Here is a 72,089-nt window from a genome sequence, read left to right as displayed (position 1 = left end):
TAAAAAAATTTTTTAAATTCACATGAAAGGCAGAGTTATATAGAGAGAAGGAGGGACATAGAGAGAGCGAAAGAGAATTTTCACCCACTGACTCACCCCCCCAAATAGCCGCAACAGCCTGGGCTGGGCCAGGCTGAAACCAGGAGGCAGGAGCTTATTCCAGGCCTCCCAAGCATTTGAACTGTCTTCCTCTGCTTTCCCAGGTGCATTAGCAGGGAGCTGGAGCAGAAGTAAACCAGTGCCCATATGGGCAGGCAGAGGCCTAATCTGCTTTGCCACAATGCCAGCCCTGAAGAGCTGATTTAAAACAATAAATAAACAAAATTGATAAACCATTGACCCAACTAACTAGGAAAGGAGAAGTCCCAAATGAATAAAATCAGAGATGAAAAATGAGATATTACAACTGATACCACAGGAGAAAAAAGAATCATTAGGAATTATTGCAAATAGCTATATGCCAACAAACTGAAAAATCTAGGAAAAATTAATAGATTTCTGGACACATAATTTACCCAAATCTAGGCACAAAGACACAGAAAACCTGAATACATCAATATCCAAGGCAGAGATCGAATCAGTGATAGAGTCCCCCAACAAAGAAAAGCTCAGGACCAGATGACTTCATTACTGAATTCTACCATACTTTAAGAAAGAACCAACCCCAATTTTTCTTAAACTACAAGAAACAATTGAAAGGGAGAGAACTCTTCCAAACTCATTCTATGTGTCCAGAATCACCTTAGTTCCAAAGAAAGATAGAGCTAAAAAAGGGAGCTATAGACCCATATCCCTGATGACCACAGATGTGAACATCTTCAATAAAATTCTAGCTAATCTAATCCAACAACACATCAGAAAGTTCAACCACTGTGACCAGATGGGATTTTTTCCAAGGATACAGAGATGGTTCAACATATGCAAATCAATAAACCTGACACATCACATCAACAAAATATAGGCTAAAATTCCATGTGATTATCTCAATAGATGCAGAGAAAGCATTTGATAAAATACAACGCCCTTTCCTGACAAAAACCTTTAGAAAATTGGGTATAGAAGGAACATACCTTGAAACAATAAAGACAATATATGACAAACTCACAGCTAGCATCAGATTGAATGGAGAAAAGTTGGAAGCATTTCTACTGATGTCTGGACTCACACAAGGAGGCCCACTCTCACCACTCATCAGTGTGGTTCTGTAAGTTTTAGGATTAGGCAAGAAAAAGAAGTCAAAAGGGTACAAGCTGGAAAGGGGGAAGTCTGTTTTGCAGATGACATGATCCTTTATATGAGGATCCAAAAGACTCCACTAAGAGACTATTGGAGAGGCTGGCATCCCATATGGGTGCTGGTTTGATTCTTGGCTGCTCCATATCCAATCCAGCACTCTGCTAATGCACCTGGCAAAGCAGTGAAAGATGGCTCAAGTCCCTGGGCCTCTGTCACCCATGTGAGACACCTGGATGGAGCTCCTGGCTCCTGGCTTTGGCCTGGCCCAGCCCTGGCCATTGCAGCCATTTGGGAGTGAAGCAGTGGATGGAAGATATCTCCCTCTCTCTCTCTTTCTCTCTCTCTCTGACTCTCTCCCTCTCTCTGTAACTCTGACTTTCAAATAAAGAAATAAATCTTTAGCCACTTCAAGTTGCCATTAAAGAAAGAAACTTTTAGAACCCATAAGAGATGTTGCTAAAGTTGCAGAATATAAATCAATACACAAAAATCATTTTTAGTAGCGTTTTCATATGCCAATAATGTTCTAGCTGATCAAGAAATTATAAGATCAATCCCATTCACAATAGCCATAAAAATTTAAATACCTTGAAATAAATTTAAACAGTATATGAAAGATCTCTACAATGAAAATTACAAAACGTTAATGACATAAAAAGAAGACACACAAAAAAATGGAAAAATCATCCATGTTCATAGATGGGAAGAATTAACATCATCAAAATGTATAAACTCCCCAAAGCAATTTACACATTCACTATAATCACAATCAAAATTCCAATGACATTCTTCACATACAGAAAAATCAATACTAAAATTCATATGAAAGCACAAAAGATCCCAAATAGCCAAAGAAATCTTTTTTTTTTTTTTAATTTGAGTTACAGAGAGAGAAGAAGAGGCAGAGAGAGAGAGAGAGAAAGGTCTTTCATCCGCTGGTTCACTCCCCAGCTGGCTGCAACCACTGGAGCTGGACCAATCCGAAGCCAGGAGCCAGGAGCTTCTTCGAGTCTCCAATGCGGGGACCATCTTCTACTGCTTTCCCAGGCCATAGCAGAGAGCTGGATCAAAAGTGGGGCAGCCGGGACTCGAATCAGTGCTCATATGGGATGCTGGCACTGTAGGTAGTGGCTTTACCTGCTATGTCACAGCACAGGCCCCTAGCCAAAGCAATTTTAAGCAATAAAAACAAAGCTGTAGGCACCACAATACCAAATTTTAAGACATACTGTAGGGTTGTTATAATCAAAGTAATCTGGCATTGGGGCAAAAATAGACATGTAGACCACATGGAACAAAATAGAAACCTGAGAAATTAACCCATGCATCTACAACCAATTAATCTTTGACAAATGAGCTAAAATCATTCCTGGATAAAGGGCAGTTTCTTTAACAAGTGGTGTTGGGAAAAGAAATTTCCACATACAGAACTTTTGAAACAAGACCACTACCTTACACCTGATACAAAAATCAACCCACAATGGATCAAGATTCTAAACTTAAGACTTGAAATTGCTAGAGGAAAATATAGGAGAAATGCTACAAGCCATTGGCCTAGGCAAAGACTTTTTGAATAAGACCCAAGAAGCACAGGCAATAAAAGCAAAACTAGATAAATGGGACTACATCACATAGAGGAGGTTTTGCATAGCAAAGGAAACAATGAGTAAAGAGGAAATTGACAGAATGGGAGAAAACATTGGCAAACTGTTATCTGATGAAGGATTGGTATCTAGAAAATACAAAGCAACTCAACAATGACAAAATAAATAATGCAAGTAAGAAACGGGCAAAGGATATGGATAGACATTTTCCAAAGGATGAAATACAAATGGCCAATAGACACAATAAAAATGCTTGTGATCACTAGCCATCAGGGAAGTGCAAATAAAAACCACAATGAGGAATCACCTCACCCATTAGAATGGTTTTGTCATCCAAAAATCACAAAGCAGCAAATGCTGGTGAGCTTGTAGAGAAAAAGCTACCTTAATGCACACACTATTGGTGGGAATGCAAATGGGTACAAGCTCTATGGAAAACAGTATGGAGATTCCTCAGAAAACCAGATAGATTTGTCACATGATCCAACTATCCCATTATGGAGAACATGTTTATTACTATACACTAGTGATATTAAAAGGACATTAAGAGACTACTATGAAAAACTTTCTGCACATATTTTCAGCAATTTGGAAAAAGATTTACAAATTCCATAAACATTAAGCCACTGAAGCACTCTAGAAAATATATGGTAACTCAATGCTCCTGGAGCTGGCACTGTGGCATAGCGGGTGAAGCGCCGCCTGCAGTACTGGCATCCCATGTGGGCGCTGGTTCGAGTCCCAGCTATTCTGCTTCCAGTCCAGCTCTCTGCTGTGGCCTGGGAAAGCAGTAGAGGATGGCCCAAGAGCTTGGGCCCCTGCACCCACGTGGGAGACCTGGAGGAAGCTCCTGGCTCCTGGCTTCGGATCGGTGCAGATTCGGCCGTTTCAGCCATCTGGGGAGTGATGGATGGAAGGCCTTTCTCTCTCTCCTCTCTCTCTCTGCCTCTCCTCCTCTCTCTGTGTAACTTTGACTTTCAAATAAATAAATAAATAAATCTTAAAAAAAATCTATGCTCTATATCTATTAAAGCAATTGAACTTTCACTAAAAAGTCACTACAAAGAAGACTCTAGGCCCATATGGCTTTTATGATGAGTTATACCAAATGTTTAAGGCAGAAGTAGTATCGCTTCTACCCAAATTCTTACATAAAATTGAAATATGCTTAACAAATTATTAAATGAGGTCAACATCATGCTGATACTAAGCCGTGAAATCCCCATTACAAGAGAGAATACAGACCAGTGTGCATCATGAACCAAAGGTGCGAACACTTTTTTTAGTGCATGGCAGACACGTTTAGTCTTTTCCTTGCATAGAATAATGGTCACTCTGATTCGTAGGAAATGATACTGAATCCTCACTTGTGTTGAAGTTTAAGCCTTCATCTGCCAATGACTGTGTGACCTTCTGGAAGCTACAAACCCTCTCTGAACTTCAGTTTTATTTTATAAGAAGAGCTATTTTAAAAGGTGTTGTGAGTATTAAATGAGGTAATGAAATTGTTAGCTATAAAATATAACAAATACTATTTTTATTAGAATAATTCATGTGTGGGGGGCCAGCGCTGTGGCACAGTGAGTTAATGCCCTGGCCTGAAGCACCGGCATCCCATATAGGCGCCAGTTTGAGACCTGGCTGCTCCACTTCCAATCCAGCTCTCTGCTATGGCCTGGGAAAGCAGTAGAAGATGGTCCAAGTGCTTGGGCCCCTGCACCCACGTGGGAAACCCAGAAGATGTTCCTGGCTCCTGGATTCTGATTGGCACAGCTCCAGCTGTTGCGGCCAATTGGGAAGTGAACCATTAGATGCAAGACCTTTTTCTCTCTCTGCCTCTCCTCTTTCTGTGTAACATAGACTTTCAAATAAATAAATATTTTTTTTAATTTGACAGAGACAGTGAGAGAGAGAGACAGAAAGAAAGGTCTTCCTTCCGTTGGTTCACCCCCCAAATGGCAGCTATGGCCGGCGCTGCGCTGATCCGAAGCCAGGAGCCAGGTGTTTATTCCTGGTCTCCCACGTGGGTGCAGGGCCCAAGCACTTGGGCCATCCTCCACTGCCCTCCTGAGCCACAGCAGAGAGCTGGACTGGAAGAGGAGCAACTGGGACTAGAACTGGCACCCATATGGGATGCCAGTGCCACAGGCGGAGGATTAACCAAGTGAGCCATGGCGCCGGCCCCAAATAAATAAATTAATTAAAAATAATAATTCATGTGTGTATGTGTGTACATGTGTGTGCTTGTGAATGAATGAAGGGGAAAATATTCTGTACTGTTTCACCAGAAGGTGGCGCCAACTTTAAGACAAGTTTTATTATTAATTTGAAAGGCAGAAGGAGAAAGACAGGAGAGACAGAGAGAGGTAGAGAGAGCAAGAATGCTTCCACCTGCTGGTTCACCCTCGAAATGCCTACAACAGCTGGGGCTGCACCAGGAGCAAGCCAGGAGCCAGAAACTCCATCTGTATCTCCCATGAGGATGTCAGGGGCCCAGGAACTTGAGCCATCACCCAGTGCCTCCCAGAGTGTACATTAGCCGGAAGCTGGACTGGGAAGCAGAGCTGGGACTTGAAGCCAGGCTCCAGCAGGGGCTTGTGAACTTCCCAAGCAGCGTCTTAAACCACTATGTTGAATGCCTGCCCAATGGCAGCATTTGATGAAAAATATTTAACAAGATTTTAATAAATCAATTTTTGGAATATATAAAAGGGACAAAAAAAATCAGACGGGGTTTATTCCAGGAATAAGATTCAAAACAGTGACAATCTAATCTTACATAATAAAGTGCATAGCTCTTAATCACACCATTTAAAACAGGGAGGGCGCAAATTACAACATATTTTTGTGGGGTTACTTTCCTTGCTACCATAACCATTAAAAACCATGCCAAAGAAGTTCAGCAAAAACTCAGATCTTTGAATTGCTGTAAGCAAAAAGATGGTGTGAGAATAAAACAGTTTTTGTAGCATTAAAAAGAAGATATCTGTTTCTAAATTTTTAAATTTTTAATTGACATATAGTATTTATACATACTTACAGAGCACAGTGTGATCATTTGATACATGTATACAATGGGTAATGATCAAATAAGACTAGTTAACATTTCCATCTCCTTAAATAGGTATTCATTTTTTTGGGAAATATCTTCTAGTTCTTTTTTTAAAAAAGATTTATTTTATTTATTTGAAAGAATTACAGAGAGAGGTAGAGCCAGAGAGAGAGAGAGAGAGAAAGAGAGAGAGAGAGAGAGGTCTTCCATCTGCTGGTTCACTCCCCAATTGACTGCAATGGATAGAGTTGAGCCGATCTGAAGCCAGGAATCAGGAGCTTCTTCTGGGTCTCCCATGCGGGTGCAAGGACCCAAGGACTTGGGCCATCTTCTACTGCTTTCCCAGGCCATAGCAGAGAGCTGGATTGGAAGAGGAGCAGCTGGGACTTGAACCGGCGCCCATAAGGGATGTTGGCGCTGCAGGCTGATGCTTTAACCACCTGCGCCACAGTGCCGGCCCCTCTCTAGTTCTTTATAAAATATAAAATAAGTCTTTGTGACTGTAGTCACCCTACTACGATACTGTGACAGTATAAACACTGGAGCTTATTCTTCCTGTCTAACCTTTGTCTGACCTCTCTGTACCCTTCTTCCCTCCTCTCTTTCCTAGCCTCTGGTGACCACTGTTCTATTATTTTCTGCCTCTATGAAATCAGTTTATTTGTCTTTCACATATGAGTGAGATCCTGTGATATTTGTGTTTTGGTGCCTGGCTTGATACAGCATTCTTCAGTTCCATCCGTGTTTCCACAAGTAAGAGACTTCATCCTTTTTATGTCTGAATAACATGCTGTTGTGTGTACACCAGATTTTCTAATCAATTCATCCATTGACAGGCACCTCGGTTAATTTTATATCTGTGCCATTGTGAATACAATAAACGTGGGAGTGCAGATGTTTTAGAAAGCCTAACATGTGGGGCTGGCGTTGTGGCACAGTGGGTTAAGCTCTCACCTGTGATGAGTGCTGGTTCAAGTCCTGGCTGCTCCACTTCTGATCCAGATCCTTGCTAGTGTGCCTGGGAAAGGGTTGCCCTCATGGGAGACCCAGAAGAAACTCCTGGCTCCTGGCTTCAGTTTGGCCCAGCCCTGGCTGTTGTGGCCATTTGGGGAGTGAACCAGCGGGTAGCAGACTCTCTCTCTCTCTCTCTCTCTCTCTCTCTCTCTCTCTCTCTCTCCCTCTATAACTCTACCTTTCAAATAAATAGATAAATCTTAAAAAAAATAGCTATCATCAAAAAGACAAAATATAACAAATGCTGACAAGGACACAAAGAACAGGGAACTCATACACGGTTGGTGAGAATATAAATTAGTACAGCCATTATGGAAAATAATAGGGAGATTCCTTAACAAACTAAAACTAGGACCACTATATGACCCAGTTATCCCACTACTGAGTGTAAATCCAAAGAAAATGAAATCAGCATGCTAAAAAGATACCTGCCTGAGGAATTCAGCTTGAAATGACTGCGGCCACATAGTTGTAACTGCCTGTTGCCCACTGGGTGGCCTGGCACCCATCCCAAACCTATGAGACAAACAAGGTCATGTCAGTCTACCAAGCATTCTGTACCAGGCACCCACTCCTGGAATGCTCCTTGACTGGTGCCTCACCTGTTAATAGTTCTTGAGAAAATGAGCGTGCACTCCAGCTGATCACAAATCTTGCTTACTGTGGCTTAGCTTCTAGCAAACCACTTTCCACTGCCCTGGGGTGCCGGGATCCACTTCACAGCTGACAAAGATTCTGCTTCTGTCTTTACATGCCCCGAGTAAAAACTACACTCTTGGTAATGCAGGATCTGCTGACCCTTTTCTTTTGTATCCTGGTCCCTTCCAACTTCAGTGGCCATTTCTCATACACTAGACTTTCTTAAAAAAAAGATAAAAGATTTATTTATTTATTTGAAAGGCAGAGTTACAGAGAGAGAGGGAAAGACAGAGAGAGAGATCTTCCACCTGCTGCCTCACTCCCATAATGGTTGCAATGGCCAGGGCTGGGCCAGGCTGAAGCTGGAAGTCTGGAACTCCATCCAGGTCTCCCATGAGGGTGCAGGGGCCCAAGCACTTGGGCCATCTTCTGCTGCTTTCCCAGGCCATTAGCAGGGAGCTGGATTAAGTGGAGCTGGGACTCTACTGGCACCTATATGGGATGCTGGCACTGCAGGCAGTGGCTTAACCCACTATGCCACAGAGCTGGCCCCTGATGACAGCCATTCTAACTGCAGTGAGTTCATAGCTCATTATGATTTGCATTTCCCTGAAGATTAGTGATATTGTCCATTTTTTCATATCCTTGTTTCCATTTGTTTACCTTCTTTTAAAATTATTAAATGGTTTGGATTAACATATAGTACTGTATACTTTTTCTTTCCCTTTTCATAAACAATTTATTTATCTAAAGAGATTTCATCTATACAGTATTAAGCACATAATGGTACTTCCCGCACTCTCTCTCCCTCCTTCCTTGTTCCATCCTTTTAATTTTTGCAATAACATACTTTCAGTTTACTTTATAGTATCAGGCTTAATTTTCTACTAAACAAATAATTCACCAAGTAGAAAACATACATTGTTCAAACCGGGCAATTAGCCTTTCCATTCACTTCCTTTCCTTTGTTTGGAGCCTACCAGCTCTCTCTTCCAGTTCTCCATAGAGCATGTATCACACATTGTGAACCGCCAGCACCCCCGTGGTGGCGCAGAGCGTTGGAAATTGTTGCTTCTATCTGACTGTGCTTTGGTACCTGTTACCCAACCTCCCTCTAGCCATCCTCTCCACACCCTTCTCACCCGTGGTAACCACTGTTATAAGTTCAGATCGACTAACTTTTTCTAAACTTACACATATGAGAGAAAACATGCTGTCTTTCTGTGTCTGGCTTGTTTCACTTGCCATACTGATCTTCAGGCTCATTCATCTTGCTGCAAGGGTCAGGATTTCGCTCCATCTCGTGACTGAACAATATTCCATTATATGTGGCATACCATTGTTACCCACTCACCCACTGACGGACATCTAGGTTGACTCTGTTTCTTGGCTCTTGTGAGTAGTGTAGCAGTGGCCACAGGAGTACAGGACTCCCTTTCATGCACTAATTTCACCTCCTTCAGAGAGGCACCCAGTAGTGAGGTAGCTGGATTGTATGTGAGCTCTATGTTTATTTTTTGAGGAAACCCCATACTGTCATCCATAGAGCTGTACTAATTTGTATTCCCCCAGCCGTGTATGAAGGTTCCTTTTCTCTACCTCGTCACCAGCATTTGTTATTTTTCATCTTTTTGATAACAGCCATTCTAACGGGAGTGAGATGGTGAGGTTTTGTTTTGCTTGCCTGTGTTGGCTAGTGATATTGAGCCTGTGTTCAGGTATTCGTTGGGCATCTGTATTTCTTCTTTTGATAAATACCTATTTAGGCTCTTTTTTAAAAAATTTATTTGACAGGTAGAATTATAGACAGTGAGAGAGAGAGACAGAGAGAAAGGTCTTCCTTCCATTGGTTCACTCCCCAAATGGCTGCTATGGCCGGTGCTGCACCGATCTGAAGCCAGGAGCCAGGTGCTTCCTCCTGGTCTCCCATGAGGGTGTAGGGGCCCAAGCACTTGGGCCATCCTCCATTGCCCTTCTGGGCCACAGCAGAGAGCTGGACTGGAAGAGGAGCAACCGGGACTAGAACCCGGCGCCCACATGGGATGCCGGCGCCACAGGCAGAGGATCAACCAAGAGAGCCATGGGGCAGGCCCCCTATTTAGGCTCTTTTCTATTTATTAACTGGATTGTTTGGTTTTGTTGTTGAGTATTTGGAGCTTCATATATATTCTGGATTTTAATCCTTTGTCAGATAAATAGTTTGCAAATATTTTCCCCCATTCTGTCAGTTGTCTCTTCACCCCGTTGGCTGTTTCTTCTGTTGTTCAGAAGCTTCTTAGTTTATAATCCCTTTGCCTAGTTTTGCTTTTGTTTCCTATGCTTTTGGGGTCTTATCCAAAAAATTGTTTTGAAGTATTTTCGTTATGTTTTTTCTACTAGTTGCATAGTTTTAGGTCTTGCATTTAGACCTTGGATCCACTTTGAATTTATTTTTGTGGGTGGGGACCACATTTTAATATTCTGAATATGGATGTCCAATTTTCCCTACATCAATTAATCAAAGAAATTGTCCTTTCTACAGTGTATGTTTTTTTTTAACCATCTTTGGCAAAGATCAGTGGTTATAGATACCTGTATTCACTTTTGGGGTCTCTGTGCCATTGACTATGTACCTATGTGCTGGTTTTTATGAAAATTGTTTATTTACTTATTTGAGAAAGAAGAAGGAGAGAGAGAGAGAGGGAGAGAGAGAGAGAGAGAGAGAGAGATCTCATGCTCTCATCTGCTGGTTTATTCCTCAAATGTCCTCAGCAGTCAGGACTGGGAAGGACCAAAGCCAGGAGCTAGGGATTCAGATCAGTTCTCCTGAGCCATCTGCCTGCCAGGATCCGCGTTGACAGGAGGCTGAAGTCAGGAATTGAAACTGAGAATTGCCTAGGCATTCTGTTAGGGGATGCAGGAGCTTTAGCTGGGCTAGGCTACATGCCAGCCCTGTTTGTGCTGGTTTTTATGTCACATCATACGGTTTTGGTTACAATAGCTCAATAGTATGCGATCTTGATGCCTCCAGCTTTTTAAAATTTTTATTCAAGATTCATTTGCCTATTCAGGGACTTTTATGCTTCCATATGAATTTAAGGTAAGTTTTTTTCTAGTGGATAATTTTATTGATATTTTGATGAGAAATCTGTAAATAATTTTGGGTAGTATGGACAATTAATAATATTATTTCTTCCAACCCATGAACATGGGGCTCTTTCCATTTATTTTGTGTCTTCTCCAATTTCTTTTGTTAGTGTTTTGTAATTTTCATTGTAGAAGTTTTCACATCCTAAATTAAATGTATCCCTCAATCTCTTTCCCCAACATGAGGGGCGGGGACTGAACGACTTGGCCATCATCTGCTACCTTCCAGGGCACACATTAGCGGAAGCTGGAACTGAGAGCTGGGGCTGGAATTAGAACCCAGGTATTCTGATATGGGGTGCGGCTCCTAACTGACATCTTAACTGATAGACCAAATGCTCACCCTTTGTTTATCTTTTTTTTTTTTAAGATTTATTTATTTTCTTGAAAGTCAGAGTTACAAACAGAGAGAAGGAGAGGGAGAGAGAGAGAGAGAGAGAGAGGTCTTCCATCCGCTGGTTCACTCCCCAGATGGCTGCAACGGCCAGAGCTGGGTTGATCCGAAGCCGGGAGCCAGGAGCTTCCTCTGGGTCTCCCACACAGGTGACAGGGCTGGGACTGTCAAACTTCTGGTTGGCTCCTAGCTATGAAATTGGAGCTCGGCTGGAGTTGTCAGTCATGGACCCCCACGTTGGGTGGGGTGGCAGGCAGCTGTCAGATCTTAGCTCTGCCCCCAGATTGCAAACTCCACGTGGGCTGGAGCTGTCTCACAATAGCCCCTTTTCCTGTAGGTGCTTATTGCTCTAAGCTTATTCCGAGCACTGCTTTTTCTGTCTCTAATACATTGTGCTAGGTTGTGTTTTCACTTCCATTTGTTTCTAGACATTTCTACACTTCACTTTTATTTCCTCAGGGACGCACTGTTAATGCAAAAGCATGTTCTTCAGTCTCCATGCACTTGTATCATCTTTAGCACTTCTTTTGTTGCTGATTTCTAGTTTGATTCCCTCCTGGTTAGAAAAGACAGGATGTGACTTTGGTTACTTGGAATGTACAGGCCTGACCTTTCCTGATATGTGCCACTGCTGATGGGAAGAAGGTGCACTGTGCAACTGTTGAATAGAATGTTCTGTGAGTACCGGTTTAGTGGTGTGGTCTGCAGTGTAGTTTACCCCGATGGTTCTTTGAGGATTTTTTTTGCCTGAGCAATGTGTTAATTGATGAAAGTGGGGTGTTGAGGTGCCCCGTTACTATTGTATGGAAACTTATCTCTCCCCTTGGACTCAATAATGTTTGTTGTATAAAACGGGTGCGCCAGTGTGCACATACATTGAAATCATCCTGTATTCTTGTTGAATTTATCCCTCGATTGTTAGAGTTGTTGCTTTTTATAGTTTTAGTCTTAAAGTCTATTCTGTCTGATAAAAGTATAGCTATTCAACCTCACTTTTGGTTTCTGTCTGCATGGATTTTATTTTCCCATTCTTTCACTGTCAGTTCTGTGTTTGTCTTTTCCTGTGAGGTGAGTTTCTTATAGGCAGCATATTGTTGGACTATATATATATTTGAGAAAGTACCCCCCACTGTGAGACTACAGTCTGAAGCTAACTGTGGTCTACAACGAAGACAGTAACAGTACACTGCAGCTCGCTTGGCAGAACATGGAGATTCCCTGGAATGATTGCTCCAGCTTAAAACAGATGGGCTGCACCTGGATTCAAGTTATGACTGTAATTTGTCTATGTCCCACATGTGAGTCAGGTCGGCACCTGGTCTGATGTCAAGACTGTAATTGGTATTAGTTTCACATATGTTATTCAGCCAGCCTGTAAGGATTTATTTATTTATTTTAAAGACAGAGTTACAGAGAGGCAGAGAGAGAGAGAGAGAGAGACAGGTCTTCCATCTGCTAGTTCACTCCCAATATGGCCACAATGGCTGGAGCTGTGCTGACCCAGAACTAGGAGCCAGGAACTTCTTCTGGATCTCCCACGTTGATGCAGGGGCTTAAGGACTTGGGCCATCTTCCACTGCTTTCCTAGGCACATTAGCAGAGAGCTGGATTGGAAGTAGAACAGCCAAGACTCAAACTGGTGCCCATATGGGATGCTAGCATTGAAGGTTGCGGCTTTACCTGCTATGCTACAGCGCTGGCTCCCAGCCTGTATTTTTTAACTGGGAAATTTGGACCACTTACATTCAAAGGTATAGTAATACCTTTGGTAAGTAATGATTTAGTCCTACCATTAAGCAATCCTTTTGTTTCTTTTGAGTATCCTTTGTCCTTTGTCCTAGTGGATTTAACACTTTTACATGTTTGATTCTGTTTCTGTAGGAGTGGACAAAGAGTGTTGAAGGGACACCGGGTCATCTCTGCCACGAGCAGCCTGTCATTTGAACTTGGACTGGGTGGGGTTGTTTAAAACAGAAACACTGTCAGGGACCGTGCTGATCATGAAGCTTACATTTATAATTCTGCAATCACGATTCATCCAGATTTGCAGTGGGTCTTACGGGTTAATTTGTAAAGGAGACTGCTACCCTCACCACGAATGTGATTACTGCCATTGTTGTGCCTGAGCGAGTGCTGACAGGAGCGCCAGCCACACACCGATACACTTCAGAGTCCTTTATTGCCGGCGGGGGAAAGCGAGTTCGTGCCCTGAAGATCTCTTGACCCTGAAGCTCAGAGCAACAGGGCTTATAAAGGCACAAACCACAAGGAGGGGAGGGGGAATACATGGTTGCTAAGGTCTAATTGACCTAAAACATATGTGAAACTAATACCAATTACAGTCTTGACATCAGACCAGGTGCCGACCTGACTCACATGTGGGACATAGACAAATTACAGTCATAACTTGAATCCAGGTGCAGCCCATCTGTTTTAAGCTGGAGCAATCATGCCAGGGAATCTCCATGTTCTGCCAAGCGAGCTGCAGTGTACTGTTACTGTCTTCGTTGTAGACCACAGTTAGCTTCAGACTGTAGTCTCACAGTGGGGGGTACTTTCTCAAGATGGAGGCTCAGCTGCTCTAAAATGGAGTTCCCCTCTGTCAGGGTTCACTTCAGTGTGAGTTCCAGAATCCCCCAAGCACTCATGACCATAGCCCCCATGGTCGGGTAAGCTCCTCCTTAGTATTACCTGGCACTAAAACACTGATCAGAGGTTGCCAGTTAAACCCGTGGAATGGAGGCTCCCTCGCTGGTGAGTGGTCTTCCCCAGGAGTGCACATGGGCACGGAGAAGACACAGGAAAGCAGGGGCTGGGTCAGAGATCTTTAGGCGTCGCCAGCTGTTTCTCTAAGAGGCATTTGGCACTACTACCTTTGAAGGCTAAGTCCTCTCTATCATTTCACTCATGCTTGGTGGGATACAGGTTTTGTTAACTCCAAGGTGGTGGCTTTTGTGTCTGGGTAAGGGAATTCTTGGTCCCACAATGCACCTGCCACCTCTCCTTATTAGAAAGCTCAGGTGCCTCTCTGCAGCTTTCCCACAGGACTTCCTCGTGATCGAAATGTGCAGGAAGTCAAGGGGGAGGATGGCCAGAGCGTTCTGGGCCCAGGGTTATGAAGCGCAGTCCTAGGATTGGATGTGATAGCCCTGGGCAGTCTTTGCAAATCGTTAATTCTCCCTTTTCAAACACGCTCTACTCCGTGAACGAGTTCTAGCTCCTCTAGCAAATGCCACCACGACCCAGGCCACATCCACTTCCCTCCAGCTCCACCGCCGCCGTCGTCTCTTCCCTGTGCTGTTGCAACAGCTTCCTGACTGTTGTGCGGCTCTGCTCTTGCCCTTCTCGCACCTCTGTGGAGCAGAAGCAAAACTTCCTCGAAACTCAAGTCACTGCACGAGCCTCTGGTGGGCGAAGTCCTCCGAAGTCCTCCTCTGCACTTAAAAACAAGTCTGCCTGTCTCAGTGGCCTCAGATGAGTGACGAGTCTGGGAATCATAGAGATATGCCTGTTCGGGTTCCCCAGGGCTGGTGGGCACCAGGAAAATGTGCAGAAAGTCCTTTACAATATTCTAATGAAGGCTTTCTTAGCCAAGACTCAAAGCCTAGAAACCCTAAAGAAAGGTTTATGTGGGGTCTACACTGTGGCACAGCAGGTCAAACCACCCCCTATAGTGCTGGCATTGCATATGGGTACTGGTTTGAGTCCAGGCTGCTCTACTTCCCATCCAGCTCTCTGCTATGGCCTGGGAAGGTGGTAGATGATGGCCCAAGTCCTTGAGTTCCTCTCCACGTGGGAGACCTGCAAGAAGCTCCTGGCTTTGGATCAGACCCATTCCGGCAGTTATAGCTGTTTAGGGAGTGAATCAGTGGATGGGCGATCTCTCTCTGTGTCTGTCTGTCTCTCTGTAACTCTGTCTTTCAAATAAAATAATTAAATCGTTTTAAAAAGGAGCAAGATTTATGTATCTTACTTCATAAACATTTAAAAGTTCCATATGGTAAAAGCCATCATACATGGCAGGTTAAACTTTCACCTACAGAGCTGCCACCCAACATGGGTGCCAGTTCTAGTCCTGGCTGCTCTGCTTCCAAACTGGCTCCCTTCTAATGCACCTGGGAAAGCAGCACAAAGTGGCCCGAGTGCTTGGGCTCCTGCCACCCACGTGGGAGACCCCAAGGAAGGTCCTGGATCTTGGCTTTGGCCTGGCCCAGCACTGGCCATTCACCTCTCTCTCTCTCTCTCTCTCTCTCTTTCTCTCTCTCTCTCTCTTTCTCTCTCTCTCTCTCTCTCACTCTGCCTTTAAAGTAAATAAGTAAATCTAAAAAAAAAAAAGCTATCATAAATATAATGAAAGTGAAAGAGTGGACTTTTTACCATAAGGTGTAAACTCCTGTTCATTTCATCTCCATTTGCTCAGGTTTCCAAACAACTTATTTGGGGAGAGAAGCACAGCCACAATGAACTTTTGGGCATCAACTCCTTTGTTCAGCAGGGATGGTTCTTAAAGGATTTTTAAGAAAATTTGGGGGCCAGCTCTGTGGCGTAGCAGGTAAAGCCGCCGCCTGCAGTGCCGGCATCCCATGTGGGCGCCGGTTTGAGACCTGGCTGCTCCACTTCCGATCCAGTTCTCTGCTATGGCCTGGGAAAGCAGTGGAAGATGGCCCAAGTCTTCAGCCCCTGCACCCATGTGGGAGACCCGGAAGAGGCTCCTGGATCCTGCCTTCAGATCGGCCCAGCTCTGGCCATTGCAGCTATCTGGGGAGTGAACCAGCGGATGGAAGACCTTTTTCCCTCTCTTTCTCTGCCTCTCTTTCTCTCGCTGTGTAACTCTGACTTTCAAATAAATAAATAAATCTTTTAAAAAATAATCAATGCTTCCCCTCCTCTCGCTAAAAAAAAAAAAAAAAAAAAAAGAAAAAGAAAACTGGCACATTTTTAGAGTTTTTCTTTAAGAAGATCAATGTATTTATTTCTGTAGTAAATGTTTGCAGTTCACCTAAGGAAATTACATATATTTATGTATTAGGAACTGAAATAAAGACAACTTCATAAATAGAATTAGGAACACTTAAAGTAAAAGAATGGGAAAAATTATAAATAAAAGTTATATATATAAATATTCAAAGATTATTTATTTTATATGTTATTATTTATTTATTATATGTTATATTATTATCTACTATTGAATATATTATTCATATACAATATACTTGTATAAAGAATTCATATCAATCCACAAGAAAAAAGAGAACCCAATACAAAAACAAACATAGACAATGTACACACAAATCACAGAGAAAAAAAAAAGATAAAAATGGCCCAGGAAACAGCCTTTGAAATCATAGAGAACTTAAATAGCCATCGGGAAAAATAGTGAAGTGCATCATAGTACATCCATGTTAAAGAATACCATGGAGCCACCTTAAGGAATGAGGTGGATTTTTATTTAGTGAAAAACCAAGAACAATGCAGATATAATGCTTTTATAAGAACACATACATACATATGTACAAATAGAACATTCTGGAAAAAGTCTGAAAGAATGCACACGAAAGTATTCTTTTTTTTAATTTTATTTTTTATTTTTGACAGGCAGAGCGGACAGTGAGAGACACAGAGAGAAAGGTCTTCCTTTGCCGTTGGTTCACCCTCCAATGGCCGCTGCGGCCGGCGCACCGCGCTGATCCGATGGCAGGAGCCAGGTGCTTATCCTGGTCTCCCATGGGCTGCAGGGCCCAAGTACTGGGCCATCCTCCACTGCACTCCCTGGCCACAGCAGAGAGCTGGCCTGGAAGAGGGGCAACCGGGACAGAATCCGGCGCCCCAACCGGGACTAGAACCTGGTGTGCCGGCGCCGCTAGGCGGAGGATTAGCCTGTTGAGCCACGGTGCCGGCCACGAAAGTATTCTGTTTTAGGAAAAGCATTGGTTTTGGGAGAGACTTGGTCAGAGTACGGAATGTAGGCTTGGTGAAGTGGGATTTTCAGCCTTCTAAGTGCTTTCCTAATATTGCAAATAGTTTACGGTGAACTTACACACCTCCCCCACCTCCACCTGTGGGACTCTGAAAACTACTTTAAAAGCAACAGAAATTACCCGGAAATCACCTAACAAAGTGCTTGATATATGGCATTAATAGTAGTCAGACTCCAACAGAAAAAATCCAAAACTCTCCCATAGTCACACAGAAACAGACACAGGCATCACTTCATGTTACTTAAACATGTGTTTGCATAACAGGCTGCTCCCCAGGTGCTCCTGCCTCCCCGCCCCCACCCTCCCAGGACACTTTGGTTGCCCTGCATTTGCCTGGGCTATCAGCTGTGAATTTAACTTGAAAACAAAATGCATTTAATCACTGTGCCCTGGGGTCGGACACGCAGGGAGTTTCTGCAGGCGCAAATGGATCCCATTCTTAGGTTTGAGGACAACGTGGTTGGAGGAGGTCAGAGGTGTGGGGGAGGCCGGGGCCACTTGGAACCGGAGCAGAATCAAGGCGATGGCCACCTTCAGCTCGAGCATGGCGAACTGCTGCCCGATGCAGTTCCTGCAGAGAGCAGGGTGGGAAGGAAGAGATGTTTGCAGAGGGGATGCTTTTCGGATTCCTTAATACGTTACCGGAGCAACAAGGGAGAAGTACCCAGCAAAGCGGCATTTTCATACTCAATGCCGTGGGAACTTCGGGACTTTTGATCAGCACTGTTTCCTGTGAGGCTCTAATGTGCTGTCCTCCCTACGAGGTGGCACTGAAGCCACTCAGAGAGTGGCTCCTCCCACACTGAGCCAGTAGTGAGCAACCACATCCACCCCCGGGTCACCTCTGAGGCCAGCTACACAGTGTGTGGCAAGGAAGGATGACCTTTGAGACTCCAGCTGACCCTATAAGGGGCTTGGATGGGCACCGAGTCCACCTCATGGTCAGGGGAGAAGGTGGGGTTCCAGGGCAGGGTTTAGAGGACGGAGAGGCTGAAGGGAGCAAGCTGGTCCCTAACCGGACACTTCTGCGTATTCTGAACAGCTTCAGGCATTCTCACCGTGGTCCAGCTGAGAATGGCAAGAAGGCGTGAGGATGTCTCTGAGCAGAATTCTCCTTAGAGAACCTCGAAGGGTCGAACACCTGAAATGACAGCAGAGCGCCACCGCCAACCCCAGACAGCACTGAACACATTTCTTCAGCGACTACCTAGTGCTGACCAACACCTAGTGCTGACCAACAGAAGTACAACATGGATCATGTGTGAAGCTTAAAGCATTCTGGTAAACGCATTTTAAAAAAGGCAAAACTGAGGCTGGCGCTGTGACATAGTGGATAAAGTCACCGCTTGTGGTGCCGGCATTCCATATGGGTGCTGGTTCGAGACCCTGCTGCTCCACTTCTGATCCAGCTCTCTGCTGTGGCCTGGGAAAGCAGTAGAAGATGACCCAAGTCCTTGGGCCCCTGCACCCACGTGGGAGACCTGGAAGAGGCTCCTGGCTTCTGGCTTCAGATTGGTGCAGCTCCAGCCATCGCGGCCAATTGGGGAGTGAACCATTGGATGGAAGACTTTCTCTCTCTCTCTCTCTCTCTCCCTCTCTCTCTGCCTTTCCTCCTCTCTCTGTGTAACTGTGACTTTCAAGTAAAATAAATAAATCTTTAAAAAAAAAAGGCAAAACTAATTTTATGAGTAGAATTGATTTAACCAAAACTTGTTCTGACATGCAATCAAAATAAATAGTTGTTGAGGAGGTATTTCACTTTTTGCCTGCTGTCTTCAGAATTCAGTGCGTCCGTTACACGACAGCACATCTCAGCTCCGAGAAGGCACACTTCAAGTGCTCGGCAGCCATTTGTGGCTAACGGCCACTCCACTGGACACCGCGCCTCCTGACCTGCAGACCCTGGTGGCCTCCTAATGGGCTTGTCTGCTATTCAGACTAGGTAGGAGGGAGGCAAAAAGCCTGCCGTGGTAACTGGTCTCGCCTTCATCTTGGAGGTGAGAGTGCATCCACTTGGAAGTGAGGCCAAGATGAGTGGGAGGTCAGTTGTTACTGGGACAAGTGTACCAGAGCTTGACCTTACAGGCCTCTGTGAAAGAAAGCTGGGAGTGTTTCCAGGTTCAGGAACGCAAGTAAATTAAAATTATGTTGTTGCAAAACTCAGAGGAAAAAAGAAAAAAGGAAGAGGAGGGAAGTGTGACTATCTTCTCAGAATTGTTCTATGAAATACATGAAATCTGTTCTCTTTATAGTAATAAAAATAAAAAAGAAACAGTACCTCTTGGAAATAAAGATAAAAAACTAAGAGTGTGCTGAGCCAATTTCCCTGTGGGACCAGCGCACTGAAGGCGCCAAACTCTAAGAAGCTGCCATGGAGATTTGAGAAGCGTCTCAAGTACTTTTCATATTTGCCACCAAGCTAGACTTTAACTGGATGTTAAATTTGTAGTCTACATGCGCCCACTTGACAGATATTTCTTCTTCTGATAAACGTAATAGCTAAATTTCAGGTGACTTTCCTGCTGTTGTATTAAATAAGTATTTTTAAAAAATGATAAAGCAATAGGCAATGTGTAGTAAAAAGCAAACAAATATTGAATCGAAGATCTCAGGCTTGCTTTTTTTTTTTTTTTGCCTGTCTAGATGCTCTCTCCTCTCTCCCACCCTCTTCAGGGCTCCAGGAAGCTGGCTCCCATGGGTTCCTGTTGGGTTTGGTCAGTAAGAGGCACTGGCAGGGCATCTGGAGAGAGGGAGCGTTGAGGGCTCCTGTTCCCCGGTCTCCTTGCCACTGGCTGCGTCAGTGTGATTGTGTCTCTCCACAGCTTTCCCCCGAAGCCTTCTCCTTCCAGGCTCTGTACCCTTCCCTCCCACGCCTGCCAGGCCACAAGCGACAAGCACTTCTGGTAGGGATTTGCTCCACGTTTCCTCAAACCCACTCCTATCTTTGTTAATAGTTCCTTTATAAAATACTCAAACTGCCCAACTTGAGCACGTCATGGATTCTGCCTGGGATCCTCTTCCATCCAGCAAAAGCGAGTTACCTGGAGTACACAATTAACAGATCACAACCTGACATCCAACAAAGGGCAGGACCACAGACTGTGGGGACAGAGAACAGACTGCATGGCATCAGTGGACCTGTTCATTCAAAGGTAAAGACAGAACAGGAGCAGAAGAGGACAACTTCCCTTGAGTGCAAAAGGTTTTAAAAAATGATTTATCCTATCTATCTATCTATCTATCTATCTATCTATCTATCCTCCATCCATCCATTTATTTATTTTGAAAGGCAGAGAGACAGAGAATCTTCTGTCTGCTGGTTCACTCCCCAAACACCTGCAACAGCTGAGACTGGGCCAGGCTGAAGCCAGGAGCCAGGAACTCAATCTGAGCCTCCTATGTAGGTGGCAGGGACCCCTGCTGCTTCCTGAGGTGCCCAACAGCAGGAAGCTGGATCCGAAATGGAGCCGGGACTTGAACTTCGCCCTGGGATATGGGAATTCCAAGCACCAATTTAACTGCTGTGCCAAATGCCTGCCCCTGTGATTTTTTATTGGTTTGTGCTTATTTTTGTTTTCTTTGTATCATTTGCCCTAACTGTGGGGCCACTTGCAGGCTTGCTTGCCAGAAGGTGAACAGCACAAAACTCGCTCTTCGAAGCGTGTGTGTGTGTGTGTGTGTAAGAGCCACACCTTTGGGTTCTTCCAGACAGCAGGGTTGTGGTGAAGACCCCAGATGCTGAGGACCACGATCATTCCTGAGAAAGGAAGGAAAGAAAAGAGGTTTGCGCTGGCATCTTAGTTTTCAAAACAGCGATTTAATTAGATTACATGGTTCCACTTTAAGGAGCAGTTGGTGTCATGTCAGAATCAAACTATGCTTATGGCTTCTACTATCTTCCGAAATTACTTAAATCTCTGTTATGGCCTCTAAACCTCCCCCTGAGACAGTTTGGGTGCAAAGAACCGGAGTTGAATTCCATCATGCAGCTCCAGTGGCAAGTTCCTGTCACTGCTGTTGACACGTGGACAGTGTGAAATTTCTGGAAATGCCCATGTGGTTCAGCATGGAAGGGAGGAGAATGTGAGGATTACTTGACAGCAGAAGCTGTCCTGATGAAGTGAGTCTGGGTCTGTCAACGGAGTTGCAGTGACAGCGGCAGCTGTCGGCTACACCAGCACTGTTGGCTGTTTCCTAAGGCCAGCATCAGTGGACCACTGCTCAGAGACCTGAGCCGTTCTGGGCCACCTTAGGTTCCTTGCACTGGCCTCCGACAGCTCTGCCCACATCAGCCAGCCTCAACTGCACAGTGTGCTCCCCCAGTGGGTTTCTGGCTCATCACAAATGTTTAAAAGGGTTTCAGAAACTGTCAAACACTGCGCATGTGTCCGTTAAGATCATGCTCAAGGGGAAAACCAGGTAAGGTGTTTGAAGGGCTCTGTGTGAACTATGGAGTGGTGCACGCTTGTGAGAGTGACTCTACGGTGATGAGGACAAAGACCCCACCCCGGTGCACGCCCCTCTTCCTCCTTCCTGGGTCTCCCGGATAGAGATAAACTTGCTCAGCTCCCTCAGCTCCCACGAGGTTTCAAACTTGGTCAAACAACGATGACCACAAAACCAATGTCCCCCAGGGGAAGGAACCCCGGGCTGGGGTTCCGGGGATGTGACTTCTGGGCTTAGTTTTGCTGCACCTGGCTATGCGCCTTTGGGAAAGTCATTGCAATTCACATTTTCTGAGCTCTTAAGGTGCCCAAACCTGAGCCAGCTGTCCTCAGGATTATCTTTGACTTCTCTGAGAGCTCAGGAACCTTTCAGTGTTTGTCACTGTGGTCCCTAGGAGCCCACTGTCTTCAGGAAGTGCTTAGGAAGAGAAGGCAGAGACCTGCAGGCAGCGAGCGGCCGTCCGGGAAGGTGAGGGGCTTGCTGAGTTCTCTGGAAATGGCCGGGACCGGAGGAAACAGGCGGAGCACCTCGCTGATGCACATTGTGGTGAAGCACAGCTCGTCCAGCTGCTCCCTGGGGGGACAGGGAGGGGACTCAGGCTCTGCATCCAGTTTGTCAACACGGATCTTTTCTTCTATTTGATCTTTTTCTTGGTAAATATCAGCCAGGTGTTAACTCTACTTTGCCATCAGTTTATGTAACAAAATATTAAAATGAGACTCTATGCCTCAGGTCAGCTGAGGTCCCAGAGACAGAGGACGCAAACAGGTGCCAAACATCCTGACTGCAAAGTGAGGCGTCAAAGTGCCAGCACAGGGTCTCTAAGGAGGTGTCCGCAAGCCAGTTCCGCACTTCCTAGTTCAGCATCGGGAGCAAGAACGCACAGGGATGGCTAAGGAAGAGGAGAGGAGGCTTAAGAATTACAAGAGAAAAAAATCCCTGGAAGAGAGTTGTTGGAATGGTGGGTGCTTCCCCATCTCCATCAAAGGGAGCCTTCAAGAGGATCAATCAGAGGGGGAGGTGCTCCCTGGACTGTGGGGAGCCCAGGACGGACACGAGAGGCTGTGGCTCAGAACACAGAAAGAGCCAGGAGACAGCAGCTGAGCCAGGCGGGAAAGCACAAGTGTGTCCTCGGAACCAAACGGACCAGTGGGAGAGGTCCGGAACCGACTTGAGAAGGATTCTGCTGAAAGCCCAGAACTCCTCCATCCCGTGACTCGCCACCGGCCAGTTCTCATGATGGCGTTCCACGCACCCTGGAGAGACAAGGGAGCAAGGGATCCCCATCAAGTCCTCTGGGCACGGCCACAGTCACACCAGCCCCTGTCTCCTTACCCCTGCTCCTCTGGGAACCATGTCAGGACTGGTTTGGAAGAACAGCTGCTAGGTGGACGAGAAGGTCAGCAAGATTAGCCAAGCAGAAGCCCTCACCCAGCCATGCAGGCTCCGGGGCCCCAGAAGCACCAAGCAGGGCCTGAAGGAGGAGCTCCAAGAGGACAAGTGTTGGAAGGTTTTGTTACTTCTCTGGGCCAGGTCACTCACGTGAGCCTGTTGTGATGCAAGCAGATGGGAACTCTCTGAGATCCACTCAGGATTTTCTCAGAGACGAAGAGAGCTGGTCCCGTGGCGCACGTCTGAAGTGTTAGTAGAGGAATACAGTCGCTTTTTTTTTTTTTTTTTAAATTAGCATCCTGGCTAGTCAGGTTGATTCACTAAAATGACTGCATTTATCTAGTCTCATTGCTTTGTTGTGTTTGTATTTGCTTTTCTGATGACTTATTTTGAATGTAGGCTTTGGCCACGTGGTAATGTGAAATTTTAATTTTGAACTCTTTCCTCTGCAAGCTCAGGATAAGAGAGAGTAATTCTAATTGTTCTGCAACTTGGTATAATTAATAAAAGCAGTTTTTTCAGTATCAGTCATGGTGCAAGAAAATAAAAAGAAAAGTTGAAAAACTCTGTAGCTTTCTCACTGTTTGGAGTGTGTTGTTTTATTATTATTGGGGAGCAGAGTGAAGTTTCAGAATTCCATGTACAAATTTCATTAAATGTGACTGTAAGTGTGTATTACAGAGTAAAAACTCTTCCCTAAAATATTATTGGCAGTTCTCTCATTAAAATAAATGGTAGTAAGTAGATCCTCTGGGCTTTGTTTTCTCACCTGACAAGGATTCCTTTACTGTTTTCACACTTAGGACAAACAGAAATGAGAAAGGCAATATGCTAGTTGTATAGATATCCACTCTAATCAAGGGTAAAGTATCGAATTCACATTAGGAGGTGGTGTCCAGTGTCTTCAAGTTCAATGAATGAATAAAAAGCAATTACTTATCAAGATGGGAGTATAGCAGGTTCCCCACTTGGATTCCCCTCTAACAATAAATTCGCAGCCATACACAGATGGCGTATCTTGTGGGAGGCACTACCTGATCTGAAAGTCTACTACAAAGCTATGGTAATCAAGACAGCATGGTGCTTTCACAAAACAGACACATGAACCCATGGAATAGGACAGAGGCCAGAAGCACATTCACATGTTTATGGCCACTTAATCTCAACAGAGGTGCCAAGAACACAATGGGTGTTAATCTCTTCAGTGAATGGTGTAGAGAAAACTGGACATCCACATGTAGAAGGACAGAACTGGACCCCTCTCTCACTCCATATATAAAAGCAACTCAAAATGCAGTAAAGACTTAAACATAAGAACTGAAGCAGTGGGGGCCGGCACTGTGGCGTAGTGGGTAAAAGCCGCCACCTGCAATGCTGGCATCTCATATGGGCGCCGGTTCAAGACCCGGCTACTCCATTTCTGATCCAGCTCTCTGCTATGGCCTAGGAAAGCAGTAGAAGATGGCCCAAGTCTTTGGGCCCCTGCACCCGTGTGGGAGACCCGGAGGAAGTTCCTGGCTCCTGGCTTTGGATCAGCTCAGCTCCGGCCATTGCAGCCATCTGGGGAGTGAACCAGCAGATGGAAAACCTCTCTCTCTCTCTCTCTGCCTCTCCTCTCTCTGTGTAACTGACTTTCAAGTAAATAAATAAATCTTTTTTAAAAAGAACTGATGCAGTAAAAAGTACTAGCAAAAGACAAGACATAGGAGAAAATTTCTTGACATTGATCTTGACAAAGATTTTTTTTGGATACAATATCCAAAGCACAGACAACAAAAGCAAAAATGTAGAAATATATTGACTGTATCAAATTTAAAATCTATGCACAAGGGGCCCAAGCACTTGGGCCATCTTCCCCTGTTTTCACAGGCCATCAGCAGGGAGCTGGATTGGAAGTGGAGCGGCCAGGACTCACTGTTACCCAATTAGAATGCCGGCACTGCAGGCAGATGCTTAACCTTCTATGCCACAGCCCCGGCCCCATGGTACTTACTCCTGAGTATAGTAACTTACATAGTTTGAGAGAGCAAGAGATGCTTTGGGACTGATGCTGGTGCGTTCTTGGCATCATTGTTTCCTGGATAATGTTTATAGGTAAAAAAGACAAAATAAACTAATAAAGGGATAATTACAGGAGTAAATCAATTCAAATTCAGATAATCCTTGTGTATATTACCGAAATGGTGGTGTAGATGTGTTTTAATAATTCATTTATCTTGTAAATTGGATGACTCTATTGCCTCAATTTTACAAGTTGCTCACGATAGCAGGAAAAAAAATCTATTTACATGAAAACTACTTGCTAGAATTCAGGCCTTTATGGCTTCAAAAATCCAATTGATCCATATAAAATTTAGATATATTTGCTCTCTTCAGAATATTTAAAGCAATTTATATTGAAATTTATTTTTATATTTTTATAAAGTATGCTATAAGAAGATATGAATTGATAGTTTTCACTGTTAATTCACTGAAGTGTTTAAAATTCCTAAAATAGAGTTATCATTTACACTTACAATGCAGAAACAGGCTTAGATCAGTGAGGGGGTGTTCCCAACAGGGGTGGGGAACCTTTGTCTGCTAATATTTTATATCATTCATGGGCCATACAAATTACTGGCTTAAAAATTAGCCTGCTATAGGCTTATTGAATTTCAAATCACACCCACAGTAGTCTAAGTAGGGCCAGATCAAATGATTTCATGAAAATTATAGGGTTTGCAAGCTGAATACTCCCCACCCTCACAAGGGATAGGCTATTTTGAGGGAGAAAATTTGTAGTGATGAAATAGTTCTATATCTTGAATGCTGTTGTGTTTATACAAGCTAATACACATGGGAAAGTGAACAATACACACAATTTATGTCACTCTCAGTTCTTTTTGTTTGATATTATTACATATCTATATGAGACATAATTAATGAAGCAAACTGAGTGACGTGTGCAGGGTTCCTCTTCATAAACTTTGCCACTTCCTGTGAGTCTATAATTATTTCAAAGTAGACTTAAAAATAACGCTTAATTTATAAGACACACAAGTTTAGGGGAAAATGAGGACACCAGACCCCAGAATGTTAATTTTTCTTTACAAGTAAATAATTCTTTCTTGATTTTTTTTCAGATTGTTAATTAACAGGGTAATGAGTTATTGTAAGCACAATTTTTTTGTCTTTCCTAAAAACATAATAATCATCTTTGAGATCCTGTATGTTCTTGCAAGTATTAAAAGTCTTCTGAATTAATTAATAAGTCCATTTCAGAAATAAAAAAAAGCTATGTACAGCAAAGGAGACAATTCACAGAGTGAAGAGGCAGCCTACCAAATGGAAAAAAAATATTTGCCAATCACGTATCTGATAAGGAGTTAATATCAAAGTGCGTAAGGAACTCATCCATCTGCATAGCAGAAAACAACTGCAGGAACAAATGGCCGAGTGTGGACATCTGGCCTAGCAGTGAAGACTCCCGTAAATGGGGTGCCTGGATTGAGTTCTGGATCTGCCCCTGACTTAAGCTTCCTGCCAGTGTAGACCTTAGGAGGCAGCAAACGATGACCCAAGTAGTTGGGTTACTGCCTACCCACACGAGTTTTTGCCTCCTGGCTCCGGCCCTGGTCTACCCTGAAGCCATTGTGTACATTTAGGGAATGAACCAGTAGATGGCAGCTCTGTTTGTTTGTCTCTGCCTCTCAAATAAATAAATACAATTTTTAAATGGGCAAAGGACCCAGACAGACATTTCTCAAAAGGAAGCATACAAATAGCCACCGATATATGAACATAGGATCAACATCACTACCCATAGGGATATACAAATCAAAACCACAGTGAGATATACATTAAAATGTGTTAGGATGACCATTATCTAAAGGACAAAAGATAACAAATATTGGTGAAGATGTGAAGCAAAGGGAACCCTTGCATGCTGTTCATGAGAAGGTAAATTAGTGCAGCCTTTGTGGTCAATTGTATTGCACTTCCCCCCAAAATTAATAATACAGGGTGAGAGGTGTGTGGGGAGTGTTATGTTTCAATATTCTGCATATGGATGTCTAGCTTCCCCAGTACCATTCATTAAGGAGACTGTCTTCTCTCCTGCGTATGTTCTTGGCAATCGTTGATGTAGATCATTAGCCAGGATAGATTCATTTCTGGGTTCTCCATCTTGTTCCACTGGTCTATGTCTTTGTTTTTATGCCAATATCAGGTGGCTTTGTTTACAAGTTTTTTTGGTATGTCTTGATATCTGGTATTACACTGCCCCCAGCTTTGTTCCTTTTACTCAGGATTGTTTTGGCCATTCAGGGACTTTGGTGCTTCCAAAAGAATTTTAGGCTTTTCCCCACTAGTTTTGTGAAGAATGTCATTAGCATTTTTTTGAAGATTAAGTTGGATCTGTAAATTGCTTACATAATATGTGCATTTTAATAATATTCTTTCAATACATGAACATAGAGGTTTTGTATTATCTTCAATTTCTTTCTTAATGTCTTATAACTTTCACTGTAGAGATCTTTCACATCCTTGGTTAAATTTATTTCAAAATATTTTATTTTTGTGTAGCTATTGTGAATGGGATTGTTCTTATAATTTCTTTCTCAGTGAGTTTATTATTGGTGTATAAAAATGCTATTGACGGCCGCTGCCGCGGCTCACTAGGCTAATCCTCCGCCTTGCGGCGCCGGCACACCGGGTTCTAGTCCTGGTCGGGGCACCGGATTCTGTCCCGGTTGCCCTCTTCCAGGCCAGCTCTCTGCTGTGGCCCGGGAGTGCAGTGGAGGATGGCCCAAGTGCTTGGGCCCTGCACCCGCATGGGAGACCAGGAGAAGCACCTGGCTCCTGGCTTCGGATCAGCACGAAACGCCGGCCGCAGTGGCCATTGGAGGGTGAACCAGCGGCAAAAGGAAGACCTTTCTCTCTCTCTCTCTCTCTCACTGTCCACTCTGCCTGTCAAAAAAGAAAAAAAAAATGCTATTGACTTTTGGTGTGGATTTTGTATCCTGCAAACTTTACTGAATTCATTTACCAACTCAAATCATCCCTTGGCAGAGCCCTTAGGTTTCTCTCTCTGTAGAACCATGTCATCTGCAGGTCGGGATAATGTGGTTTTCTCCTTTTCCATTTGTACGCCTTTCGTCTCTTTCTCTTGTCTAAGTGTTCTAATGTAAGACCAGGGACTATGAAAGCACTAGAAGAAAACTGAGATGTTGGTTTAGGCAATCACTTACTGAACAGCACCCCAAAAGCCCAGGCAGCCAAAGTGAAACTAGACAAATGGGACCATATCAAACTAAGAAGCTTCCACACAGCACTGGAGACAATCAGTAGAGGGAAGGGACAATTGATGTAGTGGGAGACAATATTTGCAAGTTATTCATCTGGCAAAGAATTAATATCCAGAATATATAAGGAGCTAAAAAAAGTCAACAACAAAACCCCAAACAATTAACTTAAGAAATGGACAAAGGGGCTGAGTAGACATTTCTGAAAAGACGACACACAAATGGCCAACAAATACATGAAAAAATACTCAATATTACTAGCCACCAGGGAGATGCAAATCAAAACAACAGTGAGGTATCACCTCATTTTAGTTAGGATGGTCATTATAAAACAGTAACAAATGCTAGTGACAATGTGGAGAAAAGAGAACTCTTATACACTGTTGCTGGGAATGTAATTTAGCATAGCCATTAAGGGGAATAGTATGGAGTTTCCTCAAAAAACCAAAAAACAAATCTAGCATATGACCCAGCTATCTCAATATTGGGTGTAGATGTGAAGGACGTGAACTCAGCATACTAGAGACTCATCTGCATTCCCGGTTTCAGTGCAGCATCATTCACAATTGCCAAGATATGAAAACAGCCAAGGTGTCCATCGTCAGGTAGATGGATAAAGAAAACGTGATATATGTGTGTGTGTGTGTGTATACATATATATATAGGAGTATCATTCAGTCATGAAAAAGAATGAAATTCTGACATTTGCAGCAAAATGGATAGATCTGCAGATCATTATGGAAATTGAAATAAGCTATACACAGAAAGATAAATAACATATATTCTCTCTGATATGTGGAAATTAAAAAAAAACAGTAAATCTGAATTTAGGATTGTGATTATTGGAGGTAGGAAGAATGGGATGAAGGATAGAAGCAGGTTGGGTAATAGGTGCCAAAACACCATCAGATGGAAAAGTCCCAGTGTTCCACAGCACAGTGGGGTGGCTGTGACACATAACCCTGTATCATAAAGAATGGGAAGAGAGGAGCTGGTAGGATTTGAACACAGAGGAAAATAAGGAGATGGAAAGATCAGTTGTCTGATTTGATCAGTTTATGCCTATATATTATACTGTGTACAAAATATTGCACTATATATTATAAAATAAAAAATATTCATGTTAATAAAAATATAAATATAAGATATTAATAAGATAGTTTAAAAGAAGAAACTAGAATTGCTATTTGATCCAGCAAGCTCTAGTCTGGGTATTACTGGACAGAAATGAAATCATTACCTCATAAAGACATTAGGACTTCCATGTTCACTGTGGCATTATTTATTCACAGGAAGCAAGATGAAAATAACCTGTGTCCATGGAAGGACAAACGGATAAACAGACGGCGGTATATGTGCACAATGGGATGCGTTCACGCTCAGGGAAAGATCATGCCGTCCAGCAGCACCTGACTGGACGTGGAGGTCACAGCGGTGAGGCGAGTCAGATGTGGGGAGAAACACATTAAGTGATCTCACTTACCTGTGGGATCTGACAAAAGGGTCAAGAGTAAACCAGTCATCACCTGGGCAGGAGTGTGGGAGGAGTGGGGAGTGTGGACTGGAGGGTGCAGAGGAGCAAGCAAGTGGGATGAACAAGTCTGGAGGCCAAATGCGCAGCATGAGATCTGTGGTTAACACAGTCAACCGTGAGGGATTTCTCTAAATACATGGATTTTAGCTGCTCTCACCACACACAAAATAGGTAACCCTGTAAGGTGACAGATTTGTAAGTTTGCTTCTCCACAGTCATCATTTTACTATCTGCATGCATTGCATAACATCATGTTGTATACATTAACATTTATTTCTAAAATTAAGTGAAAAGCAAATATAACAGACTCTACAAGTATGAGTGTATACTTGTTTTCCTGTCTTTTCTCAGCTTCTTTAAAATTTAAATTGTATAAGAAGTTAATAATAGAACTACTGTATGATATAGCAATTCCACTCTGGACATATGAAAAGACTTTTTGCATATTATGCAAAACTATTCATGAATTTAAATTTTTTTCACACCAAAATAAACCTATCTTTTGATTTCATGTTCTGTGAACTTTTGGAAGTACCCTCATCTATCCAAGAGGGAATGAAGTTAGTATGTTGAAGAGATATCGCCACTCTCATGTTCATCACAGCATTCTTCAAAAAGTCAAGATATTGAATCAACCTAAGTGTTCATCGTGAGATGGACGGATAAAAAGTGGGACACACACACACAGTGGAACACTACTTAATCTTTAAAAAGAAAGAAATTCTGTTATTTATGACAACATGGATGAACTTGAAGGATATCATGCTGAGTGAATAAGCCAGGCACAGAAAGACAAAGACCACTTGATCTTACTTACTTGTGGAACCTTAAAAAGTTGAACTTACAGAACAGTACGATGCTGCTCACCAAGGGCTGGGGTGGGGCAACAGAATGGAAAGATGCTGACCAAATGGTGTAAAATTTCAGTTAGGAGAATATGTTCAAGAGCCCTATTGCATAATATCTGATTATAGTTATCAATAATTAGTTGTACATTTGAAAATTTCTTGGAGGGTAGATTTTTAACTTCCTTACCACAAAAAATAAGTATGTGAGTTCATGGCTGAGACCATTGATTGATTTATTCATTCTACATATATGCACTGGACACACACACACACACACAATTTGTCAGTGAAAAATATGAAAGATAATTGAACACTGAAATAGTGCAGCTACTTGCACAGCCCTTAAGAGACGAGCCCACCAGTGAAGCTGTAGACGCAGCCTTGGGACCACGTCCTCATTTCCAACACACCCGAGTTCAATGACAACTTGTGGATGAGCGAATGTTTTTGCAAAAGACACAGGGATAATTTGAGCTCTCCAGACACAGAAACACCATCTGCCTTTTCTGCTCCCAAGGGCAAGCATCTTCAGGCATGACGGTCACCAAGGTACCAGGAAACAGACTAAAGCAAAATCCCATGTGGATCTTACCAGGTGGTGGAAGACCCGTTCCCCAGGACGCCCTTGATCTCCTCCCGGCATCGTTCCTGGTGCTCAGGGTGCAAAGCCAGGCAGTAGAGAAGCCAGGAGAGGCTCGCGGCCGTGGTGCTGTGCCCTGCCAATATGAATGTATTCACCTCAGACTGCAGGTCAGCATCCGGGAAGCTGTCTTCATTCTCGCGCTAGAACAGACAGCAGAGAAATCTGTCTGCAATATTGGTGGTAATGTTCTTGGCGGTCCAGTCAAAACAATGGTGCAAGGCAGAAAATCGGCTTCAAATGAGTTTGTGAATCTATCTGATTACCTCCAAATCCTGCCAAACCAGCAGTTTAACTTGCAGCAACTCCTCCTAGTGACGGAGTTCTGGAACTCCATCTTCACCCCAGTCTACATGGAGCCAACTCATCAATTCAAACAACTAATAAATTTGGTCAACCAGATTTTTTGGGTGTATCGAGACAGAGATTTATTTTAAGGAATTGGACCACATGATTGTGAAACCTGTCAGGGCCAAAAGGCGGGACAAGAAAGAGTTAATATTGCAAATCAGGGAAGAGTTGGTATTGCAATCTTTGAGTCCAAAATCTGCAGGGCAGGCCAGCAGGTGGACACCCAGGAAGGACTTTTCCCTTCCTTTTTTTCAAGCCTGACTTTAATTCCTTGGGGTGCTGTTCATTATTTTCTTTGTTCTGCTTTCATCTTCTCCCCAGATCGCCACACACCCATCTACCCACAGAATTAACTGGCTGTGAGGCCAACTCACAGAGTGGGAAGACTTACCTGGGCACAAAGGACAATATCCAGGAAATCCTGGTACTCCGTCTTCCCAGCGCCAGCCTGCTTCACCCCACCCTGGAGGGATTTCTTTCTGTCTTGGAGGACCTGTTCTGGGTAGAATGATAGCTCTCCATTACCAAAGTGATAAAAAACAGTCAGTCAAACTCAAATAAGTAAAAAGAAAGCCGTGGCCCAGGAGTAGCTTCAAATCTTGTCTGAGTTCCAGAGGCCAGAGTAGGTACTAACACACTTAGTTTTCACAGATGGCTCATCTTCTCACCAAAATGAACAGCTTTTAATCCAAAGCTCCAAAACAAAAACAACAGATGGAAAACATAGGTTATATTAGCAAGGCAAGCTGATTATGATTACAAATTTACATGCAACTGACCAATCATTCTCTTCTTCCTCAGTCTAATACCTTCATGAAAAAGTTATAAAAAGACATGGAAGACAGGGCAAAATGCCAGTACATGTATAATTAAAGGGCCGGAAGAAAAAAGAAATGAACAAAAGTTTGTAACAGAACTAATATTTAAAACATAATCCAAGAAAACCATCTAGAAATAAGAGAAAACTACATACATCTCCAAGCCTGGAAAAATGGAATGGAACGGCCAATTCTAATATGTATCCTAGTAAAACTATTAGACAGTAAAGACAAAGAAAAAAAGTTCCTTGGGGCCAGTGTTGTGGCACAGTAGGGTTAAAGCCCTGACCTGAAGTGTTGGTATCCCCTATGGGCACTGGTTTGAGTCCTGGCTTCTCTACTTCCAATCCAGCTCTCTGCTAATGCGCTTGGGAAAGCAGCAGAAGATGGCTCAAGTCCTTGGGTCCCTGCACCTGTGTGGGAGACCCAGAAGAGCCTGGCTCCTGGCTTCAGATTGGTTCAGTTCCAGCCGTAGTGGCCATTTGGGGAGTGAACCAGTGGATGGAAGACCTCTCTCTCTGTCTCTACCTCTCTCTGTAACTCTGTCTTTAAAATAAATAAGATAAATATTTAAAAAAAATTTCCTCAGAGTCTCCAGACAAAAAGACCAAATTACTTGTAAGAGTAAAAATAAAAAAATTGGGTTACAGACACAGAAACACAAATATCACATGTTTTCTCTCATATGTGGAAGCTAGAATTGTTGATCTATATTTAGAAGAAAGATGAAATGAATTTACATACAAGAAAGAAAGATATCAAGGAGTTCCTTACATACACACACACACACACACACCCCACAAAGGATAAGGAAAAAGAGACAGGAACAGAAGAAATATGTGAAGTAGTAAATGACTGACAGCTTTCCACAATTTTTTTTTTGACAGGCAGAGTGGACAGTGAGAGAGAGAGAGACAGACAGAAAGGTCTTCCTTTGCCTTTGGTTCACCCTCCGATGGCCGCCGCAGCTGGTGCGCTGCCGCCGGCGCACCGCGCTAATCCGAAGGCAGGAGCCAGGTGCTTCTCCTAGTCTCCCATGGGCTGTAGGGCCCAAGCACTTGGGCCATCCTCCACTGCACTCCCTGGCCACAGCAGAGAGCTGGCCTGGAAGAGGGGCAACTGGGATAGAATCCGGCGCCCCAACCGGGACTAGAACCCGGTGTGCCAGCGCTGCAAGGTGGAGGATTAGCCTATTGAGCTGTGGCACTGGCCCACAATTTCTTTTTTTAAGATTATTTTATTTATTTGAAAGAGTTACAGAGAGAGGTAGAGACAGAGAGAGAGAGAGGTCTTCCATCCACTGGTTCACTCCTCAGATGGCCGCAACGGCTGGAGCTGCACCGACCGAAGCCAGGAGCCAGGAGCTTCTTCCAGGTCTCCCACACAGGTGCAGGGGCCCAAGGACTTGGGCCATCCTCTGCTGCTTTCCCAGGCCATAGCAGAGAGCTGGATTGGAAGAGGAGCAGCTGGGACTAGAACCAGCACCATATAGGATGCCAGTGTTTCAGGCCAGGGCTTTAACTCACTACGCCATAGCAATGGCCCCAGCTTTCCACAATTAATGGTAACCCCATTAATGCACAACGCCATAGTGCTGGCCCCTGTTGAATCTTTTTCTGGTTTTGGAATTTAGGTGATGTTGGCCTCATGGAAGGAGTTTGGGAGGGCTCCTTCCCTTTCAATTGTTCAGAATAGTTAAAAAAGAATTGGAATTAGTTCTTTAAAGGTTTGCTAGAATTCAGCAGTGAAGGCATCCAGTTCTGGATGGGAGGCTCTTTATTACTGATTCAGTCTCCATCTTGGTGATTTGTCTCTTTAGGTTTTCTATGTCTTCATGATTCAGTTTTGGTGATTGGTGATTGTACGTGTTCAAAAATCTATCCCTTTCTTCTAGATTTTCCTATTTGCTTGCATATAGCTGTTTGTAGCAAGTCCTGATGATTATGGTATATCAATTTTGTTTTTTTATTCAAACAAACAGCTCTTCATTTCTTGCTTTTTTCTATTTTTTGGTTTCAATTTTTAAAAATTTCTTCTCTAATTTTATTTTTTTCCTCTACTAATTTGGGGTTTGGCTTTTTTTTTTTTTAAAGAGTCTAGAGTACAATATATTTTAAGATTTATTTATTTATTTGAAAGTTAGAGTTACACAGAGAGAGGAGAGGCAGAGAGAGAGAGAGAGAGAGAGAGAGAGACAGAGATACAGAGAGACAGAGAGAGAGGTCTTCCATCTGATGGTGCACTCCCCAGTTGGCTGCAATAGCTGGAGCTGCGCTGATCTGAAGCCAGGAGACAGGAGCTTCTTCTGTGTCTCCCATGCGGGTGCAGGGGCCCAAGGACTTGGGTCATCTTCTACTGCTTTCCCAGACCACAGAAGAGAGCTGGATTGGAAGTGGAGCAGCTGGGTCTCGAACCAGTGCCCATATGGGATGCCGGTGCTTCAGGCCAGGGAATTAACCCACTGCGCCACAGTGCCGGCCCCTGGTTTGTTCTTGTTTTCCTAGGTCCTTGAGATACATTGTTAGATCATTTATTTGATGCCTCTCCAATTTTTTGATGTAGGCACTAATTGCTATAAAATTCCATCTTAACACTGCTTTGCTACATTCCATAGTTTTGATAGATTGTATTTTTATCATCATTCTTTCCTAGGAACTTTTTGATTTCTTCTATGACACCCTGTTCATTCAGGAGCATGTTGTTCAGTCTCTCTGTTTTGCATATTTTCTAGAGTTTCTTAAGTTGGTAATTTCCAGCTTCATTCCATTGTGGCCAAAAAACATACATGGTATGATTCCACTTTTGTTGAATTTTTTAGAGTTGCTTTATGGCCTAGAATATGGTCTATCCTAGAGAAAATTCCATGTACTGAAGAAAAGAACATGTATTCTGCAGCTGTGGGTTGAAATGTTCTATAGATAGCAATGAGGTCCATTTGGTCCATAGTGTAGGTTAGCTCTGCTGTTTCTTTGTTGATTTTTTGTCTAGTTGATCTCTCCCTTGATGAAAGTGGGGTGTTGAAGTTCTCCATTATAATTGTGTTGGAGCCTATGTCTCACTTAAATCCATTAACATTTGTTTCAAACTGCTAGGCTCCCTGGCATTGGGTATATACATTTACTATAGTCACATCTTCCTGTTGAATTGATCCCTTAAACATTACATAATGTCCTTCTTTGTCTTTCTTAGCAGTTTTTGTGTTCGTCTACTTTGTCTGATATATGGTATTTACACTTGTTCATTTTTGCTTTCTGTTAGCATGGAATATCTTTTTCATCCTTTCATCTTCAGTCTGTGTGTATCTTTGTTGGTGAGGTGTGTTTTTCTTAGGCAGCAAATAGATGTATCTTTTCAAAAAAAAATCCATTCAGCCAGTCTGTATCTTTTATTGGAGAATTTAGGACATTTACATTCAAGGTTATTATTGATAAGTAGTGACTTGGTCCTGCTGTTTTCCTATAAATATTCTTATTGTTTGTTTTAGAATTCCTTTGTACTTTTCCTAGGAATTTTTCTGCCTTCGCATTCTTTCATAATGATGACTATCTGTGTGTATCCCATCCTTAAGTATATTTGTAAGGCTGGGTGAGTGGTGACAAATTCTTTCAATTTCTGTTTGTATGGGAGGACATTATTTTACCTTCATGCATAAATGAAAGTTTTGTAGCGTTCAGTATTTTGGGTTGACAGTTTTTTTCTCTTAAGACTTGGTTATATCTCACCATTCTCTCCTAGCCTATAGGGTTTCTGATGAGAAATAAGCTGTTATTCTAATTGGAGATCCTCTGAAGGTAATCTGGCGTTGCTCACATATATATTTTAGAATCTTTTCTTTATGTTTTACTGTTGAAAGTTTGACTATAATGTGTCGTGGTGATGATCTTTTCTGACCATGTCTATTAGGAGTTCTATCTGCTTCCCGTACGTGGATGTCTGTATCTTTCTGAAAATCAGGGAAGTTTCCTGCTATTATTTTATGGACTAGGCCTTCTAATCCATTCTCTCTTTCCACACCTTCAGGAACTCCAAAGACATGAATGTTTGGTCATTTGATAGTATCCCATAAATCTCAAACACTATTTTCAGTTTTTCTATTTTCTTCTTCCTTTATCTTGTCTCACTGAGATAGTTCCAAGGATTACTCTTTTAGCCTGGGTATTCTTTCTTCTGCCTCACCTAGTCTGTTATTAAAGCTTTCCATTGTGTTTTCTATTTGACTAATTTAATTCTTCATTTCTTTTTTTTTAATATTTATATTATTTACTAGAAAGTCAGAGTTACAGTGGGGGGAGGAGGAGGGAGAAAGTATTCCTTCCACTGGTTCATCCTCCAGTTGGCCAAAACCAAGAGCCAGGAGCTTCTTTGAGATCTCCTATGTGGGTGCAGGGGCCCAAGTACTTGGGCCGTCCTTCACTGCTTTCATAGGCCATTAGTATCTATTTCATTTATTTATGTTCTGAATTTTATTATTTCATTTTTTTCTTCCTAATTTTGGATTTGATTTTTTTCTGTTTCCTGAAGCACAGCAATAAGTTATTTATTTGAGAGTATTCAGCTTTTTTGATGTAGGTTTTTGTTGCTATAAACTTCTCTTCAAATATTTAGCTTATTTATTTGAAAGGCAGAGAGAGAGAGAGAGAGAGAGAGAATATCTTTCATCCACTACTTCACTTCTAAGGTTAGGCCAGGCTAAAGCCAGGAGCTAGAAGCACCATCTTAGTCTCCATGTGCGTGGCAGGGACCCAAGTATCTACTGACTCTCAGGCCCAACTGCAGGAAGCTGGGTCAGTAGTGGAGGTGGGACTCCACTCCACTCGCTCTGAGAAGGGATGTAGGCATCCCAAGTGGTGGCTTAACCTGCTGCACCATAATGCCTGCTCCTAAACTTCCCCCATAGTAACGCTTTTGCTGTATCTCGTAGATTTTGCTATATTGTGTTTCCATTTTCATTCAAGAATTTTTAAAATTCCATACTTATTTCTTCCTAGATCCATCAGTTGTTCAGTGTTAAGTTGTTTCCATATATTTATATAGTGTTCAAAGTTTCTCTTTTTATTGATATCTAGAGGCCAGAAAAAATACTTTTCTTGTGGCCAGAAAAAAATACTTGATATGATTTCTATCTTCAGGAATACACTGAGACTCGTTTTTGTTTTATCATCTGATCGACACTGGAGAATTCCTCAAGTATTGTGAGGAACGTGTACTCTGCAGCAGTTGGATAGAATGTTCTGTAGGTGTCAATCTGGTTCAATTGGTCTAGGGTACATTTTATGTTGTTTCTTTGTTGACTTTCTGTCTGGATGATCTATTCATTGCTGAAAGTGGAGTGTTAATATTTCCTACTATTACTGTCTTAGAGTCTTACCTCTCACACTCAGTCGATTAGTATTTGCTTACATATTTGGGCATTCTGATAATTGGTGCATATACATTTATAAATGTAATTTCCTCATGTTGAATCGAACGAACCCTTGATTGTTATATAATGATCTTCTTTGTTTCTTTTCACTACTTTTGATTTAAAACTTATTTCATCTGATGTAAGTATGCCTATTCTTTCTTTACTTGGAGTTCTGTTTTTACTTCAGGCTACTCATGTCCTTAAAGGGGAAGTGAGTTTCTTGTAAGCAGCATATATTAAGGTATCGCTTTTAAATCAATTCGGTTTCTCTTTCAGTTGGAGAATTTAATCAATTTACACTCAAGGTAATTACAATAGTAAAGTCTTACTACTGTAGATTTTTATTTTCCTTCTCTCTCTCTCTTTTCTTTCTTTCTTTCTTTCTTCCTTCTTTCCTTCCTTTTTATTTTTTTTCTTTCTCCCTCTTCTACTTTTCCTTTGTAGTTAATTGATTTTCTTTCTTTTTTTTGGAATTTATTTTCAAAGATTTATTTTATTTATTTGAAAGGCAGAGTTACAGAGAGAGGTAAAGACACAGAGAGAGACCTTCCAGTCACTGGTTCATTCCCCAAATAGCCAAAATGGCTGGAGTTGAGCCAATCTTAAACTAGGAGCCAGGAGCTTCCTCTGGGTGCCCCACATGGATACAGGGGCCCAAGGATTTGAGCCATCTTCCACTGCTTTCCCAGGCTATAGGAGGGAGCTGGACAGGAAGTGGAGCAGCTGGGACTCGAACTGGCATGCATATGGGATGCCAGCAATGCAGGCTGGGGCTTTATGTTAATCCACTGTGCCACATTGCTGGCCCCTTGATTTTCTTTAGTAGTTTGTTTTGATCTCTAGCTTATTATTTTTGGCAAGTCTACCATAGATATCTGCTTTGAGGTTACCAAAGGCTTACAAAAATACATGTTGTGGTTATAATAAGCCATTTTAAAATGATAGCAACTTAAGATTCGAAAAGAAAGAAAAATCATAAAAAATACTAATAAAGAGCTTTACATTTGCCTTTTATTCTTCCATGCATTTTGAATTTTTTAAAAGATTTATTTATTTATTTGAAAGGCAGAGTTACAGAGAGGCAAAGGCAAAGGCAGAGACAGAGGGAGAGGTCTTACGTCTGCTGGTTCACTCCCCAAACAGCTGCAACGGCTAGAGCTGGGCTGATTGGAAGCCAGGAGCCAGGAGCTTCCTCTGGGTCTCCCAGGTAGATGCAGGAACCCAAGCACTTGCACCATCGTCCACTGCTTTTCTAGACCATAGCAGAGAGCTGGATCAGAAGTGGAGCAGCCGAGACTCAAATCGGCGCCCATATGGGATGCTGGTACTGCAGGCGGGGCTTATCTGGTATGCCACAGTGCCTGCCCCATATTTTGAATTTTTGATCTCTCATTTGCATCTTTCCACATCAAGCGTCTTGTAACATAATAATGTAGGCATTAGTTTAGTTATTTTGTGTTTCAATTGTCATACTAAAGCTGTGAATGGTTTACATAGTATGTTTACAATATTAGAACATCATGAGTTTGCCTTTATAGTTACTCCTAACAATGAATTTTGCACCTTTTCCTCTTAAAATTTCATGTAAGACAGGACCAGTGGTGGTGGTTAATTCTTTCAGTTTTCTGGTCAGGAGATGTCTTCATCTCCCTTTCTTTTCTTCTTCTTCTTCTTCTTCTTCTTCTTTTTTTTTTTTTTAGACAGGCAGAGTGGACAGTGAGAGAGAGAGACAGAGAGAAAGGTCTTCCTTTTGCCGTTGGTTCACCCTCCAATGGCCGCTGCGGTAGGCGCGCTGCGCCAATCCTAAGCCAGGAGCCAGGTGCTTCTCCTGGTTTCCCATGAGGGTGCAGGGCCCAAGGACTTGGGCCATCCTCCACTGCACTCCTGGGCCACAGCAGAGAGCTGGACTGGAAGAGGAGCAACCGGGACAGAATCCGGCACCCCAACCGGGACTAGAACCCGGGGTGCCGGCGCCGCAGGCGGAGGATTAGCCTAGTGAGCCGCAGCGCCGGCCCTTCATCTCCCTTTTATCTAAAGGACAGCATCACAAGTACACTGTTCTTGGCTGGCAATGTTTTCTCTCATCACATGAAAGTCTCACCTACTGACACATAAAATTTTTGCTAAGAAACCTGGAGTCAGGCAAATTGGAGCCCCTTGGTGTGTTACTTGCTTCTTTTTTATTACAGGTTTGAGAATCTCTTTGCCTCTAGCCTTGGGTAGCTTGAATATTTTATGTCATGGGGTAGACTTGGGTTATCTGAATCTGACTGGTGATCTCTGACCTTCCCGTTTCTGAACAGTTGTATCATTCTCCAGGTCTGAGAAGTATTTTATTATCTCTTTGGATATTTTTTATATCTCTCTGGCGTTCTCAAGTTCCTCTTGACCCCCAGTAATTCAGATATGTGCTCTTTTGATGCTGTCCTTAAGTTCCTGTAGCATTCTCTGTTCACTGGATTCTCTTCACCAGTGCATTGAATAGCCTTCTTCTCCGGTCACTAATCTTTCTTCTGTTTGATCTATCCTGCTATTGATGCCTTGTATCATGTTTTCTGTTTTGCTTAGTGAATCCTTCTGTTCAAGGATTTCTGATCGATTTTTTTCTGGTTGATTTTTAAAAATTACTTGTATTTCTTTGTTCAATCTCTGTTAGATAATTAAATTATTTGTCTGTTAGAAAATTGAATCATTTGCTTGTTGAGTTTCCTTAAAACAGCTATTTTTGGGGGCTGGCACTGTGGTGTAGTGGATAAAGCTGCCACCTGCAGTGCCAGCATCCCATAAGGGCGTTGGTTCGAATCCTGGTTGCTTTACTTCCTATCCAGCTCTCTGCTATGGCCTGGGAAAGCAGTAGAAGATAGCCCAAATGCTTGGGTCCCTGCACCCACATGGAAGACCTGGAAGAAGTTCCTGGCTCCTGGCTTCGGATCAGCCTAGCTCCTGCCATTGTGGCCAATTGGGGAGTGAACCAGCGGATGGAAGACCCTCTCTCTCTGCCTTTCCTTCTCTCTCTGTGTAACTCTGACTTTTAAATAATTAAATAACTCTTTAAACAAATTCATCTGAGCACTTTTTTTTTTTTCCATCTGAGCACTTTAAATATCAGTTACTATCTTGTTGGTTTCTGGTACCTTATTTTGTTTATTAGCTTAGATCATGATTACCTGAAAGTTCTTGATGCTTGTTGGCATATGAAGGCATAAACACATTTAAAGACTAGCTGCCCCCGCCCCCAATGTTTTAAGTCTGGCTTTATTTGTGGCTGTCCTTCCAGAGAATCTAAACCACCTGCTTATTTTCTCTGAGTCAGTGGGTGCTTGGGCTACATTAGCACTAGATGGCACCCAACAGCTACATTTGTTGTAAGTACAACATTGTGTTACGGTTTCAGACCAGAGTTTTCACAAGCACACAGTTGATGCGTTCAGAACTAACTGGGGAATTATCTATGACAGAATATCCCTTGCTGGGGCAAGGCTAGGCCAAGATTCCTAGTCCTGTGGCCAAAACGACTACAAACTGCATCACCCCTGAGGCCCACAGCCCAAGACCGTTACAGCATGAGGTAGGATCAAAGCCCATAGTTCTTTGGCTGTCTGCTATTGAGGCAGACTCACAAGTGAAGCTGGCTGGAATATGAGTCTGATCAACTGGCGCCACAGGACTCTGCTTGGCCCTAGGGAGGGTCCAGAGGTTCCATCTGCAGGTCTTGACATGGGAGCAAGTGTTACTGTTTTGTACCCCACTAGCTCTGGTCAGCCACTCAAATGGCCCACTGCCTGTGTGCGGTCCTGCCATTCCTGATAACCATTATTCCTCATTCCTACCCCTATCTCAGCAAGCAATCCTGTGGTCTCTCGATTTGAGCGCTGGTTAGTCAATGACGGGTAAGATCCCCTGGGGGACAACCTAAGACAGGCACAGCTGCGTACGGAGACCACATGGAAACGGGGTCAACAATGGTATGGCCAAGATCATGCCTCCCGTTGCTCAAAAATAAACAAAAAGGGGGAAATGTGGTGGAATGAGAAGGCCATGCCAAGATGGCCTCTGGCAAGCCAGCGTCAGTTACTTAGGAATGGCTTTGAAACCCACCTGGCAACGGAGCCTGCCTAGCAACAGGCTGTGATTGGATGGCTTTGGAAACTTCCTGGCAACAGGCTGTGATTGGTTGGGGCATAGACCGCCCCTTGACCGGATTGGCTGGTCTTGGCTATATAAGATGTTGTCCCAACTGTAATAAACGAGTCTGTGGGCTGCTTGCCTCAAGCCTGCTTTCACCCGACTCCTGGGGTCTGTGTGGTGACTCTGCGCCTCTTGCCCCCACCACGCTCCTCCTCTCAGAAACAAATCCATTGCAACATTGTTGAGAAATCAACGGCAACAAGCAAGGACCTTACAAATCTGCTCAGTGTTGACTTAACTAGTATAGTCCTGTGGTTCTGTGCTGTCTGTCCACTTCTGGGGGAGGAGTGATAAAGGCAGATCCTGGCCACCCAGGCTGTAGCTCTGATGGGTCCCACCTGGGTCTCACAACCATGAGGTCCTGTGAAGTCATGGGGATGCACGCTAGACCCACAAAAAGCTGGTAGTGACACACACCAGAACAAGTCCATCTCAGCAAGATAAAGGTATGTGCGTGATGCTGGGGCATCTGGTGGCTCCATTAGTTTTAATTCATTGCCAAAAAATGGAAATGCACCCATAGTTATTTCATAGTGTGCACTGTCCACGAACATTTTGAAGACCCCTTGCATTTTTTTTTTTTTTTGCGGGGTGGGGGGATAGACAGTGAAAGAGAGAGACAGAGAGAAAGGTCTTCCTTCCATTGGTTCACTCCCCAAATGGCTGCTATGGCCGGCACTGCACCGATCTGAAGCCAGGAGCCAGGTGCTTCCTCCTGGTTTCCCATGTGGGTGCAGGGCTCAAGCACTTGGGCCATCCTCCACTGCCTTCCCGGGCCACAGCAGTGAGCTGGACTGGAAGAGGAGCAACTGGGACTAGAACCCGGCACTCATATGGGATGCCGGCGCTGCAGGTGGAGGATTAACCAAGTGAGCCACGGCACTGGCCCCAGAAGACCCCTTGCACTTTAATGTTTTTCAGTGCCAGATACTTTTCAAAGTGATTTTCAAATACAGTGATAATGATGTTACTGTCAAAAATGGACTACAGATATGATCAGATATAATATATAGTGTGTCTACACCTGCTAGTAGGTTTTTTGTAAGTGCACATATTGCACACCAATGAAGCTGCCTAATGATACATTTCTCAGAATAGGTCCTGTCATTTAATGACTCCCGACTCTATTGGCATAGTCATCGTCACCCAAGCCTATGAGATAGGTTCTCTTCTGTCCCCATTTTGCAGATGACACCGAGGCAACACAGTAATTTGTCAGAAGATATTGTTGGTAGGTGGTAGAGTTGATATGAATTAATGAATTGTTGCTAAGTATTTTCTGTTATGGTATTCATGAAAAGCAATGCTGAGTTGCTGAGAAAGCTTACTCTAGTTCAATGTTTGCACTTATGTTTTGCAAAGCTATTTTTGAGTTAACTTTTGAATTCATGTCCAAGTTTACGCTGTATCCCTATTCTTTCCTATGTTGTACACTTTTAGTTTGTCATTATTACTGAAATCATGATGCAAAAGCCATGATGATGCAAAAAAGATGCAAAAATCCTATATGCTCATCTGTCATATTTATATTAATAATACTTATAAATAATAAAAATAATATATAGAAAAACTAACTGCTACTATAATGTAGCAAAATCTCCTAAGGGATTCAAATTGTGCTTCATTTGAGCAGCATCTACACAAAAACTTCTCTAAGAACAAGAAGTCTGGGGTGGGAGTGGGTATTCGGGCTAGTGGTTAAGACACCGGTTTGGATGGCAGAATTCCGTATCAGAGAGCCTGGTTTTGAGCCTAGATCTGTTCCCTTTTTCCACTTCCCGCCAATGTGCACTCCGGGAAGCATCAGGTGATGGCTCCAGAACTTGGGTCCCTGACACTGACATGGGAGATCTGGACTGAGTTCCTCACTCCTGGATTCAGCCTGGCCCAGCCCTGACTTGCTGTGGGCATTTGGAGAGGTAAGCAGCAGACTGACGAGCTCTCTTTCTCTCCGTTACTCAGTCTGTCTCTCAAGTAAATAAATGAAAAATTCTGTGTCAAGTGCTTTACTTGGCAGTTAAGGCAGTTAGAACAGTGGTAGGATGCCTGCACCCACGTGGGAGTGAGTCCTGGTTTGATGCCTGGCTCTGGCTCCTGAGCTCCGCTTCCTGGTAATGTGAACGCTAGGATTCGGTGATGAAGACTCCAGCAGCTGGGCTCCTGCCACCCCTGTCGGGGGCTTGGGTTGAATTTCCAACTTCTGGCTTTGCATCCCAACAACCTACACCAACCCATTGCAGATGTCTGGGGAGTGAACCTGTATATGACTGCTCCATCTCTGTCTTTCTCTCCGCCTCTCAGAGGAGCAAATAGCAGTACCCAAAGCAACACAAGTTCTTTCAGCTTTCACCCTGAGGCTTATTCTCCTTGATAGACACAAGACCATCAGGACAGGGTGTGGACTTGGACAACCCATACCCAACCATACCCAAGAAATACCTGTGTACTGATGCAGCACTTGGCTTATCTTCTGGAAGCGATAGCCCTGAGGGCTGAATTTGAAAATTATGTCATGGTGATGTAAGCAATTGTACAAACGGTGAGATGTGATTTTGTCCAGTTCAAACATTGCTTTTACATAAAGATCATGGGTGCTAGAAGAGAAAGAGAAAGGTGGGACAGTGTATTAACAAATGACCTAGATAATGTTGAACAATTTTTTTTCTTTTTTTTGCTTTCCGGTCACTGACCTGTTTGTCTGGCAGTTGGTCTCCTTGCTAAAAGCACATTTCATGATTATGTCCAGGGCCATCAAGTTGATGTGCTCATGGACCTCCACGGCTGTGTCCTGAGCACCGCCGATCTTCTCCCACTTACCCTGGCACAGAAGGTCAAGGTCAACATCATCACCGTCACCATCAACAGTCTTCCTTGTGGTGAGGACTCTTCCCTGACCCTGCACTCAGGATCCAAGGGAGACAAGCTTGACCCCACACTAACTGAAGGTCAGGTTAGTTAGCTGTGTGCCTACTTTGTTCATGTGCTCAGCTGAACGACAAAGAGCATGCAGCAAACTGCAGATCTCGTAAACGGCTGAGTTCAAGATTGTGGCCTTCCAGGCATTACCATCACCCTGTCCATTAAAACACACCATCTCTGTTTCAAGGCCTAAAATTACAACAGGTTTCTCCAGGACGTCCTGCATTTTCAATCCCCAAATTGCTAGCTACACACCACTACTCTCAACCACTATAACCACACTCAAACTTGGGACAATAAAAAAAGAAAACACTTTAGATTCATTTTTAGGAAACAGAGAAGCTGGGAAAAGAAGCAGCTGTAGGGAGTTGGCTCCCAGCGGGGCACACTGTGTCCACTTAACTCCTCACGAAAAGAGACCTAGCCACGTGGCCTGAAATGCTTTGCTTGACTTTTTAAAAAGCCACTGCAAGGTCCCCAGTTGACATGTATTTGCCATGTTACAAATACACTGTACTTTTTGTAAAAGTCCAAATAAATTGGCATGTTTCAGTTCAGTTCAAGCTACATTTGTTGAGCACCTATGGGTGCTAAGCTAGCTGCTAAGGACTTGGAGACCACAAATAAAAAGCAAAGGGGGTTTTACAAACTTTGGCCTAAGTGTCAGTTGTCCAGTCCAGTAACTTGCATCTGCTTTAGGTAAGTTTTTGGGGTACACATGGTGAATTTAGAAGAAGGGCAAAGCAAGGGTATCTTGAGGCACCCCAGACCCTTCGGCAGGAAAGGGACTGTGAGAGGCTCTCGGGAAATGTGAGGCTGGGAATCAGGCATGGCTCCTGGAAATGCAGATAAAACTGAAACCCATTCCTGGCCGATTTTAGGTTGTGTTGAACACTGAACAGCACCAGACCTGGAGGAAGATGCTTGCCCCCCTCTGCAGCCTCTGCCTCCTGCTCTCTAGGTCTCAACCTCCAGAACCCACACAGATATTTTCACCACAATCCTGGTAGACTTGCGGTTAAACTTGCTTTCACGAACTTGACTGAGAACCCAACCCGGGGCAGGTGACAGTGCTTCCTCTAGGAGCAGGCACACGTTTCTCAGAGGAGGGCACCTTTGGGTTTATTCTGTGGCACTTGAAGTGCTTACAGTAGGACTAGCAATGAATTATTTATCTGCTTTTAAGATACATACAATTTTAGAATTAAAATATTTGTATGCAAGGAGATTTGGAACAGAGCCAATTTACAAATCAGAGACTGTGACAGGGCGATTCCTGCACAGTACCCCCCTGCCCTTCTGGGGAAGCCCACATCTGCCCCTCTCACTCGGACATGCACCCTCCGCTTGGCCCTTCATGCTCCCTGGGCAAATCCATTCCAACCTCCGGAGCTGTCTTCATGCTGACTCACTCTGGCTAGAATCTGTACTATCTACATGTTCAAGCCCAGCTTACGCTTCCTGGTAAGGTTAGTGTCCTTTGGGATCCGAAGCTGCAGTGGCTTTTCCTAGGCTCTTTACCTGCCATTTACACCACTTTCTGGTTTACTGCCAGAGCATCTCAAAACATATTAAAAAACAAATCTTTTTTAAATCTCTCCAAGAATGTAGCAAAGGAATATACAATAGACACGTATTGTCCAGTGGCTACTTCTACATTGATTAATTTCTATACATCAATGTTTGATTTTCGCTGTCTGTTACGGTCACTTACCAGCATGGTGTTCACAGAGTGAGCCATCACCGCAACGTAGGTTTTCAGGATGTTAGAGTGGAAGCCCGGAGTCAGAAGGCGGCGATGCTGGAACCACGTGGGCCCATCTAGGTTCCCGAGTCCTCTTCCTTGAGAAACAGAAGGCACAAAACCTCTTGCCATTTTATTAGGTAGATGAAGAAGGAGTGATGAGGAACAAAGACAGCATGGACGGCTGTGACTGGCAGACAGCAGCGTGGTGCTCACATCTTGGGACGGCTGTTTCTATTCTTGCAGAGTGAGAGTTTCCAAGTGTGAGTGATGACAGTGCCAGTACTGAAACCACCAATTACCACCACATAATACTCGGGTGAGGTACTTACCTTTGTGAGGCTTGGTTGTCTCAACAATGCAATACGGTAAGAAGTGCCTGCTTCACTGTTGCTATGCAGATTATATAAAGGTGTACACATAGGGTGCCAGTGCTCCCTGGCTCACAGTCAAATACAACAAACATTCATCGCCCGTCCACTTCAAACCGTCCCACTAACCCTGCCATGAATGTAGGTGCCCCAGGAACTAGAGTACCCCCAGAGAGCCCCTCCTTGAGTCCTGCTCTGTGAATGGCACAAAGTAGAAACATGGCTAATGCAGTACAATCCTTCTAGTACAAGAGTGGTCATTAAAAATCTGGTTTTAAAGGACTTTACAGTTTATTAACACACAACTGACACTATACTCTGTGTGCTTATGACGCGCCAGGCTCGTGATGTGTGGTCTGGTGCTGGTACAATGCCGGATCCTACAGCAAGTGCTGAAATAGGTGTTTCTCTTAATCCTCACCATGACCTAGAGATGGGACTCTCAATTTTCAAAGATTTGGAAACTCAGAGAGAGAGAGAGAGAGAGAATGAGAATGACTTTTCCAAGATCACATTCAACTGGTCTCCTGGGATGCACAGGCTTGAAATTTAAGTGTCTCTGAATCCAATACCCATATTCTTTCATTTAATTCCCTTCTTGTCTGACATAAATCCCAACTATGTGATTGAGGAGTTTAATTTATTTGCTCATAGTGCGTTGCCAACTGTCCTGTAGAACAAGATTATACTCTTTTGCCTACAGAAATAACAGAACCCCAAAAAGAAAGGAAAAGATCCAAGACAACAAGAGAGAAGAAAGGGTAAAAAAAAAGAAGAGGGAGTGAGGCTGTCATCTGGAAGGAGGACAGACTCACAGACAAGCTGCCTGAGAATGGGGCTTTGGGGGAGAGAAACGGGCTGGGAAGCTTTCCAGGAACTCGAGTTGACTCAGAGCTGCTCTGAGCCCCCTCTCCCGCTCCCATAACTCGGGACAGCTGTACCTTGTTCCTAATGAAATGAATTCAGACTTGAGTTTCTTTGGCATGCTCCATTATGGGAAGCGGGTTCCAAGGGGCAGTAGGTTACATACACCTCTCATTTACACATACTTACCAAGACACGGAGTCATGAACTTGGACAGGTACTGGGACTTGGGATCTGCAGAGTCAAGCAGAGGAAACAACAGGTGGCATTAGACAGAGTGCGAGTCAGCAGCTGAGGTTGGGAAAGGGCTTCTTCACATGCCTGCACCCAGCAAAAAGTGTGGGCTCATGGAGCCCAGGGTTCACACCCCCAGGGAAGACTGCAAATCCGGGCCAGGTGCTGGAAAGCAGCAAGCCCGGGAGGCAGATGGCTACTCGAACCTGACTCTTCCCTAGTTCACACTTCCTCCAGCAGGACCAGAGATCACCTGAGGGTTGCAAAGGTCTTAGAGTAGGCGTTGGGATAATGTGCACCTGTCTTGGAAGGCAGGTTAATTATTAAGTCAGGGGCTGGCAGACAGCAGAGAAGAAGGCACAAATGCCTGTTGGAGTCCTTCTCATTCTAACACAGGTCACAGTTCCTGTCCCTAGGAGGCAGACTCCTGAGCAATCAGGCTGAGGGCACTGGGAAACATGGAGGCACCAAAGGGAGGCTGCTTCTTTTGTTAGGTTTCATTAACGGCATGAATACAACGGTGCCGGAAAGAAGATTAAGAGCATGAGACCTCCGTTTTGCAAAGTTGACCAAGCAAACACTGGATGTTTTAGTTTTGTGTTAGGAAATAATTCACAGTGGGAGCCTTGAGAAAGGACTGGGCTGGGAGGTCACTGACTCATGTCCCAAAGGAAATGTCATTGAAAGAAAATATGCAGAAAAGCGAAAACAAAACCTGGGTTACAATTGAAAGGTTAGAATGATGAATGAATAATCCAGCATTCAGATCTATCTGTGACTCTGGGGAGGCAGAGCTCCTTCTGCTGTCCCCTGAAGACTTGTGCTCAAGACAGGGCACGGAGTGAGGGGGTGTTGCTGACACCGAAGTCACAAACCAAGGCAAAGGAAGCCCTGGGCCAGTGTGGAAATGCCGGCTGGGCTTTAATATTCGCTGGGGGTCGGGAGAAGATGGGAACCACCTCCGTGTGGAAAGGAAACCTGTGCCCTCCCCATTCTTGCCCCAGGGTCTCTTGCAGGCCCAAGACGAGCCTTTGCCACTGGATTCTGCCTGCGAGTTGTGTGCACGTCACTCCTGGGAAGACCAGGTCTTGGAGATTGGCCCCTTTGCTCACCTGTCCTGCTCAGAACCATCTCTGCATACTCTGGGTCATAGATAAAGAAACATGCCTGGAAGGGCCCCACCCAGCAAGGGAAAGCACACGGGTACTTTTCCACGAACTCTTCCAGCTGCTCCATGTTCTCGTCCCGAAGAAACTGCGGTGAAGAAAAAGTAAAGGGGATCAGAGAACCTGCCAGGTGGGCCTTGTCCCCGCTCACAGCTGCGTGCCGGGTAGAAGGCCCACCTAGGGTTCCACAGGCAGACGAACCCTGGCCCCTGGTCTGGAAGCGGGTGAACAAGTTTGCGCTGGGATTTCGGATGTCAGGGCTTCATTTTCCGGACAAGGTCAGTGCACATATCCTCCAGTGTAAATATCTGTTGTCCCCACAGGGCCAAGTCACTCTCAACGACAGTTCTCCCAACCCTCTCTGCCTCACCTGCCAACTTCACACGCCTGGAAGTGGAGTCTGAAGGCTGAGCACTTGGCTGTGTGGGAAGCCGCTGTCGGCATCCTGAGCACAACTCAGCATGCAGCTCGCCATTCCTTCTCCCTGCTACTCTATTGATCTGGGATTCTTAAGACCTAGGAGGGAATGCTTCTCTCTAAAAACTTGCCAATTCTTTGGGGCTGGCACTGTGGTGCAGTGGGTAAAATTGTCACCTGCAGTGCTGGCATCCCATACGGGCACCGTTCAAGTCCTGGCTGCTCCATTTCTCATCCAGCTCTCTGCTATGGCCTGAGAAAGCATAGAAAATAGCCCAAGTGCCTGGGCTGCTGCACCTGTGTGGGAGACCCAGCAGAAGCTCCATGCTCCTGGCTTCAGATTGGCCCAGCTCTGGCCATTGTGGCCATTTGGGGAGTGAACCAGTAGATAAAAGACCTCTCTCTCTCTCTCTCTCTCTCTAATTCTGCCTTTCAAATAAATAAAATAAAACTTAAAAAGAATTCCAGTTCTACCCATAAGGCAAGTCCAATTCCTTTTTCCTACAGCAGTGGAAAACCCATTTCTGAAGGTGTGTGAAGTTTGAAGTAAACTCAGATACACAACTCTCAGTTTCGGATCCTTAGACGTCAGAGTGCAAATACTACCTCCAGAGAAGACCTTTCTTCTTTTATAAGCAGTTTACCAATGGCTCATTGTCAAGATTTCTTGAAATCACTGAAAACAAGAATAAATTGCATCTGCTTCTTGGATGATGTGGGAGCCACTGTGTGTGTGTCTGGGTGTGCCTGCCCACACTGGTGGCAGGACTGTGCCAGGGAAGGAAAACACAGACTTTCAATTCCTCTATTCCCACCATGAACTCTAGTCCATGTAGGTTCTCCAGACAGTACAGGCCTCTAGCAGATCAAGACACTTGCACTGTGGTTTCTGAAATGCTGCTGATGTTCTCACAATAAAGCCAGTGACAAGTGCCCAGTGACAACTGAGAGTGGTCATTCCCAGCTGCTCTGGTTTGAACATAATTTGGCTTCTGAACTCATAGAGAAACCTGTAAGTCATAAGCCAATGATACTAAGAGATTGGAAACTTGCTTCAATTACGGTGTTTGGGAGGTGGGTCCTAGTGGGAGGCCCTTAGCTCATTGGGGGTGTGCCCTCCACAGGTAGTTCTTTCTTTCTTTCTTTTTTTTTTTTTTTGACAGGCAGAGTGGACAGTGAGAGAAAGAGAGAGACAGAGAGAAAGGTCTTCCTTTTGCCATTGGTTCACCCTCCAGTGGCCGCCACGGCCGGTGCGCTGCAGCCGGCGCACCGCGCTGATCCGAAGGCAGGAGCCAGGTGCTTCTCCTGGTCTCCCATGGGGTGCAGGGCCCAAGGACTTGGGCCATCCTCCACTGCCTTCCCGGGCCACAGCAGAGAGCTGGCCTGGAAGAGGGGCAACCGGGACAGAATCCGGTGCCCCAACTGGAACTAGAACCTGGTGTGCCGGCGCTGCAGGTGGAGGATTAGCCTAGTGAGCCGCGGCGCTGGCCCAGAGGTAGTTCTTAGGACAGAGTTGTTTATAAAACGGAGATAGAACCAAGATGGGGGCTGGGTAAGCAGCTCCAGTGACCCCCTCCCTGGGAAGACACCACTGTGGGCAGCCATACGCTGTCCCTGTCAGGAGCTACAGAGGCCAAGTGACAGCCCACGGTGTCTTGTGATCAAAGGGAAAGTCCCACCGAAGAGAGCAAGAACGAAGGAGTTGCCTGCAGTGCCCCTACCACAGCAGGACAGCGCTCACCGAGTCCCAGTGCCAGACCCACTATGGAAAAACAGCTGGACTAAGCTCCCTGCCCACCCCAGCCCCTGGCCCGTATCTGTGGAGTGAATATCTGGAGTCTCCCCAACCAGGTGACCTTTGCTACCCCTCCCCAAATCACCGGCACAAAACCAAATTCCAGCCACGAAGAGAGACCAGGAGAGGAAACGGGATAATTCCTTGGAGCTCAGATCCCAAACCTACTGCACTGAGAACCAGCACCTGATAAAGCCCAAAGACCTCTAGCCCCTGACCTGTGCTCACACTGTGCTCACATCTAGACCTGCACAGTGCATAGTTCCAGACTAAGCCTCTAGATTTGCCCCTGTGCTCCAAGGGGTCACACTTATTTAGCATGGTCATTGCTGGTCTCTTGAGGCCATTGTGTACAAGCCAGGTGACTCTGTAGAGAGCTGTGACTGTGGGACCCAGGTGCAATGACAAGACTGATTTTATTACTCTTCCCCAGCCCGGGCGGACAGAAGGGGCCAGAGGACCGTGTCTTGGGACTCAGTGCTAGGCTGGTAAGGCCCAACACTGGGAAGAGTCTAATGATTTCCATCTCAAGGCAGGTGCCTGTGCACTTTCTCTGGATCAGAAAGAGACCTGCACCCTAATGGACAGGCTCTCTTTAAGCTGGTGTGCACCCCCAAGATTGCACAGGGCCTGGTGACTGTGAGTCCCAGGGATGACCAAACTAAGACTTGCCTGAGTCGCTAAGAAGTTGCCTGCAACCAACCTTCTTACAATCTTGGTTAGAATGCAAGCAATCACAGGACTGTTTTGGAAATCAGTCCCAGGCTGACAAAACCAAGCCCGGGGCAGATCCCAACGGTCCTTGTTCCCAGGCCACTGACTGCAGGCAGGGCCTCTGGATCTTCAGTATCCCTCAGCGTTCTGTGATTCCAGTTGGGCAGTCTTATACCCCAGCCAACAACACAAGCGGATGACAGGTGTGGTGGGCAATGCGCCCGCCTCAGCAGCAGACAGACCAAAGCAGAGTGAGCTTTGTTGCTGCCCCCAGGCTGCTCTAGTGCTGCTGGGCTGAGGGCTCAAGATGTGATCTGGCATTATGGCCTTTGTGGACCCAGGACAAGGTGTCTGGACCAGGAAGAGGCTCATATGGATGAACTACTCCCTTCTAAGCACTTTCCCAGTTTATGCTGGATAATATATAAACTGAAAATTTGGGAAAAATGTAAGATTGAATCAGTAAAAACACAACAACAGTGGATCTAGGGCAATTGCAACTTAGGGTGCTATCTAGGGCTGAGACAGGGGACATATCTACAGGCTCAGAGAAAATGACCAGATTGCTTGAATTTCTAGAAGGACATACACAAATGAAGCCAGATTACCATAGCTTAGTCTTCAGTGCCCAGATGATGTTGTATAGCAACAAATACCAAGAACTTCCAGGGAAACATGAACTCACCTAAAGCAAAATAAGGTGCCAGAAACCAGCTGTCTAGGCATTGAAATTTCCAAATTATCTGATGAAGATTTCCAAATAGCTGTTTTAAGGAAATTCAACATGATTCAAAAGAGCACAGAGAAATGATTCAATATTGTAATAAATTTGGTAGACAGATGGAATTAATTAAACAAAAATCAAGCAGAAATCCCTCTACTGAAAGTGAAATTAAAAATCTAATAGAAGGCATCAATAGTAGGGACCAATATTGTGATACATCAGGTTAAATTGTCATCTGTGATGCCGGTATCCCATATATGTGCTGGTTCAAATCCCAGCTCCTCTACTTCCTATCCAGACAAGGATACAACAAAAGAAAACCACCAGCTAATATCTATGATAAGTACAGACACAAAGATCCTCATCAAAATACCAAGAAGCTGAATCCAAAATCACTTTAAAAAGATCACTCACCAAGATCAAGTGGGATGAAAGAATGGCTCAATATATATACGCAAGTCAATTAATGTGGTAATATGAAGAACAAAAAAAAATCATATGATCATCTCCATAGATGAAAAAAGGCATTCAACAGAATTCAACATCTGTTCATGATTAAAACTCTTACTGAATTAGTTATAAAAGGAATGTACCTCAACACGATAAAGGCAGTGAATAAGAAGCCAACATAACATCATATTTAATGGGGGAAAAGCCGGAGGTTTTCCTTCTAAGACTGGAACGACAAAGCTGCCCACTTTCACCACTTCTAATTGACATACCAGAACTCCTAGGCAGAGAAATTAGGTGAAAGAAAAAAACAAAGGACATCCAAGTTGGAAAGGAGGAAGCGATGTTGTCATGATTTGCTTATGATGTGATCTAATATTCAGAAAATCCTGAAGACACTACCAAAAAGCTGTTAGAACTAATACAGTCAAGAAAGCTGCAGGACATAGCCAATGTCCAAAAAGTAGCATTGTTGTACATCAGTGGTGAATCATCTGTGAAAGAAATCACGAGGGGCCAGTGCTGTGGCATAATGGGTAAAGCTGCCACCTGCAGTGCCGGCATTCCATAAGGGCATCAGTTTGAGTCCCGGCTGCTCCACTTCCGATCCAGCTCTCTGCTATGGCCTGGGAAAGCAGTAGAAGATGGTCCAAGTCCTTGGGCTCCTGCACCCACGTGGGAAGACCTGGAGGAAGCTTTTGGTTCCTGGCTTCAGATCGGTGCAGCTCCAGCTATTGTGGCTATCTGGGGAGTGAACCAGCAGATGGGAGACCTCTCTCTCTGCCTCTCCTTCTATCTCTGTGTAATTCTGACTTTCAAATAAATAAATGAATTCTAAAATAGATTTGTGTGGAATCCCCAAAAACTGAATTGTCGAAGCAATTTTGAGGGGAAAAAAAAAGCAAAGCAGGAGGCATTACATTATCTGATTTTAAAATATATTACAAAGCTGGCCAGTGCCACTGCTCACTCTGCTAATCCTCCACCTTGAGGCGCCGGCACCCCGGGTTCTAGTCCTGGTTGGGGCACCGGATTCTGTCCTGGTGCTCCTCTTCCAGTCCAGCTCTCTTCTGTGGCCTGGGAAGGCAGTGGAGGATGGCCCAAGTGCTTGGGCCCTGCACCGGCATGGGAGATCAAGAGGAAGCACCTGGCTCCTGCCTTCGGATCAGTGCAGCATACCGGCCACAGCGTGCCAGCCGTAGCGGCCATTTTGGGGGTGAACCAACGGAAAAGGAAGACCTTTCTCTCTGTCTCTCTCTCACTGTCTAACTCTGCCTGTAAAAAAAAAAACAAAAAATAAAAAAACAAAGCTACAGTAATTAAAACAGCATGATGTTTGCATAAAAATAGATTCATAGACAAACGAAAAAGAATAGAGACCCTAGAAGTAAATCTACACACCAACAGCCAATCTATCTTGGTAAAGTTGCTAAGAGCATGTACTGGAAACAGAAAAGTCTTTTTAATAAATGGTGCTCGGAAAATCAGATATTCACATGCAAAGGAATGAAACTAAACTCCTACCCATCACCATATAAAAAAAATCAATTAAAATGGATTAAAGATGTAATACGAGACCTGAATCTTTAAAACTATCAGAGGAAATCACAGTGAAAACAGTTGAGGACGTTGGAATGGGCAAGGATTTTCTAAGTCATACCCCACAAGCACAGGAAATAAAAGCAAATATTTGTACATCAACTATTTGGAAGCTACTAGCTGACAAAAGACTAACGTCCTGAATTGATCAGGAACAGCAAAAGCACAGCCAATCCAATTAAGAAATAGGCAAAGGACCTGAATAGAAACTTCTCAAAAGAAAAAAACGGAAATGGCCAATAAATATATGAAAAAGTGCTCAATATCACTAGCCATCAATGAAATGCAAATCAAAATCATAATGAGATATCACCTGACTGTTGACAGAGTGGATATTATCAAAAAGACAGAAAGTAACAAAAGCTAGTGAGGATGTGGAGAAAGGGGAATTCTTATACGCTGTTGGCAGGAATATAAATTAATAGAGTCACTATGGAAGAGAGAATAAATATTTCTTAAAAATCTAGATATAAGGGACAGCATTGTGGTGCAACAGGTTAAGCCAGTGCTTGCAACATTGACATCCCACACCAAAGCACCAATTTGAGTTCTGGCTGCTCTGTTTTTAATTCAGCCTCCTGTTAATGTGCCTGGGAAGGCAAATGATGGCCCAAGTGCTTAGGCCTCTGCCACACACATGGAGACCCAGATGGAGTTCCTGACTCCTGGCTTTAGCCTGGCCCAGCCTTGGCCCTAGCAGCCACTTGGGGAATGAACCAGTGGATAGGAGATCTATGTCTCTATGTTTCTCTCTCTTTATCTTCCTCTGTCACTCTGCCTTTCCAATAAATAAATAAATAAATCTTTTAAGAAATCTAGAAATAGAGCCATCAATGTCACTACGGTAGCAAAATGGATGGAACTGGAGATCAGTTGAGTGAAATAAAGCAGGCATAGAAAGACAAATACTGCACATTTTCTATCATGTGTGGGAGCTGAAAAACAAAACAAAACTCAATCTGAACACAGGATGTCAATTACTAGAGACTGGGAAATTTGGGGGGGGGTAGTTGGAATTTTGATAAAAAAAAGTATGGAAAACTGAGTGCAGTTCATCAACTGTGATAAATATATCATACTAACATGAGATATTGAAAATAGGGGAAGTTGGATGTGGTTTATAGATTGTGACAAATATGTAATGCTAACATAAGATGATAACAGCAAGGAAAGGTGAGGTTAGGGTATATGGGAACTCTTTGTACTACTTCATAATTGTTCACTAAATTTAAAGGTGTTCTGAAATAAAATGTAAAAAGTATAATCCAATTCAAAATAGACAGTAGATATAAACACACATTTCCCAAATGAAGACATACAAACAGCCAATTGGTAAATGGAAAAACGCTCAACATCACTAATCATCACGGAAATGCAAATCAAAACCACGGTGAGATTCCATTTCATCCTCACTAGAGTGGCTATAATCAAAGAGACCCAAAGTAACCAGTGTTGACAAGGAGCTGGAGAAACTAGAGCCCTCATATGTTACTGTGGAGAACGTAATACAGTGCAGCCATTTTGGGAACTAGTCTGGAAGCTCCCCTGAAGAGTTAGGCATGGAGCTACCATTCCACCAAATCACTCCCACTAAGTATGCACACCTAAGAGAAATAAAAACTAATGCCCACACAAAATGTGTTCATGTAAATAGCTAAAAAGTGGAAATATCCAAATGTCCATCTGCTGATAAATAAAACGATAGATCCATACAGTGGAATAATAATCAACCATACAACAAGGCATGAAGTACCTTCACCTACATTCTTTTTTTTAGATTTATTTTATTATTTATTTGAAAGAGTTACACAAAGAGAGGAGAGGCAGAGAGAGAGAGAGAGAGAGAGAGAGAGAGGGAGAGAGAGAGAGGACTTCGATCCGATGGTTCACTCTCCAATTGGCCGCAACGGCTGGGGCTGTGCCGATCCAAAGCCAGGAACCAGGAGCCAGAAGCTTCTTCCGGGTCTTCCAAAGGGTTGCAGGGACCCAAGGACTTGGGCCATCTCCTACTGCTTTCCCAGGCTATAGCAGAGCTGGATTGGAAGTGGATCTCAACGATGCCCATATGGGATGCTGGCACTTCAGGCCAGTGCGTTAACCTGCTGCGTCACAGCGTGGGCCCCTTCACCTACATTCTTAACCTGAGGGCTTTTCCTGGCCATTGTAGCCTGTGTGGCTGCATAGATGATGCTAGCCTACAGTGCTGGGGATTTAACACCATCGAGGTTCTGTCTTCCACAGGAGACTGAAAGGAATTGGTGTAAAACTGTCCCCATTCCCTTATTCTTCAGGCAAGATGACTCTGAAGTATATACACTGGCTTTCCCAGTGGGATTAATCTCCAGTTATCCATAGGGTGAGATAAGATTGAGGACAACCCTCCCCTTCCTGTCCCATCTGTTCCACCCTCTATCAAAGTTCTCTGCTGTCATCTTGTGGGGAATCTCACAGGAGTCCCAAAAATAGTCACAGATCACCGCTTACCTGACCAGCAGGAGGTGAACTGTGGAAACTCCACAGAGATGCCTAGAGTCAAAAACTACCACTATCCACAAAGTGAAAGTAAAGAAAACTGGAGTCACTCATGCTAAGCCAGGGACTGATGACATCACTTATGTCAAGCTCAATGCTTGCCAAGAAGGATGCTCCTCATCAGACTGAACAGACATCCCTGGGCAGTCTGATAACGTGTGTGCTTGGACGACAACCTCGAGTTACCTTCCTACTCGCACGGTGATTGGACGCACCCCGAGAATGAGCTGGAGACACCCTGTCCTAGGCGTTGGATTGGTGGCACCCCGGGAAACTCCGAGAGGGAGCACAACTGATTGGTGACACCCGGACCCCTACTGGAGACTCCCCCTTCAGAGTGACGAGGGTAAAAGGGGAGCCTTTTCCACTGCTCTCCATCCTCTTGAGGATCATGGCCCGGTGTGCTGAAGAAGCAGCCCATTGCAGATGGATCTGTAATGGCACAAGCCAACAACAGATCAAGGGCCCAGTGCGTGTGAAACTCTGGATCTCCTCGCACTTGGAACTGAAGAGCCAGCTTGCAGGCCCCCTTGCTAAGTGACACAAGGCGACTACGGGATCAAAACTCCAGCAGAGATGCCACCTCCCCACCTCACCTGGACCCCTTATCAGCCTGCTGCCAGGCCTGACCGCAGAGCTGGACCAGGCCACTCAGCAGGGGACCTCCAACTCCTCGCCTTGCCATCTGCCTGGGAACTCCAAGCCCACTGCCCAAAGTGACAGCCATCCCACGACTCCCTGCCTGTAAGTGACTGATCTGAGATCCGTCTCTGCTGAGACGCTGAGCTCCAGACCTTGAACACTGACTCTTTTTTGTGACCGCAATGTGAGCCTTGAAAAATGCAGCCTTTATAAATAACATTAACCACGTGTAATGTAATATGAATATGCTTTAATCCTATGATTAAGGGTAATGATACATACCTTGCTGTACATATACTATTATAATTGGGTAGCCCTCAAAGTTACTTTAACACTGTATACTGTGATCTGTGGGTTAATGAATAAGCTCAAGTAGTATTATTGATGTTGATATTAATGGTATTAGTGTTGAGATTTAGTTCCAGTAATTCTTTAGTATTGCCGTTAATGGAATAGTGTTATTATAATAGTTGAGTTACATTGTTAAGTGTTAGTAGTTGAGTCAAGTGCTAGTAGTTAAGTATTGTTATAATAGTTAAGTATACTGACAGTGATAAGTACATTGATACTAAGGAGTGTGTTAACATGGATACTGATAAGTGTACTGACCTTAATGAGCCTATTGATAACAATGTGATAAAACCCCTGGTGTGTGAGCAGTAAAGTCTTTCATTGTAAAGGCAGTCTTGTGCCCTTGTGTTCCTGTCTTCCCCCGGCTCTTACACGTTGCCCTTAAGCCCTGTCGAGCTGCGTGACAGCAGGTGCTCGCGACACATCTTTAAAATAAAGTGTGTGCCCTCAATTCCTTGTCCCAGGATCTTATTCTTGGGAAACCTGAACTAGGACAACAATTTTTAAAAAGTATCAGAATTGAACATGAAATTCCAGATTGGGAAGGCAGTCCAGCCACTGTCAGATACAATGAACAAAGCACCATACCTCGGCACAATGTAACTAAACTTCACAAGGCAAAGTGAATCCCTTAAAGTAGCCAGTGAGAGTGAGAGGAAAAGTCGCATCACAAGAATCAGTCAGACAGGTAGGACTGGTGAAGAGGACTAAGGATTAAGAATCAGAATGGGACTGGCGCTGTGGCTCACTAGGCTAATCCTCTGCCTGCAGCACTGGCACCCCGGGTTCTAGTCCCGGTTGGGGTGCCAGTTCTGTCCTGGTTGCTCCTCTTCCAGTCCAGCTCTCTGCTGTGGCCCGGGAGGGCAGTGGAGGATGGCCCAAGTGCTTGGGCCCTGCACCCACATGGGAGACCAGGAGGAAGCACCTGGCTCCTAGCTTTGGATTGGCGCAGCGTGCTAGCCGTGGCGGCCATCTGGGGGGTGAACCAATGGAAGGAAGACCTTTCACTCTGTCTCTCTCTCACTGTCTTACTCTGCCTGTTTAAAAAAAAAAAGATCTTTCTCTCTGTCTCTCCCCCTCACTGTCTGTAATTCTACCTCTCACATAAATAAATAAATAAAATATTTTTAAAAAGAATCAGAATGGAAGACACCAAAGGCTGAGTCCTGGAATAGTCACAGATGTTAGCTTGAAAGCAGCCCATAGCCTGGCAGCTCCCATGTCTTCCTCAGCCATTGCTGAGCCTTGGGCCACCTGGGATATGGTAGGTATAAAATGGAGTTCCCAGTTGGTCTGGAATCACATGTTCTGCCCTTCCTATTACAGGCCCAAGGCCAAGGAAAGGCAGCTTTGTAAAATTCTCTAGGTGCCTTCCAACAAGTCTTCTGAATAACAGGTTTCTGATTGCTTTATGGATTAGCTGAGACTTCTCAAGACTCTGAGGAAAAGAGAGAAAATCCACCAAATGCCTATTAGAGATCAAACAGGACAAAAATTGGTTACTTGAGACTGAGTGAGTGAAATTTGTGGATTTCTATGTCTTTTTTTTCCTTTTTTTTTAATTTAGTAAATATAAATTTCCAAAGTACAGTTTATGGATTACAATGGCTTCCCCCCCCCATAATTTCCCTCCCACTCGCACCCCTCCCATCTCCCACTCCCTCTCCCATTCCATTCACATCAAAATTCATTTTCAATTCTCTTTATGATTTCTATGTCTTTTATTTGAAATATTGTTGGCTCTGTAATTAAGCATTTCATCTCCTGGGTTTCAAGAAACTTTTTTCTGGAGTTGGGTGTCTTTGTCCCGTGAGAGGAGAGGTCTGCTCAACTGAGACAGGGTGGAGGCAGAGGAGAGAAGCAAGACTCGGGCCTTCGTGGTCATCCCAGATAGACCAAGGGATTGGAAAGTGTTTGCCCAGGGGATGTTGACAACACTTCCTCCTGCTCAGTGCTCTGGAGAGGGGGCTGCAGAGCAGTCTGATGTTTGGCCAAGGAGCCAGACAGTGGCCGGTGGCATTGCATATTGGCCATTTGCCAAGAAAGTTTCTTTTAGTTGCTCTCACCACAACGAAAAGAAAGAGGAAAAAGAAGGGTAGTTACATGAGATGATTTTTACGCTAATTAATGTGATTGTGAAGGGTGATTTCACTACATTTATGTGTGTCAAGATAAGTATATAAAAACATCCTGCTGTACATTTCACTTATATTCAATTAAAAAGAAACAAAAAAGTACCAGAAGTATCAGAATTTTTAGCAGCTGTCCTGAAACAAAGTTTTCAAGTTTTGAGAGTAAAATGTTTCCAAAGCAGACTTCTATACCCAGCCAAGCTGTCATTCATGTTTGCAATTAGAATAAAGGCAGTTTTAGCCATTCAAGAACTCAAAAACTTCACCTAACATTCTTTCACTCACTCCCAAGAAACTACTCCTAAGAATGATGCAATAAATCAGAGACAACATGGAATGGTTTCCAGGAGACAGGAGATCTGACCCAGGGTAGCATCAATGAGATTGCCTACAACAGCATCTATGTACTGGGCCTGAAAAAGCAACCAGTCCAGATTGGAACAGGGACAGAGGTCCATGGGAGAAAAGCCTCTGGAAAAATATAGGTACTGATAGGTCATTTGGTATGTTTGAGTACTTAGAAATATGTTGGAGATGTATTTGACAGATCTACTAAATTGTTATGGGAGGGGTCGGCATTGTGGCACAGTGGGTTAAAGCCCTGGCCTGAAGTGCCAGCATCCCATATGGGTACCGGTTCTAATCCCGGCTGCTCCTCTTCCAATCCAGCTCTCTGCTATGGCCTGGAAAAGCAGTAGAAGATGGCCCAAGTCCTTGGGTCCCTGCACCCACATGGGAGACCCAGAAGAAGCTCCTGGCTCCTGGCTTCGGATTGGTGCAGCCCCGGCTGTTGTGACCATCTGGGGAGTGAACCAGCGATTGAAGACCTCTCTCTCTCTCTCTCTCTCTCTCCTCTCTCTCTCTACCTCTCTCTGTAACACTGTCTTTCAAATAAATAAAATAAATCTTATAAAAAAATGTTATGGGAAACTGAACTGGGGAAATTCCCTTAGTTTAAACAAGCACCAGAGTTGAGTGCAGGATCAGAGCAGTTTATTAACGTCAACGGGGCCAGTGGAATTGCTTCCTAAGACTGAGCCTCGAATCCAGGTTTTTTAGCGTTTATAGGTTCATCAGCACTGTACCTTAACTGGCGCAGCACTGGTGGGTTTGATTGCAGCCTGCTCTCATAACTGTCACCCAAAGGCATGCTTGAGGACCTGAATGGCTGCAGCTGACCGAGCTGCAGCTGTGGTGTTTCTCAGAAAGCCCTGCCTGAAAGCACCCCCCCTTTGGCTATCTGGTTGTTGTCTTATTTCCTCTTCAAAAGCATTTGGAAAAATTTGTGATAGGTATTGAAGAAACTACACAGATGAGAAAAGGAGGAAGCTACCACCATGGGGTGCAGAGAAGTTCTGTAAGAAAAGGAACGAAATCAAAGAGGACTCTTTAGATCAGCAATAAATCCAATTTACATAATAAAATAAAATTAAATACTTGTTTTTCTGTTTAATAAAAAAAGTTATAATGTGACTACACTGGGACAGTGGGAGATGATGTTTAAATATGATTGCCTGTCACAAAGACGTTCATAGATGTCTAAAATTACTCAATTAATAAATACAGTATAGTAACATCATTTTACAAGTAAGGATTTACATACCAGAAGAAACAGATAAAAGAGTTGAAAGTGATTTCTCTTTGGAGGAAGGACCAGGAAGCCAGGGGTGGGGGTGGGGTGGAGCTGGGGTGGGGGTGGGGCCGGGATGGGATGGGAAGCACCCGCCCTACACCACCCATCCTTGGGATTCCGCTCAGCCCTGCAGACTTTCTGTGGTCCGCTAGGGATCCTCCAAGGCCCCGTGTTCCTCTCGGAAGCACCCCTTACCCTGTAGTTTTTGTTTTCTCTTTGTGGTCAATGCCTGCACCTGCCTTGGGCCTCTGGAAGGCAGGGACCCATTGTCTCTCGCAATCCTAGCACCTACCACATAATTGCCACTCAAAGTGGCTTAGATGAATAAAATAATGCATCCAGGGTGGCAGTGGATTTAAAGAATGGAGATACCCAATGGTAACGGTCTCTTCACCCTGCTTTATACATTTCAACCCAATATTAGCTGGGCCTGCCCCCTGGTTCACAAGAATCTTAAGAAAGTTAATTTTCTCCAGTTAAAATAGAAAGGGTGCCAACTATCACGTCCAATTTAGCATATTTCCTGCAATTAATAAGCATTATTTAGAAAAACATACGATTTTAAAGCAATACACATGGCAGGCTTTTTACCTCCAAAAGCCTGGAAGAGTCAATTAGAGCCAGACCTGGGCTACCCCTCGCTTTGTCAACATCCAGGCTATTAAACAGCCCACGTCCACCCCCACAACTTCCTCTCCGGTGAGTGACCTTTCCCTGTAGCCCCGAGACAAAGAGCCCTGGAGAGATGCTGCCCAGGGCAGGACCGAGGGTCCGGAGCCACTGCAGGAGGCGGCCACCTCTCTGCCCGCCGCCCACCCCCTTCATCTACCTGCTGGTGTCCGTGGAACCAGTGTGCCGGGGGCGCGGGGAAGGAGCGCAGGTCCCGCAGCAGCCGCTGCCTCCGCAGGTGGAGCTTGATGGCCTGCAGCAGCCCCAGGGCCAGGCAGAACACGAAGGCCAGGTACAAGGACCGCGCCCAGCGCGTCTCGAGCCAGGAGGCCTCCATCGCCGCCCGCAGCCTCCGGGAGCCGGGGATGGTGCGCCTTTTCCGCTGCGGGCGCTCCGGGATCGCCCGCTGCGCCGCCTGCCTGGGCCTCCGGGAAGCTCCCGGCTGCGGGGCGGCCGGGGTGCGAGCGCTGGGCAGGGCGGCCCCGGCCCGGGAGAGGAGGCAGCCGCGCGCTCCGGGCGGCGCGCTGGCTTTCAGCCGGCCCTCCTACACCCTCTGGCGTCGTGGGAGTTACAGTGTGACACCTCTCAATCACCCGCGCAGCTCGGTTTAGATTCCAACATAATGCCCGGGCTGTCACAAATAAGTAGTATACACAAAGGCCGTCTTCCCCACTCCGGAATTGTATTAAAAGCCACAGGGCTGGGGATGAGCAGGTATTACAAGCTGACAACCATTTAGTGCGCTGGGAAACGCCTTCCAGGCCCTCTCGCCCTGATGTGCATCGGGGCGGCGCTGGCTCCAGCCTTTTCCAAGCTGCCCCCTGGCGTGGCGGGTGGTAGCGGCAGGCAGTGGCGCAGAGCGCGGGGTCGGGAGGAGGTGGATGGTATTTCCACCACACAGATGCAGTCAGGGCCTGCTGCCTCATTTATGGATCCCCAGGGGATCACAATGTTACTAATGAGAGCAGTTCATAAAGCCAAGCCTGTGCCCCTCTGAGTCCAAGGTCCTTTGTAACTGCTCAGGTTCCTGGTTCCTGAAGCCAGCTCTGGATAGAAGAGAGAGAAACAACCTCAAAAGCACAGAGAGTGGCAAAACCTAGCAACGCAGCTGACCCGCTGTGGAATTGGTTTGTTGCACAGTAATTAAAGGAGCAATCAGATAGTTACTTTTTAAATTTTTTTTTTTATTTTTTTGACAGGCAGAGTGGACAGTGAGAGAGAGAGAGACAGAGAGAAAGGTCTTCCTTTTGCCATTGGTTCACCCTCCAATGGCCGCCGCAGCTGGCGTGCTGCAGCTGGCACACCGCGCTGATCCAAAGCCGGGAGCCAGTTGCTTCTCCTGGTCTCCCATGCGGGTGCAGGACCCAAGCACTTGGGCCATCCTCCACTGCACTCCCGGGCCATAGCAGAGAGCTGGCCTGGAAGAGGGGCAACCGGGATAGAATCCGGCGCCCCGACCGGGACTAGAACCCAGTGTGCCGGCGCCGCAAGGTGGAGGATTAGCCTATTGAGCTGTGGCGCTGGCCCAGATAATTACTTTTATTAAATACCTTCCTCAACCACCAGATATTATCTTCCTTTATCCACTCAGGGTTCTAGAAATATCAAATGTCTCACTTGCTTCCTAAATTGTTGTTGAAGTGCCTTTCATTCAGAAATACAGACCTCCTGGCCGGTGCCAAGGCTCAACAGGCTAATCCTCCGCCTGTGGCGCCGGCACACAGGGTTCTAGTCCTGGTCAGGGCGCCGGATTCTATCCCGGTTGCCCCTCTTCCAGTCCAGCTCTCTGCTGTGGCCAGGGAGTGCAGTGGAGGATGGCCCAAGTGCTTGGGCCCTGCAGCCCATGGGAGACCAGGAGAAGCACCTGGCTCCTGCATTTGGATCAGCGCAGTGCGCTAGCTGCAGCGCGCCAGCTGCAGCGGCCATTGGCGGGTGAACCAACGGCAAAAGGAAGACCTCTCTCTCTCTCTCTCTCTCTTTCTCACTGTCCACTCTGCCTATCAAAAAAAAAAAAAAAAAAGAAAGAAAGAAATACAGACCTCCTATTCTGCACGAATCCCTCTTTTCAATGGTATAGGGAAAAAAGTGAGCAAAAATAATGTCCTTGTCATCATAATACTTGTATTTGTGTCTCTTTCACTCCTGGGTTCTACGCTCTGACCTAATGGGCACAGACCCACTCAGGGTCCACCTGTACTGTGACTACTACTGAAACTGACACAGGGACTCGAGGAAGGGAGTTAGGTAGACATAGGTGAGCTAGAATTTTTGCCAGCCCTACGTTGTACTTTTATCCCTTGACTTGTCGACCTAATCTGCCTACCTTCCCAGGATGCACTTGCATCTCATGAAGGACCAGGGAGGAGACACCAAGTTGGCCATCTGGCAGTTAGAGTCCAGGTGGAGATGCCATGAAAAAAATCCCAGAAAGCTTCACACACACCCTGTTTATTTATTCAACCAAGACCCCACCTCCTCTCCAGGTAAAAGAGACTGAGGGTGGGGGAGGGGCCTTCTTTTGCCCTTGCTCATGCTTGGGGACCCCTCTCGCTCCCTTTCCCTCTCCTTCCTCATAGGCAACTGTCTGGCCCACTCGGGATGGGTGTTTCCCTGTGGGGCAATCCACACACCGGAATGGGTGTTCACTGTCTGTCTTTTCAGTAAGTCCTGCTCTTACTGCGCGCTGAATGGATGCTCGGCTTGGCATTCGTACCTCTATGGGGGCAAGAACCTGGATTAAAGCTCAGGATGCCTAGGCCAGAAACAAAGCAAGTTCCCACCAGACAGAAGCTGCTGATACTTCATGTGTGCAGCTGTGTGCAGTTGACTCTCCATATCCATGGGTTCTGCAGGCATAGATTCCATCAATCTCATGTGGAAAGCATTTGGGGAAAAATTGCTTCTGTCCTCAACATATATAACTAATTTTTCCTTGTCATTATCCCCTAAATAATATCATAACAATTTACATTGCATTTTCACCATTTTAGGTATTCTAAGTAATGTAGAGGTGATTTCAACATACGGGGGGAATATGTGTAGGTTCTTGCAAACACTGTGCTATTTTATTTAAGGGACTTGCGCATCCTGAGTTTGGTGTCCAAGGGAATATCCAGAAAACAATCCCCCAGGTATATGGAGGGAGAACTGTAAATAGGAGTGATGAGTTTCTAGTGTTTGTTACTTTTCAAATGCTGAACTGGAGTCTAACAGACCTGACTTTCTGCACTGCTGTCTCCCACTCTCAGTCTTCGTTCGAGGCATTGCCCACTGTTCGTTCATTCGTGCATGCTGAAACAGGCAGATGCTAGGTGCAATGATATCTCTGGCTCTGGGATGGCGTCATGTGGATAGGACCTACCTCGGGTCCTGCTCCGTGGGTATGGCTGATGCCGGGGTTTTCAGCACTGAAAGCTGTAGTCCCAGCTCTGGGAGCCGTTAAAGGGATCTTGCCCCAGCCCTACAAGGTGAACACAAACTATTCTAGGGATCGTTTGCTGGCAGGTGTGGGTTTAGAGCCCTGGAATGAAGGTAGGTTTTTCCCTAAGACCCAAAGGGTAGGATCCAGTGGTGTCAGTCATTCTGGTGATGTGTGTGGGCAGCCAGTGGTGGCCTGAAGCACAGGAACCTAGGTAGGACCCTCCAGGTTCCACAGGTGAGTGTGAGCGACTTCGGGGATTGCAACATCGACAATCACAGTGCCTGAGCTGCAGGGCACCGTGAGAACTGCTCCCACATCCTAGCAGGCGGGCAGGGGTGATGCTGGCGCTTGTGCCCTGGGCACACAGCATTCTGTGCTAAGAGCTGCAGAGGGCACTTCCTCAGGGCCTGCCCTCTGTGCTTGTGTATGGTCTGCTGGGGGTGCCCAGCCCAAAGAAGCCCAAGGGAGCTTCCTAGATTGCTCAGAGTGAGAAAGCACAGCTCTGGCGTGTGCCCAGGCATCCTGCAGCTGCAGAACGCACAGGAGCCTACTCTCTGCCCTGCAAAGCATGCGTGCTCTGCCTCTGAGGCTGCTGTTGCTGCTGGGGCTGCCCGCTGTCCCCTAAGACAGAAAGGAGTTTCGCAGTGGCTGTCCCACAGCGCACTTGCACTGATGTCTCAGAGGTAGAGGTATGCAATGGAACTCCTTATTTATTTATTTATTTATTTTTTGGAACAAAGGAGTCACTTGGACCCCAGCTGGCTTTTCAGACTAGATCCAAGGTCAGAGAGGAGGTGGGATTCCTCTTATTAGGGCTGCTGATCTGCAGCAGTGGCAGAGGTCACGGTACTTTCTGCCTATCTTTTCCCAGCAAGATGATGTCCCCCATCTCCCCAGCAAACTATTCATCAGATCAAGGGTTAATATCTATAATATATAAGGATCTAAAACATAGGGGCCAGCTCTGTGGCATAGAGGGTGGAGCTGCCGTCTGCAGTGCCCACATCCCATGTGTGTCCTGGTTTGAGACCCAGCTGTTTCACTTCCAATCCAGCTCTCTGCTATGGCCAGGGAAAGCAGTGGAAAACAGCTCAAGTCCTTGGGCCCTTGCACCTGTGTGGGAGACCCAGAGGGAGCTCCTGATTCCTGGCTTTGGGTTGGCGCAGTTCTGGCCATTGCAGCCATTTGGGGAGTAGGCCAGTGGATGGAAGATCTCTCTCTCTCTCTCTCTCTCTCTCTCTCTCTCTGCCTCTGCCTCTCTATGACTTTGCCTTTCAAATAAATAAATAAATTTTTAAAAAATCCTCAGCAACAATGACAACAGCAAATTAATTCAGTAAAGAAATAGGCAAAGGTTCCAAATAGACATTTCGTAAAAGAGGAAATACACTTGGCCAAAAATAAGTGAAAAATGCTCAGTACCACTAGCCATCAGGAAAATGTAAATCAAAGCCATGGGAAAGGATTAGCTTACTCCACTGAAAATGCCCATTGTCAAAAAGACAAAAATAGCGAATACTGGTGAGGATGTGGAGGAAAGGGAGGCTTTACATGCAAATTAGTACACCCATTATGGAGAACCGTATGGCGTTTCCTCAGGAAACAGAACAGGTCTGTAACGTGACCGAGCTACCCCACTTCTGTGGATGAATCGGAAGGAAATGCAATCAGCATGTGGAAGAGCTATCTGCACTTCCATGAGCATTTCAGCCCTAGTCACAATAGCCAAGACACAGAATCAGCCAGGGTATCCATCATCAGGCAGAGAGATAAAGAATATGTGGCATATATACACAATGGACTATTATGTAGCCATAAAACAGAATGAAATCCTGACATCTGTAGCAAAATGGGTGGAACTGGAGTTCATTGGGTTAACAGAAATTACCCAGATGCAGAAAGACAAATACTAGCAATTCTCCCTCATATGTGAATGTGAATGTTAAAAGGATACAATAGATATGATTTTAAAATATTGGTTCCTAAGGCCTGGGAAGTTGTGGGGAGATGGAGGGGGAGGGTTAGTGGGTGCCAAACAGCAATTGGGTGAAGATAACGAGTTTCAGAACCCCAGAGCCCAGCGGGGTGACTGTGGTTCATGGCAGTGTATTATATTCTGTGCAAAGAACTGGGAGAGGGGAATGAAAGGCTTCAGAATCAAAGAAAAGAAATGGAAAGGTTAGTTACTTGGCTTGATTGGTTTACATTGTGCATGTGTATTGAAATATTGCATTGTATCCCATAAAAGTGTACAAGTATTACATCGCGATAAAATAATTGGTCAAGATTTGAATCCAGTCTAACTTGAAGTCCTGAGACCTTAACATTTATGACCATCAGTTGAAGATAGTGGCAAGAGTAGAACTAGACCAGTTCTGATTCTAGGACAATATTCAGGTTATGCAGGATGGGGGCTCGGATTGGAGAGTGCACTGGGACAGAGGCCAGAAGGGGTATCAGAGATAGTGTGGTATGTTTTTCATGAGAGTTGGTGGCTAGATACTGGCACGGTCGGGAAGAAGTCCAGGATGGTCCCTATGATTCTATTCATTGTGAAGGGAAAAGCAAGAAGAATCAGTGTCCTCCAGCCCCAGGCCTGTTTCTAGCGCCTGTTTAGTATGTATTCTCTGTTCCCAGTGTGTTCCTCTAGACTCACCTTTGCTTCAGATGCTTCTCTGCCTGCCTAGCCCATGAACAACTAAAGCCCAGATTTTGTTTTTTTGTTTTTTGACAGGCAGAGTGGACAGTGAGAGAGAGAGAGACAGAGAGAAAGGTCTTCCTTTGCCGTTGGTTCACCCCACAATGGCTGCTGCAGCCTGCTTGCTGTAGCTGGTGCACCGCGCTGAACCGAAGCCAGGAGCCAGGTGCCTCTCCTGGTCTCTCGTGGGGTGCAGGGCCCAAGCACTTGGGCCATCCTCCACTGCACTCCCGGGCCACAGCAGAGAGCTGGCCTGGAAGAGGAGCAACTGGGACAGGATCTGGTGCCTCGACCAGGACTAGAACCCGGTGTGCTGGCGCCGCAGGTGGAGGATTAGCCTATTGAGCTGCGGCGCCGGCCTAAAGGCCAGATTTTAAACCCATCATTGGACAAGTCACTTGTCTTCATTTATGTGTGATTCATTCTGTAACCAACAATCCTATGCTGCCTCATGATGTCTTGCTCTTTGTATATTCAATTTATCTCTCTAATTAGTCTGTAAAATTCCATAGTGGTTCACTTTTTCATTTCTTGGATTCACTTGGAGACTGCCTTTGACCTGGGCACACAACAGATGTTTCATAAATAGTTATTTAACTCACTTGAACCGTGAAGACCTGCTGGGGGTAGGGGGGATTTAAGAAAGGGCAACATAGAGCAATGACCTACAAGACAAGTGGGTCATGGAGAAATGGAGACATTCCAGGTCAAGGGGTCTATTTGCAAAAGGAATAAATACAAACCATGAGGTGGGAAGATGGGTGGAGAAAGGAAAAATAAAGTAAATGGATGGCTACTTTTAAGACAGGAAGCCTGGTGCTTGCTCAGAAGGGAGAAGACGCTAATAGGAAGATGGAAGATGCTGAGAGATGGAGCAAGAGGAAAAAGAGGGCCGGGGGAAGCAGAAGGATGTGAGGCATTGAGCAGAACTGATAAACTTGACGGGCTGGTGCCAGACAATTTCATGGTCAGCTGTAGATATTTCTATGGAAGCAGCATGGCTGGGGAGTGATTACCTCGTTCTGCACCTAATTAACACAGCGGTTGTGGTTTTGAATGGCGTTAGTTGGGAAAACCAACACATTAGAAGTGCAAGAGGAGAACTGGGGAGGAGGAAGCAGGCAGACGAGATTTCTGATGTCAGATAACTTCAATTAGAGGATCCCGAGGCAACTCCTGCCCCACAGGGGCAGGGACACTGTGCCCAAGTACAGCAGGGTGTAGGGGGTACAGCTAACTACACAGGATGCAGTGGGTATGGGTAACAAAGGACACAGGAAACCTTTCCAGTCACAGGCTTGATGGGAAGCAGACCTCATTATGGTTAATGAAACACTGGCAGGCCGGCGCCACAGCTCAATAGGCTAATCCTCCGCCTGCAGTGCTGGCACACCGGGTTCTAGTCCCGGTTGGGGCTCCAGATTTTTGTCCCAGTTGCCCCTCTTCCAGGCCAGCTCTCTGCTGTGGCCCGGGAGTGCAGTGGAGGATGGCCCAAGTGCTTGGGCCCTGCACCCCATGGGAGACCAGGAGAAGCACCTGGCTCCTGCCATCGGATCAGCACGGTGCGCCGGCCACAGCACGCCGGCCGTGGCAGCCATTGGAGGGTGAACCAATGGCAAAGGAAGACCTTTCTCTCTGTCTCTCTCTTTCACTGTCCACTCTGCCTGTCAAAAAAAAAAAAAAAAAAAGGAAAGAAATACTGGCATCTCCTCCCTTAGTGCTTGGCCTCTTTCAGATGCCAGCCAAACCATATTTTGCAGCTATTCAACCATGCAGAATGTACTGTTAAGTTTCACGCATGTTAAGATCAAGCCATCAGAGCTTCTCAGGAAGCGGCACTGATGTTTTTAGACTTTTAAACAAATCTAATTGCTGGCTTTGCAGCCAGTGCGGTCGTTTGGCTGTTTCCTCCTGAGCCCCAAAGTCTAATTGCTGACACGTTTGTAGCTGTGCCTGCCCATGTGCTAGGGCTCTCCCAACTGCGCTTACTGTCCCCACTCGACCCGTGAGCAAGTAGAGACCTGAAACACTAACTAAGCCGGTGCTGGTCACACAGGACATCCCAAGGGCATCCTGTGCAGGCACAGCTGGGAGGACCCCAAGACCCCTCGCCTACCCGTTCTCAGTGTGAAAACAAAGGATTTCTTTTTCTTTTTTAAGATTTATTTATTTTTCTTTCTTTTTTTTTTTTTGACAGGCAGAGTGGACAGTGAGAGAGAGAGACAGAGAGAAAGGTCTTCCTTTTGCCGTTGGTTCACCCTCCAATGGCCGCCGCGGTAGCGCGCTGCGGCCGGCGCACCGCGCTCTTCCGATGGCAGGAGCCAGGTGCTTCTCCTGGTCTCCCATGGGGTGCAGAGCCCAAACACTTGGGCTATCCTCCACTGCACTCCCTGGCCACAGCAGAGAGCTGGCCTGGAAGAGGGGCAACCGGGACAGGATCGGTGCCCCGACCGGGACTAGAACCCGGTGTGCCGGCGCCACAAGGCGGAGGATTAGCCTGTTGAGCCACGGCGCCGGCAAGATTTATTTATTTATTTGAAAGTCAGAGTTACACACACACACACACAGAGAGAGAGAGAGAGAGAGAGAGAAAGAGAGAGAGAGAGGTCTTCCATCTGTTGGTTCACTCCCCAATTGGCCACAATCACCAGAGCTGCGCAAATCTGAAGCCAGGAGCCAGAAGCTTCTTCCAGGTCTCCCACGCAGGTTCAGGGGCCCAAGGACTTGAGCAATATCCACTGCTTTCACAGGCCATAGCAGAGCTGGATCGGAAGTGGAGCAGCCGGGTCTTGAACCGGCACCCATATGGGATGCCGGCACTTCAGGCCAGGGCGTTAACCTGCTGTGTGCGCCACAGTGCCAGCCCCAGGATTTTTCCATATAATGAGTTAGAAAGTTGCCAATGTTTGCCAAAATTAACCCATATCCATTTATTGAGGAAATGTTCATGTGTTTACTCTGGTGAGAGGTAAAATAGGCAAACCGATGTAATTTATACCTCTTGAAATGTTCAGTGTCACCAAATTCAGATTTTCTAAATGTTTATCTTCATAATAACTATTCATATT

The 72,089-nt window shown here is 45.0% G+C and overlaps 1 protein-coding gene across 1 annotated transcript; it reads right to left on the bottom strand.

Annotated features, from left to right (window-relative positions):
• Window positions 1-17,418: 17,418 nt before the first annotated feature.
• On the bottom strand, window positions 17,419-63,239 carry LOC133759080 (cytochrome P450 4X1-like). The gene is made up of 12 exons (XM_062190078.1): window positions 63,063-63,239; window positions 49,191-49,332; window positions 48,034-48,078; window positions 46,580-46,707; window positions 44,637-44,764; window positions 44,386-44,540; window positions 31,928-32,034; window positions 31,138-31,328; window positions 21,929-22,062; window positions 20,736-20,800; window positions 18,102-18,184; window positions 17,419-17,614 (listed from the first exon to the last, which is right to left on the bottom strand). Exons 1-12 carry the CDS (start codon window positions 63,237-63,239, stop codon window positions 17,419-17,421), a joined length of 1,551 nt encoding a protein of 516 aa, XP_062046062.1.
• Window positions 63,240-72,089: the final 8,850 nt, after the last annotated feature.

This window comes from Lepus europaeus, chromosome 5 (assembly GCF_033115175.1).
Source record: "Lepus europaeus isolate LE1 chromosome 5, mLepTim1.pri, whole genome shotgun sequence".
Taxonomy (NCBI): Eukaryota; Metazoa; Chordata; class Mammalia; order Lagomorpha; family Leporidae; genus Lepus; species Lepus europaeus.
Note: the sequence above shows the minus strand (reverse complement) of the source record. Positions and strands in the feature narration are given on the sequence as shown.

What these genes read in the sequence shown, in the direction of transcription:
- LOC133759080 (XM_062190078.1), bottom strand. Translation starts at nt 63,239, where the DNA reads ATGGAGGCCTCCTGGCTCGAGACGCGCTGGGCGCGGTCCTTGTACCTG. An exon ending in ACCAACTGCCAGACAAACAG is followed by an intron (nt 44,541 to 44,636) that starts GTCAGTGACCGG and finishes TTTCTCTTCTAG; the next exon opens with CACCCATGATCTTTATGTAA. An exon ending in AGTGCTGCATCAGTACACAG is followed by an intron (nt 32,035 to 44,385) that starts GTATTTCTTGGG and finishes CATTCTACCCAG; the next exon opens with AACAGGTCCTCCAAGACAGA.